The sequence below is a fragment of the Camellia sinensis genome, chromosome 3, assembly GCF_055761805.1.
Source record: "Camellia sinensis isolate YWXY chromosome 3, ASM5576180v1, whole genome shotgun sequence".
In the NCBI taxonomy this organism is placed as follows: domain Eukaryota; kingdom Viridiplantae; phylum Streptophyta; class Magnoliopsida; order Ericales; family Theaceae; genus Camellia; species Camellia sinensis.
Window position 1 is genome coordinate 34,978,022 of NC_138963.1, and position 60,948 is coordinate 35,038,969.

At 37.2% G+C, this 60,948-nt stretch overlaps 2 protein-coding genes across 10 annotated transcripts; one reads left to right on the forward strand and one right to left on the reverse strand.

Moving 5' to 3' along the window:
* The first annotated feature begins 43,922 nt into the window (after nt 1-43,922).
* On the forward strand, nt 43,923-51,124 carry LOC114262608 (splicing factor U2af small subunit B). Of its 8 annotated transcripts, none has more exons than XM_028202965.2 (7): nt 43,923-44,344; nt 46,235-46,321; nt 46,460-46,541; nt 48,701-48,827; nt 48,935-49,380; nt 49,521-49,555; nt 50,810-51,124. In XM_028202965.2, the coding sequence occupies exons 1-5, from the start codon at nt 44,108-44,110 to the stop codon at nt 49,368-49,370; spliced, it is 969 nt and encodes a 322-aa protein (XP_028058766.2). In that variant the 5' UTR covers nt 43,923-44,107; the 3' UTR covers nt 49,371-49,380; nt 49,521-49,555; nt 50,810-51,124. The 8 variants fall into 8 exon arrangements, with proteins under 8 accessions (XP_028058766.2, XP_082773581.1, XP_082773579.1 ...); XM_082917455.1 differs by having other exon boundaries at nt 43,933-44,344; nt 50,787-51,124; XM_082917453.1 differs by having other exon boundaries at nt 43,933-44,344; nt 48,701-48,823; nt 50,787-51,124.
* Nucleotides 51,125-52,957: 1,833 nt separating this feature from the next.
* Nucleotides 52,958-60,522, reverse strand: LOC114262610 (histone deacetylase HDT1). Of its 2 annotated transcripts, none has more exons than XM_028202968.2 (10): nt 60,361-60,522; nt 56,852-56,922; nt 56,521-56,738; nt 56,385-56,407; nt 56,244-56,288; nt 55,962-56,161; nt 54,951-55,022; nt 54,736-54,826; nt 53,450-53,579; nt 52,958-53,346 (listed from the first exon to the last, which is right to left on the reverse strand). In XM_028202968.2, exons 1-10 carry the CDS (start codon nt 60,371-60,373, stop codon nt 53,283-53,285), a joined length of 927 nt encoding a protein of 308 aa, XP_028058769.2. In that variant the 5' UTR covers nt 60,374-60,522; the 3' UTR covers nt 52,958-53,282. The 2 variants fall into 2 exon arrangements, with proteins under 2 accessions (XP_028058769.2, XP_082773582.1); XM_082917456.1 differs by having other exon boundaries at nt 56,385-56,400; nt 56,520-56,738.
* Between the last annotated feature and the right edge of the window lie 426 nt (nt 60,523-60,948).

The window sequence follows — 60,948 nt, forward strand, 5'->3', positions numbered from 1 at the left end:
TGATGTTGTATCAATAACACATAAGCCACTCCCATACTATACGAACGATACACATTGTGGTGCTGTATCAATATGACATAGAAACACTTCTATACTTCACAATTGATAACGATATACATTTTAGTGCTATATCAAATCAATTTAAACACTTCCATAATCAACACTTGATACACATTGTAGTGCTGTATCAATGTCACACGAAATCCGGTTTAGAGGTCCATCCCCCATCTTCCAATAAACCGTGGAGTACATCCTTCATCTCCTACCACACAATGCAATGTATAGAAACAATTATCATATACAAATTAAATCAATCAATAAACATTTTAGTGTTGTATTGTACCAACCACCATATTCAATGGCTTACTCAATTGATTAGTTTTAGTTTGCCTAATCATCATGCATTGTCTAGAACAATCACGACTATCCTCCACCGATAGTCCAAAACAGTTATTTCTAAACAGAAAATAAATGCACCAAATGGATATATTATCAACATTCAACTTGAATGAGCGATTAAATGAATCCAACTACACCCGTTAATCCCATAATCTCTTTCAATTTGAATACTCTTAATTCAATTTCTCATTTCTCAAAATTAATTATACAAATTAATTTATCCAACTAATTAGGGCATTTTTTCATAATTAACATAACAACCCCAAGGTTCCACTTTTATCCATAGTTCATCATCTATATCATTTCTCTATGCCAAACATGCATATAAGTTTAATTATAAATAAAACCCTATCTTTTGTAAAATTACACAAAGACCCAAACTTTCTCAAAATTACCCAACAACCCCCAACAAATCAAAATGCTAAAATTCAAAGACAAAGCTCATAAAGAGGAGTAGGATATCCCTACCTCGAAGTTAGAGCTCAAACGGGGAAGTTGAAGAAAACCAAAATGCTCCAAACTTAGATCCACGGATCAAAATGGAGCCCTCGACGATCAACACACTTTTTACAAAGGCCGGAGGATAGGGAGACACTCTAACTAGATCAAACCCTAGAGAGAAGGGAGATCCTAGAGAGAGAAGCTCTCAAAAACGTTTTTAGAAAGTAAGAGAGAGAGAGAGAGAGAGAGAGAGAGAGAATGAAAAAGTGATTTTAAAACGACCAGCTGCTAACTGATATACGACATTCCCGCTCGAGCGGATAACAGGACGCTCGAGCGTCAAGAACAGAAAACTGGGTACGTTCGAGCGCAAGAATGCTCTCTCGAGCGCCAAGACACAAAGACAAAGGACACCCGCTCGAGCGCGAAAGACCAATCCGCTCGAGCGTAGATTTTCATCTCCCAGAACTTTCACCAACGAGGTACTAACCGCTCAAGCGCCAATAAGCCCGCTCGAGCGCAACCCGCTCGAGCGCAATAAACCCGCTCGAGCGTAGAAAACACACCTGCAGAAGTTTTGCAGGGACTCGAAATGCTAGAAGGGTGTAAACCCCGCTCGAGCGTAAAATGACCCGCTCGAGCGGACCACTCAAAAGCTGGGCAACAGCAATGGGAGCCAAAGCTCTACCAACCTGTAACAACCAAGCCCAACACATCCTAAACCTCAAACAAAAGGAATTAAAGGACGACAACCAGATAGACACAACCACCAACTCCACGGAACCGAGTCTGGAATGCAACAGAACAGTAAAGGGAATACCGGAATCGCTATAACCTTCCCTCCTTAAAGAATTTCGTCCCCGAAATTAAATACAAGTTTATCAAAAACAAGTTTTCTCCATTCCCAACAATATTACAACATAATATTAAACAATCCGACCCGTTACCGGTCAATCCCATCTCTTTTCAAGAGGCACATCACATTATACATAATACCCTGCATTATCAACATGCATTCCTTTGAAATTCACCAATTTCAACTCATTTTTCACAATTCCATAATACATGCAACATTAACATCATGCTTGCATTTCTATAATATATTTAACACATACAAGATGTTAAAACAAACTTCCAGTTTTAAGGCAAGTTCTACAACATTTCCATAAACCAAAACATCGTTATGTTTTACAACTTAAGACATATACAATGCTCTTAAGGCTCAATAATATTACAAAATCTCAATACATAATTATACATCAACAAACAAGTCCGGATAATTCTCATGGACATCCGCCTCACGTTCCCAAGTGGCTTCCTCCACTCTGTGATGTTTCCACAAAACCTTTACAAAGGGAATGGTCTTGCCTCGCAAGACTTGATCCCTCCTATCCAAGACCCGAACCGGTCTCTCTTCATACGAGGCATCCTCATCAACCTCTAAGTCAGTCCAATCCAACACATGGGATGGATCCGGCTCATACTTCCGAAGCATACTCACGTGAAACACAGCATGAACTCCGGACAACTGCAGCGACAAAGCTAAACGATAGGCAACCTTGCCAATCCTCTCAAGGATCTCAAAAGGGCCAATAAACCAAGGGAACAACTTCCCACTCTTCCCAAACCTCATCAATCCCCGCCTAGGTGATATCTTCAGAAAGACATGATCACCCACCTCGAATACCAAAGGTCGCCTCCTACGGTCGGCATAAGATTTCTGACGACTCTGGTCTGTAACAAGCCTCCTACGGATAAGCTCAACTTTCTCCGTCGTTTCCCTCACTCCGAACCCAACAAAGGTGCATCACCCACCTCAGCCCAACAAGCTGGAGACCTACACGGTCGGCCATACAAGGCCTCAAACGGTGCCATACCGATACTCGACTGAAAACTGTTGTTATAGGCAAACTCCATCAAGGGCAAGTGCCTCTCCCACGTCCCACTAAAATCAAGGACACAACCCCGAAGCATATCCTCAAGGATCTAAATAGTACGCTCGGACTGCTCGTCAGTCTGAGGATGATAAACCGTACTAAAGGTCAACTTAGTGCCCAAGGCACTCTGTAAACTCTGCCACAACCTAGCAGTAAAACGAGGATCTCTATCTGAAACGATCGTCACTGGGATCCCGTGCAATCTCACTATGTCCCGAATATACAAGTCGGCGAGATGATCTACCGAATCTCTCAAGCACATAGGAATGAAGTGCGCCGACTTAGTCAACCGGTCTACAACCACCCAAATGGCATCACTACCCCGCTGAGTCCTCGGAAGACCTACAACGAAGTCCATAGTGACATTCTCCCACTTCCACTCGGCAATAGGCAAGGGTTGCAACAAACCCGCTGGCCTCTGATGCTCGGCCTTCACTTGCTGGCAAGTAAGGCACTTCGATACGAAAACAGCCACATCTCTCTTCATACCCCGCCACCAAAACTGGCGACCCAAATCCCGATACATCTTAGTGCCTCTCGGATGCACCGCAAGGCGTGAATAATGGAACTCTCGGAGTACTCCCTCTCGGCAAGACTCCGGTACAAACAAGCGGTCTCGGTATCTCACACTCTGGTCGGGATACACCGCCAAACCCTTCTCAACCTTCCCACTGGAGATCTTCTCTCGGAAGGACTCTACCTCAAGGTCACCTCTCTGTGCCTCTAATACTCGGGTCACAAGTGTAGGCTGCGCAATAACAGAAAACAAGGCCGCAGCCCCAACAGATTCGCCCAGAAGCAAATCAAACTCGCCAAGTGCACCCAACATCTCCCATTCCCGAATGGCTATACAAGCTACATCACTAATGGATTTCCTACTAAGGGCATCGGCCACAACATTGGCCTTTCCCGGGTGATAGTGCAACTCAAAATCATAGTCCTCAATGAAATCCATTCATCTCCTCTGCCTCAAATTCAAGTCCCTTTGTGTAAACAGATACCTCAAACTCTTGTGGTCCGAGAACATCTCGAACCTCTCACCATAAAGGTAGTGCCTCCAAATCTTCAAGGCGAAGATCACTGCTGCTAACTCTAGGTCGTGTGTAGGGTAATTTTTCTCGTGTATTTTCAACTGTCGTGAGCCATAAGCTACCACTTTCCCCTCTTGCATCAACACACAATCCAAACTCTCTCGTGAGGCATCACAATAAACCGCATAACCCAACCCTCTCTCCAGAATAATCAAAACCGGAGCGGTGGTCAATCTAACCGTCAACTCCTGGAACGACTTTTCGCAAGTCTCACCCCACACAAACTTGACCCCTTTCCGCGTCAATCTAGTCAACGGCGAAGCTAGCTTGGAGAAATCTTTCACAAACCGACGGTAATACCCAGCTAATCCTAGAAAACTACGGATCTCAAATACATTCTTAGGCTGGGCCCAATCTTGCATTGCCTCCACCTTGGATGTATCAACAGACACCCCTTCCCCAGATACCACATGGCCTAAGAATTTGACCTCTCCTAGCCAGAACTCACACTTCCCAAACTTGGCATACAGCCTATGGGCTCTAAGCAATTCAAGCACCACTCTCAAGTGTTCCTCGTGCTCCTTCTCAGAAGGTGAATAGATAAGAATGTCGTCCACGAAAACGACTACAAAACGGTCTAAGAATTCCCGGAAGATCCGGTTCATCAAATCCATAAAGACTGCCGGTGCATTGGTGAGCCCAAACGGCATCACCAGAAACTAATAGTGGCCATACCGCGTACGGAATGTCGTCTTCGGAATATTCTCTTCCCTGACCCTCAACTGGTGGTAACCCGATCTCAAGTCTATCTTAGAGAAACAACGGGAACCCTTCAACTGGTCGAACAAATCATCTATACGGGGCATAGGGTACTTATTCTTAACCGTAGCCCGATTCAACTTTCAGTAGTCGATACACAATCTCAAGGCACCATCTTTCTTTTTAGCAAAGAGGGCCGGTGCTCCCCACGGCGAAACACTAGGGCGAACAAAACCCTTATCTAGCAATTCCTAGAGCTGAATCTTCAACTCACTCAACTCGGCTGGGGCAAAACGATAAGGTGCCATAGAAATCGGCGCTGTGCCAGGCACTAAATCAATAGAGAACTCTATCTCTCGGTAAGGTGGCAAACTGACGAGATCCTCGGAAAAAACATCCGAATACTCGCAAACCACCCTCGGCAATACAATATGGGTCTCATCACACTCACCACTCAGAAAGCTAGTAAGTAGACCACTAAGCTTATTCCGCCCTCGCGGATCATACATCGGTGGCAACACACTACCAACCCGATCTCCCAAGAAATAGAAACACTCCCCGCTCAAGGTACATACCGTGACCCTCTGGCGGTAGCAATCAATAACAGCCCGGTATGACGATAGCCAGTCCATACCCAAAATAACATCAAAACCCTTCATGGGCATGACAACAAAAGGAAAATGAAGCCTATGGTCGGCGACCTCTATATCACAACCTCTAATACCTTGTTTCAAGATCAACTCACCACCAACAGGCGATACTACACATATAGGAGATGCTAACTATGCCAAATCCAATTCCAAAATAGATGCAAATGCAGCAGATACAAAAGAATGAGATGCACCCGTATCAATCAATACACTAGCAACCGAGTTGCAAAACAAGAAGGTACCTCTCACAATTGAAGGAGCAGGTACAAGATCCTGCGCGGTAACAGCATACACGCGCCCTGTAGGCCCCTGATCCAACTGCTCACCCCTCGGAGCAAACGACTGCTGCACTGACTGGGACGACGAACCTCCCGGATTGGCCCTCGAGGCCTGCACAGACTGAGCTGGCTGAAAACCCTGCGTCTGCCTAGAACCAGATACGCCCGAAGTGGCACTCAACTGTGGGCAAAACCTCTTCAGGTGCCCAGGCTGACCACACTGATAACAAGACAAGGGCTGACCCCTGCCCTGACTCTGGCTCTGCGATCTAGCTGAAGATGAAGCAGCTCTCTGACCTCCTCCCCTCTCTGGGCAAACTAAAGCCTTGTGGCCCAACTAACCACACTTGTAACAGGTGAAATCTCCCTGATTACCTCTCCCTAAGCCTGCACTCGGCACCGGAAAGGTCGATCTAGCAACACCTCCCTGAGACTGCTGAGGGTTAGCATTCCTCTGTCTCCTGCCATCACCCTGACCATCCTGGCTCCTCTTGGAGCCTCTCTGTCCCTCCTCTTCCTGCATCATGATCTCCATATGGGCTGCAGCATCAACCAAGCGCCCATAGTCTCGGATCATCGAACCTCCAACCCTCATCTTGAGGTCGCGCCTCAACCTCTTCTCGAACTCGATACAGCGGCATTCCTCGGACGCCACAAGTTCAGGTGCGAACCTGGACAAGCTAGTGAAAGCAGCCTCATACTCGGCTACTGAAGAACTCAACTGCAAAAGCTGACAGAACTGGTCTCTCAGCTTCTCCCTGACTGCTGGAGATAAATACTTCTCCTGAAAGGCTTCCACAAAAGCCTCCCATGTGCCAGCAATACGGCCCCTCATGTATTTTCACCACTGACCCGCACCCTCTTTTAGCTGGAAGGATGCCAAGGTCACTTTCAACGCTCCATCCTCGATGCCAAGCATCTCGAACGTCTTACTTATTTGCTCTAACTACTCGTTAGCCTTCAATGGCTCCTTCGAATCCCCAATAAACTCGTCCGGGTTAGACCAGAAGAACTCCCTTTTCAAGAAGGAAGGCCCTGCCTCAACAACTTGGGCCTGCACTGGAGCCTGAATTGGATTCTCAATTCTGAAAATACCCACAGACTCCTTCAAAGCATCGGCTATCCCTCGGGCTAAAGCGCCCATAGCCTCCTGACCTGCTGGCTCGGCCACATTGGCCTGGCCAACCCCCTCCTGCTGTGCCGAAATATCATCCGGTAAAGGCATCTCCTGCCTATCACGTCTGCCACGTCCTCGTCCTGACATCCTAATAAAGGTAACGAAGAACGTTAGCACATTCATAAATGTGCCAAAACTAAACACTCGCGTCCTAATACATGGACAACTGTAATTCACTCCACGTAAGCACATAAACACATAAGCACTTACGAATTTCATTTCCGGATAATGATAGTCCCGAGGCGTTACTAGAGTTCCGGTTAGAAACAACATTGATCAAGTGCTTTTCCAACAAGACTCACAGAAACCCAAGGATCCAATCAACATCCTAGAAACTAAATCTCATACCCAGGTAGTCACATAAACATGTTATCAAATAAACACATAATGTCACACATAAGTCTCTAACAAGCGAGACAAACCCATTGTGATACTAATCACTTCCCACGTACCCAAAGTATTCGAACCCGATACGCTCTGATACCAAGTTGTAACACCCTCAAAAAAATACATAAAACTCATCTCTTTAGACATGCATTGATACAAAGAAACCAACTATCTTTCCATTAATCAGAGTAGTTCTTACAAAAGTATTACATGTTAACAACAAAAGCAAATGCCCTACGGGCTTACAGCTTTCCAAGTTAACATTTGGTTACAAAAAGAAGAGTGCTAACTCAATACATATTAAGCCCTTGGCTTGAATTTACATGTAATACATCAAAAGAAAGCAAACAACAAAAAGCAGTCTGTCTGCCTCTAGCCTCCCAAGCTATGTCCTTGGAGGTGGCATGCTACCTTTACCTGAAAATGATGTCCCATAAAGGGTGAGCCACAGCCCAGCAGAAATACACTAAACCAGCTATGAACAATGACTAAAAGATTAGCAATTAATAGATGGTCAACATCGATACACTCATTTATATCACATTACGGTTTCATGACATTTAAGTCCATGTTACATTTCATTTCTCATTTCTTTTTCAACTTTGAGTTTGAAAACAAGGCTCAAAACTTAGCCAAATAACTTGATGAGAATAAGACTCATCTTAAAAACACTTTCGAAATTCATGGTGGATACACATTTTGATGCTGTATCAATAACACATAAGCCACTCCCATACTATATGAACGATACACATTGTGGTGCTGTATCAACATGACATAGAAACACTTCTATACTTCACAATTGATAACGATATACATTTTAGTGCTATATCAAATCAATTTAAACACTTCCATAATCAACACTTGATACACATTGTAGTGCTGTATCAATGTCACACGAAATCCGGTTTAGAGGTCCATCCCCCATCTTCCAATAAACCGTGGAGTACATCCTTCATCTCCTACCACACAATGCAATGTATAGAAACAATTATCATATACAAATTAAATCAATCAATATACATTTTAGTGCTGTATTGTACCAACCACCATATTCAATGGCTTACTCAATTGATTAGTTTTAGTTTGCCTAATCATCATGCATTGTCTACAACAATCAAGACTATCATCCACCGATAGTCCAAAACAGTTATTTCTAAACAGAAAATAAATGCACCAAATGGATATATTATCAACATTCAACTTGGATGAGCGATTAAATGAATCCAACTACACCCGTTAATCCCATAATCTCTTTCAATTTGAATACTCTCAATTCAATTCCTCATTTCTCAAAATTAATTATACAAATTAATTTATCCAACTAATTAGGGCATTTTTCCATAATTAACATAACAACCCCAAGGTTCCACTTTTATCCATAGTTCATCATCTATATCATTTCTCTATGCCAAACATGCATATAGGTTTAATTATAAATAAAACCCCATCTTTTGTAAAATTACACAAAGACCCAAACTTTCTCAAAATTACCCAATAACCCCCAACATATCAAAATACTAAAATTCAAAGACAAAGTTCATAAAGAGGAGTAGGATATCCCTACCTCGAAGTTAGAGTTCAAACGGGGAAGTTGAAGAAAACCAAAATGCTCCAAACTCAAAGATCCACGGATCAAAATGGAGCCCTCGACGATCAACACACTTTTTACAAAGGCCGGAGGATAGGGAGACACTCTAACTAGATCAAACCCTAGAGAGAAGGGAGATCCTAGAGAGAGAAGCTCTCAAAAAAGTAAGAGAGAGAGAGAGAGAATGAAAAAGTAATTTTAAAACGCCCAGCTGCTAACTGATATACGACATTCCCGTTCGAGCGGATAACAGGACGCTCGAGCGTCAGGAACAGAAAACTGGGTACGCTCGAGCGCAAGAATGCCCGCTCGAGCTCCAAGACACAAAGACAAAGGACACCCGCTCGAGCGCGAAAGACCAGTCCGCTCGAGCGTAGATTTTCATCTCCTAGAACTTTCACCAAAGAGGTACTAACCGCTCGAGCGCCAACAAGCCCGCTTGAGCGCAACCCGCTCGAGCGCAATAAACCCGCTCGAGCGTAGAAAACACACCTGCAGAAGTTTTACAGAGACTCGAAATGCTGGAAGGGTGTAAACCCCGCTCGAGCGTAAAATGACCCGCTCGAGTGGACCACTCAAAAATTGGGCAACAGCAATGGGAGCCAAAGCTCTACCAACCTGTAACAACCAAGCCCAACACATCCTAAAACTCAAACAAAAGGAATTAAAGGACGACAACCAGATAGACACAACCACCAACTCCACGGAACCGAGTCTGGAATGCAACAAAACAGTAAAGGGAATACCGGAATCGCTATAGCCCAGGCTCGAGCCTAGTCCGAGACCCTAGGCTAGGGCCTGGGCCATCACTTTGAAGCCCGGTCCGGCCCGACCCATCGGCCCAGTTAAGACCCATTCAAGGCTCAATCCGAGGCTCGGCCCGCGCCGAGGCCTAGTGTCTTTTTTTGTGAAAAATAATAAAATTTTGATAGAAAAAATTAAAAAGAATTAAAAAAAATGGCCAGGCCCGCCCCGGGCCGCCCACGGGCCATGGGTGGGTTTCGGGCAGCCACGAGGCATGGGCTAATTTTACACTCCTATCAATGTGAATGTTAACATGTCAATGTGAATATTCACATTGTCAACGGGCCGGGTCGGGCCCGCCTTGGGCCGCTGGCCAATTTCATACTTTTATCAATGTGAATGTTAACATGTCAATGTGAATATTCACATTGTCAACAGGCCGGGCCGGGCCCACCCCGAACCGTGAGCAGGTTTCAGGTAGCCACGAGGCGCGTGCTAATTTTACACTCCTATCAATGTGAATGTTAACATGTCAATGTGAATATTCACATTGTCAACGGGCTGGGCCGGGCCCGTCCTGGGCCAAGGGCGGGCTTTTGGTCGCCCATGGGCCGCGGGCCAATTTTATGCTCTTATCAATGTGAATGTTAATATGTCAATGTGAATATTCACATTGTCAACGGGCCAGACCGGGCCCGCCCTGGGCCGCGCCATGGGTCGGGGGCGGGTTTCGCGCCGCCACGGGACACGGGTCAATTTTACACTCCTATTAATGTGAATGTTAACATGTCAATGTGAATATTCACATTGTCAATGGGCCGGGCCCGCAATGGGCCGGGCCCGCCCTGGCCCGACTCGAATTTTTCCGGGTACCCACGAGGATCCACATGGGCCGGGCCACTACACATTGACGATATGAACATTCACATTGACAGTGTGAACATTCGTATTAGGGGTATTTTGGTAATTATGTCACCCATAAGACTTGTTGAAACATAAGAAAATAATGTGAACTAAATGGAACATAAGTAGATGAAAAGGGTATTTTGGTCTTCTTATCTCAAATAGGACCTAATGGAATAGTCAAAAAGAATATGGGTTGGATGGAATAAACCTTTTAGAAAGTGTATTTATCAAAAAAGCTCCCATTTGAATAAATGAAAAATTTTGTAAAAAAATAATGGAAAAAAATATAATCATTACATAACAGGAGTTATTTATGGAAATAAACATGGACAAAAAGAAAACAAAATAAACCTTGTCAAAATTTGTGAAAAAAAACAAATTTTTCTGTATATTTTGCAAGAAATTATTAGCCGAAGCAGCAAGCTAATTTGAGTTGTATAAAAAACTTTAATTTCTATTACTTTCTAGGACTTGATCTAAACAAACACAAAAAAAAAATTTCCTTTTCTTTCAGTTTCTTGTATTATCTATCTAACCAAATTGAGCTGATTAATATATGTAAAAAGTGTTTTAAAATATGTAAAATGTGTATAGAAATTTAAAAATAAATGTAAAATATGTTAGTGATCCTAAAAGTTTTATCAAAATTTCTATCAAATGTCTCATATGGATGTAAGACTCATACCGTGTGAGTCTCATGTAAGTCTCATACTCATGTAAGAAATTTGATAGAAATTTTAATAAAATTTTTAGAGTCTTTAACGAGTCCAGATCCTCTCCAACCCTTCCTCTGGTCAACGGCCAGGATTTGGCCACGTCACTTTGGGCAAAATATACAGCTCAGATTAGATTAGCTTAAAAAAAAAAAAAAATTGAATTTCATTAACACAGCAAAACAGAGCTTTCCTTCCATATCTCTCATTCACTTTTTCCCTCCCTCTTGAGCTCTGGTGAACAACGAATCCATCTTGTGACACTGACGGCAGCGAGTCCAAGTCGGCGACGAATATCGACGGTCTCTCCCTCTGTCTTACTCCGAAGATTTCAACCACGATCCCTCTTGAGCTCTGGTGAACGATGACTCCATCTCGTGACACCAACGGTGGCAAATCCAAGTCGGCAGTGAACATCGATGGTCTCTCCCTCTCTCCCTCTGTCTTACTCCGAAGATTTCAACCGCGATTTCAGCCGCAAACCAAAGTTAAGGCAATATGTTTTTTCCCGTTGTTTCCCCTAAATAATCTACCATTTTCAAAACTTGAACAATGATGTGTGTTTCCTATAATAACCTGTCATTTTTCTCGTTTTTCCCCCAAATAATCTGCCATTTTCTAGATGTTATTGATCTTGAATTTGTGTGCAAAGTGGTAAATGTAGCCATTATCTGCCATTTTCAGATGTTATTGATCTTGAATTTGTGTACAAAGTGGTAAATGTAGCCATTCTTGTGTGATTAAAGAGGAAAACACCTATATAATTAATGGCCATGTACACCAGTGCGCTCATGCACTAAAAGATTAAGTCACATTGAATTATAAAGAAAACATAAATGCAGGGGTGTCATCAGTTAGAACCAATTCCAATGGCAGGAAATTTTTTATTTTTTTTTCCTTTTGTTTTAATGTTTTGATCATCCTATCCAAATATATCATCATTAACCTTTCCAATTAGTAATTAGAATTGGTTTCTTTATTAATAGTCAACAGTCACAGTGGCCAATGTCACTTATAATAGGAGGAAAAAAAAAAAAAAACTTATAACAAGGAAGTAATAGTGAAATGGTAGGCTTGTTTCCTCTAAAAAAAACCCTATTATTATTGTGTATTGATACTTCTCCCATTTCATTGCCTTTACTTTTCAGTTGCGTTTTTATATGGATATGGAACCTGACAATGATTGTGGTTGGAAGCCAAAAGAAGGAATGACCTTTGATTCGGAAGAAAATGTGTATGATTTTTATAATGCATATGGAGGAAGAATGAGATTTAGCATAAGAAGAGAATATTGTAAAAAGAACAAGTTTACGAAACAAATTATTTTTAGAAATTTTGTTTGCAACAATGAGGGATTTTGGAAGGTTGACAAGCGAGATCCATTGACAAAAACCCCTAGAGCTAAAACTAGGATTGGTTGTGAGGCCCGACTTTTTGTTAAATTGGATGTCAGTACTGGGAAATTTGTTGTGATTGATTTCAAAAAAAAAACACATTCATGAACTTGTATCTCTTGATTATGCCCCTATGTTGCCATCGCAAAGAAAGATATCAGCTGTCCAAGCAATTCAGTTAGACTTAGGCCTCGTTTAGCAAGTGGTGATTTTAACCAAAAAACTAAAAAGTCAGTAAAAAAATCAAAAAACCAATAACTTATACCAAAAAGTCAAAGATTCTCTTTTTTTTTTACTTTTTGTACATGTTTTCGTTAAAAATCAAAAAGTCATCCTAAACATACTAGTTTTTTTTACATTATATTTTAGTAAAAAAGTCAAAATGTTACTAAAAAGTTTGTTCCCAAACGAGGACTTAGCCTCAGAGTTTGGTCTTTGTTTAGGGTAGTCTTTTGAACTCATGGATAGGGAAGCTGGTGGGAGGCAATCTGTAATGCCCCAACCCTTCACATGTTGTTGATATTATCCGCTTTGGGCCACGCCCGCACAGATTTGTTCTTCCCAGTGGGTCACCCATCCTAGAACTACTCCAGCCTAAGCACGCTTAACTGTGGAGTTTTGCTAGGAATTTCACCACCCGAAAGAGGCCTCGATACTATATAAGGGTCCAAGTTTTTACTTTTATAACTCAGGAACTCCCCCTCCATTCCCAATGTGGGACACTAGGACCTTACAATCCACCCCCCTTAGGGCTGCACGTCTTCGTGCATGTGACAACCCTCACCACTGTTTACTGATAAATCACTGAGTACTGTTAAACTGAGACTGATTATGATAATTGACTGAATTAACTGAAATCACTAAACTGATTGATTGATTGTGCTAGTTTGAATGCATATCTATCTGTTGACTATTAAATTATCTGTTCGTGTTTTATGCTTTAAACTACAAATTGAAGGCCTTATCGGCGGCCGAATCTGAAATTGATTAGTGATATGTGTTAATCATAATTCATGTGATTTTATGGCATATTTATTTGAAATGTGATTTGGTATGATTTAATTAGATTAAATAAGTATAAATTGCAATAATTGGCTTAATTACCAACATGCCATCCTAGTGGGCCACTACACCAAACATATTGAGACTTGATTACACTTAGACACACATTTGCTCATCCATTTGTTTTCCTTGCTATAGCCGACTAGAGAGAGTGATAGAAGAGAGAGCTTGATGTCATCTCATATTTGCTTGGAGACTTAGAGAAATTGTAGGAAGATTGCAAGAATAGAACTTCCATACCTTAAATTGAAGACTTAGGTAAGGAATTCAACCTCTTAATTGTGTCTTTAAGTTGGTTCTTGCATGGTTCATGTCATATTGAAGAGCTAAGTCATGAATTGGTTCTAGCATATTGAATTGTAGCATATATCATGCATGCATGTTGCCATTCTTGAGTTTTGAAGTTATTGTTCATGAAATTTTTCATGCATGTCCATATTTTTGCGTTGGACCATGAATTCATCTTGTTTCTGGAGAATTAGCTCATTAGAGCATGTAATTGAAGCTTTGAATTGGTTTAAACTCATGCATGTCATGTTTGAGTTATGTTCATGAAAATTGGTTTGAAATTGGATTTAATTGAACTACCTTTGGGCTTTGATTTCTCAAATTGATCTTTGAAACATGTTATATTATAGGTTTTGAAGTGTTTTCTAGAAAATTAGCCCAAAATGATCGAATTTGGTACATTGAAACTTAGTTTTGAGCTTGAGGTTCGAATCTGGAATTTCCAAAATTTGGACTTCTGCTCAAGTGGGGTTACTGGCGCTCGAGCGGGAAAAACGTGTTTCCAGTACTTTACACTGTTTTACAGTCCGCTCGAGCGGGGTATTGGATGCTCGAGCGAGGACTTGTGTCACACGCTCGAGCGAGTATCGAGCGCCCAATCGAGCGTGATTTTCACACATCCAGTACTTTTGCAGTCCGCTCGAGCGGGAAAGCTTACGCTCGAGCGGAGACTTTTGTTTGCATGTCTGCTCGAGCGGGGTAAGTGACGCTCGAGCGGGAACTCTGTTTTCTGAAAATATTTTTAAAGTGCATCTTTGCATCCTCATTCCATTCTAGGCATTCTTAGGCCTAGTTTAAGGCATCTTAATGAGGATATTGATGTAGAGCCACACCGAGTCAAGATAGGGATTAAGTTATTGTTTCCCAATTGTGTAGCTTAGTGTGTGTTCATTCTGTAACTGTGTAGGATTAGCATCCGAGGACGCGTACTAGCTTATCTGTAGCCCAGAACTCTGGGAGTAACAATGTTGTAAAGATATGTTCGAAAATGAATACTTTCTGAATGATCAATTGAACTGTTTTTTGAACTGTTTACTGTTAACTGAATGAATGTTTGTCCTCTATTCTGAACTGTATTGTGGCATCCTTAGCAACTACTGTTATTGTTACTGCTACTGTTATAGAGATCTCTGTCAGTTCCTATTTTGGAACTTCTGTTTACTGTTATGATGGCCATCATTGACTGTTCAGTCTTTCAAGACCTACTGTTTGCTGTACTGTTCTGCTAATGGATGTACCACATATGACTGTTATGACTGAATGACTGATACACTGAATCAATTAACTATTTTCAATATTGAAAGGACATTCATTCTAAACCTCTTTACGCATTATGTTATTCACTGGGCTTTAGCTCACTGCTCATATATATATGTAGGTGTACAAGCACCGGACCGTTGCTAGAAGCGTCAGGGTAAACTCCAGTTTTGTCAAGCCAACCTTTGTGCCTCACTTCGAGGTTCCTGATCTGTTCAAGCTGAGGCTGCTTGGGGAGTTTTAGATTTTCCCTTTTTGCTTATAATCTGTATAGACTGAATGTTATTGTACTGTACCGTTCTAATAGGGATTAAGTCCCTGTCTTGAATGATTGTACATATTGTTTTGTTTCTGAATGTGAATCTATATGAAAAGTCTTTTTGCATACAGATTGTCACAGCTCGTTGGACATTGTCTATTTACTGTTTTGGCTTCCGCCATGCCCCTGTACTCTGTATTATTGTTTAACTGTTAAGCAGGCCTTCAGTAATCACAGATTACTGGCCGGTTACGGTGCTAAACCCATAGGGGCGGGTTTGGGTCGTGACAGTGCAATAGCCTGCTAGCTCACAAACCCGCACACATGTACTGAGAGACACCAGGGGCCCACATTTAGTACTCAAGAGAGTCAGCTCTGATATCATTTGTTACACCTCAACCCTTCATATGTCATCGATATTGTCCGTTTTGGGTCACGTCTGCACGGGTTTGTTCTTTCCAGTAGGTCACCCATCCTAGAACTACTCCAACCTAAGCACGCTTAACTGGGGAGTTCTACTAAGGATTTCACCACCCAAGAAAAGGCCTCAATACTATATAAGGATCCAAGTTTTTACTTTTATAGCTCAGGAACTCCCTATCCATTCCTGATGTGGGACACCGGGACCTCATACAATCTCTTAGGTTTATGAAATTAGATCAAAAAAATTACTTGAGAACCAAAAGGCAAAAAAGTTTAGCATATGGGGAAGTAGGTAATGTGTTGCAATACTTTCATCAAAAATCTTTGGAGAATCCATCTTTTTTTATGCTTTTCAATTAGATAATGAGGAGCAAATAACAAATATGTTTTGGGGCAATGCACAAATGATCATGAATTATGCCCAATTTAGTGATGTAGTTACATTTGATACTACCTGCAAGTTAAATAAAGAGCATAGGTCATTTGCATCTTTTGTGGGATTTAATAATCATAGAGAAACAGTTGTTTTTGGTGCTGCTTTGTTGTATGATAAGATTGCCGAAACATTAATATGGTTATTTCAAACTTTTTTAGAGGCTATGTCAAAAAAAACACCCAAAACTTTGTTTACCAATCAAGATGCTGCAATGGCTAAGGCCATACCCATTATCATGCGTGACATGAGTCACCGTTTATGCACTTGGCATTTAATGCAAAATGCCTTAAGGCATGTTAATTGTCTCTTTCAAGATAAGGGGGTGAAATGTGTATTAAATAGATTCATGTTTGATATTGAGGATGAAAATGAATGGAAAATGAAGTGGGGGGAAATGCTTGATACATATAATGCTCATGATAATCATTGGTTGAAGTTAACTTTTGGGGTGAAGGAAAAATGGGGTTGGCCATATGTTAGATCAACATGGGCTACGGGAATGAGTTTAACACAACTTAGTAAATCTTTTAATGCGTTTTTGAAGGATTACATTCGTTCTAATTTTAATTTAAACGAATTCTTCATGCATTTTGAAAGGGTACTTTGTGAGAAGTGGTACAAAGAGTTAGAAACTAGTTACGCTTTGTGCCAAAGGTTGCCAAGGATGAAAGGGCCATTCATACTGTTAAGTCAAATGGGCAATGTGTACACTAAAAATATTTTTGAGGAGTTTCAAGATGAGTATTTTCTTTCTGTTGAATCAGATATACAAGCAATTGAATACGGTAATGGTTGTAGCCTATACACAATTGTTTATTCTAGTGGGAAAAATGCAAGGAAAGTGAAAATGGAGATGAATTGCTCCTTGGCTTGTAGTTGTGCAAAGTTTGAAAGGAAAGGGATTTTATGCAGTCACTATTTGAAGGTTATGAGAGAAATATTGTAGCTGAATTTGTATTGGTTTGCTGCTTTTTTTGGTCAATTTTTGTGCTGAAATTAATGTTGTTTGTTGCTGCTAAAAATGGTGTTGTTTTGCTACTGTTTTGCTGTTATTTTATGCTGGAAAGTTCTGCTAAATTTGTGCTGTTTTGGTGCCTTTTTTTGTCAATTTTTGTGCTCAAATTATTGCTATTTGTTGCTGCTGAAAATGATTATGTTTTGGTGCTATTTTGCTGTTATTTTGTGCTATAACTGCTGCGGTTTGTTGTCTCTGATGCTACTGTTTTATTTAAAAATATATATTTTTTAAGGGTTTGGATGGCCACAAAGAGGTGGAAAGCAATTCAAATTTCAAGCATAAGAGATGAATTGTTTTTGAACTTTGCTGCTGCTTTTTATGCCTCATAATCTACTGACTGTTTTGTTTTTTGTTCATGTTCTAGTCCACTTGTAATAAAACATGGGGCTTTTAGAGTCAACATGTAAAGATGAGTGCATTTGGATTGTTGTAAAATTTGAGCAGCATTTGAGCACTTGGATTCTTGTAGAATTTAAGATGTGTTTGTTAAACAATCAGGACTAAGGAATAATATGTACTTCATTTTTTGTGTGCAATGCATGCCTATTAAGAGGCAGAGGCAAAATCAAATTTTTTCCATTTGAGTAATAACAAAGAATGCGAGTCACTATGTAGGTCCAATGTGTTCCATGTGAGGCAATCTTTTTTTTTTTTTACAAAGAATGCAGGTTACTATTTACAAAAGGGGATATTCCCTTGCATAACCCTCTATGATTTGGTATAACACTCATATCAGCTCCTTTTAACCTATACATTAGCAAGCATATGATGCTGTTACAATTAGAGAAGCAGCCCACAATATAAGACAAGCCATTACATTCAACCCTTAAACAAATAAATCATTACCACTTCATTAAACAAAAAAAGCCATTACATTTATTACCCCTTCAACAAAATGATAGTGGTCCACTATACATTACATACACATTCAACCTACAATACAATTCATACTCATTCTACCCTACATTACATATACTATTTCAAATACACTAGAATGACAGCTACCATCAACAACAGAACAATAAAAGCAAAGGCATAATTCAATTTATCACCAACTCTTCAATCACCATTGCTAAGTCTCTATATTGTTTCCTACTCTTCACAGTCATGTCTTTGAGCTCCCTATTCAAGATAATTACTTCTCTAAGAGTAGACAAGACATCCATGCATTCTTCAAGAATATCATTCTTGACCATCTTCAAATTATGCTGCATATGTGGAGGGATCCACCACTCAAAGAACTTACAGCCATTCGGCGAATGGGGGCATACAAAATATAAGCAATTTGGGTTATCCGTTGACTGAGAAATCTTAACCATAGCTTTGCTGCCACATCGACATTTGCGGTTGTCCAATCTAACTTTATGAATGCTGTCCATATTTGCATTTGACGTTGACATTGACATTGACCTACAAAAAAATATCAAATAGCAAAACTCGTTATAATGTCAACCAACCTCTAAAATTTAGCAAAGAGCATCAGCAAATTAGCGGATTGACATTTTTGCACAGTCATCAACTTTCTCCTGAATTGGATGAAAATAGAAAATTTTAATTACAAAATGAAAACATATTTACTTGGTGCATGGAACAGACTAACCTCAATGAAGAGATAATTAGGATAAAAAAAACAAGAGGATCATCATTCGAAAGCACTTCCAAACTCTATTAACATCTCTCAGGAAAATTTCCTTAATTCAACCATAGAAAAGCACATCAAAATGACCTAGCTAGATTTCTATAACTTTTGCTAGAGAGTCCAACCCATCAAAAAGATGTTCTTACTTCTTTTTTTCTTTTGCAATCTCAATTTTTTTTTTTTCTAACACAAAAAACAGCCTTCGATGAATGTAGAACAGACAAAAGCATCACTCAAAAAGTGCACGGCCCAACCAATAGGGGCAACATAGACCATTTAAGGTATATCAAATAAAAAAAACGTCACACAAGAATGGCTACATTTACCACTTTGCACACAAATTCAAGATCAATAACATCTGAATATTATCCATAACTTAGTTTTCTACTTTGTTACCTACAATTTGCCTAACTCTGCCCACTGAAGCTCTATTTCCAATAGTTGCATTAATACCTAGCCCATTTGATATATGAGTGTTCCAGCCTCCATGACAAGTTTTTACCCTATTTGATAAATCATTTGAGAACATCATCACTTCAACTACATTCTCCATTTCACTAAACGTTTCAACCCAAAATCACCCATGACTCCAATATGTTGATGATCCACAATAGAACAAAGAAAACAAGTTGCTAGAATTTGAACAATGAGCTTTGAAATTGGTAGATTATTTGGGGGAAACAACGAGAAAATACATATTACCTTAACTTTGGCTCGCGGCTGAAATCTTCAGAGTAAGACGCAGAGAGAGAAAATGAGAGACCGTCGATGTTCACTACCGACTTGGATTCGTCGCTGTCGTGGTCACGAGATGGAGTCGTCATTCACTAGAGCGCAAGAGGGATCGCGGCTGAAATCTTCAGAGTAAGACAAAGGGAGATAGGGAGAGACCGTCGATATTCACCGCCGACTTGGACTTGCCGTCGTCGGTGTCATCAGATGAAGTTGTCATTCACCGTAGCTCAAAAGGGAGGGAAAAAGTAAATGGAAAGATACAGGGGGAAGCTCTGTTTTGCTGTGTTAATGAAATTTAAATTTATTTATTTATTTAAGCTAATCTAATCTGAGCCGTATGTAGGTGCCCAAAGTGACGTGGCCAAATTCTAACCATTGATCGAATGAAGGGTTGAAGAGGATGGCTAGAGAGGATCTGGACTCGTCTCTAACATTACTCTTATAAGTTTTTTGACATTGTTTAATCATTAATGACGGTTGAATAGGACCACTTGCTTTGCATAGATTGGGCATACAGGCATTCTGTTCAATTTCAATGGAAGAGCATGCTATTTGTTTACATCTATTAGTTTGTAAGCACAACTCTTAAGTGATAAAAGAAATATGACGAATTACACCAACAATTTCTATAATTTAGAACTCATATTATTTTGGTTTTTAATATTTCAGTTGTAATATATTTAATCCTAAATTTTAAATCTTGTTCCAAATAAGAATAATTGAAAATATTGTTACTCTATTTCAAAGGCAAAGTTGTCAATTTGATAAAATATAAACTAGTTTGATAAAAATAATGTGAAAAAATTTATTTTTAAACTTTTAAAAATTATTTCTACTCACCAAAGATAAAATTATATAAAAATGATAAATCTTTTACATTTTTATTTTTTTTACCAAATTAATTTTTAGTATGAGTTTGGATAATGATCATGTAATAGTTGGTTGTTTTTGTCAATATTTTTTTATGGTTATCACAAATAAATGGTTGTATTTGTTGTTAATAGATATTTTTAGATGATTATCATATAATGAATGATTATTAGTCTTTTAATGTATAATCGATATGTTTAATATATAAAATGTTTTTAATTTTAGATTTTTTGATTTAATAATCACATCAAAATTGTCGGCATGTTTGACTTTTGAAAAAATTTAAAAATAAATTATTTTTATATAATTTTATCTTATGAGTGGGTAGGAATAAAAATATATATATTTATTTTCGTTAAATTAATTTCTATTTTTTCAAAAATCAATCATGGTGATAATTTTGATATCATTATTAAATCAAAAAATCCAAAAGTAAAAGCATTTTATATATTAAATATATCGATTACACATACAAGCCTAATAATCATCCATTATATGATAATCATTTAAAAATATCTGTTAACAACAAATATAATCATTTATTATATAATAACCATAAAAAAAAATCAACAAAAACAACCAATCATTACATGATCATCATCCAAACATATACTAAAAATTAATTTGATAAAAAAATAAAAATATAAAAGATTTATCATTTTTATATAAATTATCCTTAGTGGGTAGAAATAATTTTTAAAAATTCAAAAATAATTTTTTCACATTTATTTTCGTCAAACTAGTTTATATTTTATCAAATTAACAATTTTGCCCTTAAAATAGAGCAATAATGTCTTCAACTGTCTTTATTTGGAACAAGATTCAAAATTCATGATTAAATGTATCACAATTGAAAGGTCAGGGATCAAAATGACACAATTCTCAAACTACAGGAACCGTTATGCTGTGTTTCGTTGAGGGATTTGGAGAGGGTTTTGGAAATGGAAAAAGAAAAAGTGTGTAAAACTAGGTGAAATGTAGATATATTTTATTCTCATTTCAACTATCTTTTCTCTTTTCTTTTCTAAATCCATTCCCAAATCCATAATCAAACAATGTGTTGGTATAATTCACCCAAAGAAATAAGAATTCATCTTCTTTCTTTTTTAATACCTTCCTCGCATATGTATAAGATTGAATCCATTCAATCTTGGGGAATTGACTGGTAAATCCCTTTTTTTGAACTTATGGTGTGGATGGTCCCAAATGTTTTCTTATGCACCACTTGGTCCTCATGTAAATTGAATGACTATAATGCCATTTAGTGTAAACCGTATAGGGGTTTGACAAATGTAACGGATGAATATGGTGTGGTGTTACGTTGATAGAAGTTGAAATATGGGAACGAGACCCACGGCGCCCCGACCCATTAACGTTTGAAATCCCCAAATTGGAAACACCACCTATTTGGTATGTAAATAAATGTTGCCCTAAAATTAAGGGGTGAAAATCGGTGGTTCAACATTCGAATTCAGTTAATCGTTCCCCACGATAGAGATTTGGTGTGGCTTTACAAAGATTTGGTGATTTAAAACGTTGCATCTGGATTCCCTTTGGTGTTTCTGCAGTTTTGGTTTGGGATAAACCTTAAAGAGTGGTGCGACGTGACGACGTTACGACTTTACGGGAAGATTACGTCGGAGGAATATCTTATTCGCACTCGTCAACGATGAATGGTAAACTTAATTACCTGATTTTGTTTACAGAATTTATGATTCGATTCTTGTTTACAAACGTATTCACACTCATCGACGTTGACTGGATTCCACTGTTGTGGTTGTTGATATTGGTTGCGTATGACATGTGTAAGTGCTTAATATGTTGGGCGAATTAGTAGGTTGTAGTGCGTGGTTGTTTTGGTGGGTTGGTGTGTGGTGTCGTTATAAGAAAGACCAACTGAATTTCCTATTAAAACGCAGAGTGTGGTGGGGTATGTTAATAATGTAGTGTGTGTGTTTGTGGGGCATCCATGTTGTTTGATGTGGTCGACATTAAAATGTTAACTTGTCAGTGAGATGTGTGTGGGGCATCAATCTACAGCGTTGTGTGGCTATTGATGTTACGTTGGGTGGAAGGGTACGCGAGTGTTGTCACGTATTTAAATTCGTAGTGAGTTGAAAGGGAAATTTTTGTGGGGTTCTGCCATGGTTTGCATGTGGGCATCTTTAAATTACGATGTGTTACGTTAGGTGGATGTTGGTATGTCCATTTTGTTATAACTGTGTGATATGTACTTTGCATACATTAAAAAGTCAAACTTTAATATAAAATGTTATGTGACAATATCGTAATGTTGTTCTTGTTGCTGGTGGGACGTGGTTACTCCAATGTTGTGTTTTAATAAGTATGTACTACTGTGAAGAGTCTTATTGTTGTAAACCGTGTGTGTGTGGTGTTGATATGTTATAATATTGTAATGTAGTTTCGAAGAGATTGTGTTTGGAACGTTACGCTTATGAAACTGATATTTGATTTGATGTTCAAAATGCAAGGGTTAGGACGACAAACAGTCCATGGACGCGTTCATGTGAGCGTAAACGTCAAGATGCAGCCAACAAAACAATGGCAAACGAACTTGGGGTATGTAGGCAACGACGGATCTTGTTTAAACAGACAAAAATTGTTAATCGTCCAAGTCTCACACCGAAGCTTAACCGTACGAGGCTGAACTTCTGGTTGAACATTGCAGGCATTGTGAAGTTGGTGTACATGCTGAATCTGCGAGACGAACACCTTGTTCACCTTAAAAAAACACCGTTCTGGTTGATGTTTGAAGCAATTTTGATAAACCAACTTGACCGCGCAGAGTTCCGCAAAGGGGATGACTTGGCGGTAAATATTATCCAGGCGTACAATGCACGGGACGGGACGTTTCGCGTTGGAAGACGAAGCGTGTGCGTAAGCGATGATGACATCAAGTTAATATTTGGGATCCAATGTGGGTTTGGTAGTATTGATTTGACCCCCGACCTAAGCCAACGTCCGACTTCGTACAACGTAGGTGTCTTAACACTACTCGCATAACCTCGAAACTGATACGAATCCTACTAGTCGAAGCTGCAGAGGGCAGTATTGCTCGTGATGTGGAAGACACTGCGAAGTTGCTATGCTTATATGCCTGTGGGAAATTATTCTTCTCAAATTCTGGGGAAACAATCAGCTGGGCTCTAATTCGATATGTGGATAATTTGGATGCAATGAAAACGTGCGATTGGACGGGGGCAATCCATAGCTCGTTGATGAGTTCGGTTAAGGACTTCTATCGAACACCTGAAAAAGTCACCGGATGTGTCGTCGCATTGATGGTACGTTTGCTTGTAATTTATTTGTTGGGTGCGCCATTAATTGCAAGTGATTTATTTATGTTGTATTTGGTGTAGTCATGTAGCTAATTTGGACGTTATTATTTGTTATGTGTGATGTGGGGTACAGCAAGAGAACAACGAAACCCTACTTTGCTAACTCACAATAAGCCTTCAGCCTGACCCACGAATTTGTCACACCCGAAAACATAGGACCCAACTTGCCAAACGTGATAGAGCAATGTATCCCACAAATATTCACTCAATCCCACAATACACGTACATGCCAATAACAAAAAAGGGCAAATCAGTCTACCCACACCTCACATAATTTGAAACGGAACTTGGTTGTCTACCAAATGTGCAAAATAGGACTTGCCAATCCAAAAGATTCAATTTAGGACCATAAAGGGTAACAGTTTGGTACATAGGACTTTCTGATAATTTTCCCTTATTTTTTTGTACATCTTTTTGTAAAAAAATAAATAATATATTTATTTAGATCCTTCAAAACCCTCTTTAAATTTTATGTTTAAATTATTGTACATATATTACAATAATATATGGTCGGTCTTAAAGATTGAAGGGAAAATTATTAGAAAGTCCTATGTACCAAACTGTTACTCTTTATGGTCCTAAATTGAATCTTTTGGATTGGCAAGTCCTATTTTGCACATTTGGTAGACAACCAAGTCCCGTTTCAAATTATGTGAGATGTGGGTAGACTGATTTGCCCTTTTTTGTTATTGGCATGTACGTGTATTATGGGATTGAGTGAATATTTGTGGGATACGTTGCTCTGTCACATTTGGCAAGTTGGATCCTATGTTTTCGGGTGTGACAAATTCATGGGTCAGGCTGAAGGCTTATTGTGAGTTAGCAAAGTAGGGTTTCGTTGTTCTCTTGCTGGTGGTCAGAGCTGCTGTAGTCGTCAACATTGGTTATCATTGCAGGTACGTAATACGTTTATATCTTTTTCATAGTTAACACACCATTGCCCTGCAGAGGACGTCTGTCCATGATCACGTTTGTACATCATTCACACTGTCCACAATTGTTCTACTTATGTTGTCATCGTGATGTATCTACCTGTGATTTTTCCCCTCCCCCCACCGTCCGTGTGGGGTGAGGGGATTCAGTTTTATTTAAGTTCATTATTGTATTGATTTTGTTTGGTACATTTTTTGTTTTTTTTTGACATGTATAACATGTGTTTCACCCATGTCAGTGTCTGTGCTCGTAGGTATGGAAGGGGCTTTGATGTTGCTGTGTTCTTATCGGAACATTAACGTAGCCTACAATCTCCAGGATCATGGCACGTTTGCCGAATTAGTTGATTTTCTGTGTTCCAAGTTCAGCGAGATAGGTCCCTATAACGTGCGATTGTCGTACAAGATTCTAGGTTTAAACAGTTTTACTTTACAAGATGATGTGGATTTGGAAAACCTTGTTAGTCTTGCCCGATCGTTCGGATTGGAACACGTTTGTGTGTTGGTTGATCAACATCGAAGGTTGGATAGCGTAAGTGCGTACAGCGAACAACATAATATGCAACCCAACCCGGTGTCCGGAATAATCATTAATGACCAAGGAGAAAGTGATGATGAGGTTGATTTGTTGCCTGATTTCTGCCCGCACAAGAATAAAGTATTACTGACTGAATCATGGATGCGGGGGTTAACCCATGTAGGGCAATGCTTTGAGGGGGGTGCACACGAATTTCGTACGGTTTTGTACAAGTATGCCGTAGAGTTTGGGTTCAATTTCAGGTATGTTAAGAACGATTCCGTATGGGTAACAGCAGTGTGCTCCATGGTAGAGGATAAGGGATACACGTGGTCTGTACATGCTCGGGTGTTAAAAGCGAATCAATTTTTCTACCTTCGCAAATGGAACAGTGTGCATAGTTGCGGTGTATCCGTCCGGACATCAAATCATCCAAGGGTTGGATCTGATATGGTTGTTGATATTATGGCAGCTCGTGTTTGGGATAGACCACTCACACGTCCAACTGATGTCATATTAGATTTGAAAGATGATTATGGGTTGGACGTCAACTACTGGGTTGCGTGGTTAGGGGTTGAGAAGGCAAGGAGGACATTGTTTGGCACCCATTCCGTATCACTCGACCAATTGCGTTGGTATCGTGAAGCCGACATGCAATACAATCCTGGGAGTTATGTTGACATCGATTACGATGAACACAACTACCGGTTCCAACGTTTTTTTATTTCATTCAAAGCATGCATTGATGGGTTTCGTCATTGTCGTCCATTACTTTTCCTGGACGGAACCTTCTTGAAAAGCAGGTTCAAAGGGTTTTTGCTAGCTGCCACCGCGAAGGACGGTAATCAAGGTGTGCCCCATTTCATTTTGAAAACATTGTATTTTTATGGTTTAATATATTGCAGACGCTAATCATGTTGTCATCATTTATAATAGGGTTGTTCCCGCTTGCTTATGCCATTTTGGACTATGAAAATAACACGAATTGGGGTTGGTTCTTACAACATCTTGCCAACGTGGTACCCAGTGGTAGGACACTCACGTTTGTGTCTGACCGAAACATGGGACTTATGGAAGCAATGCCTACATTTTTCCCCATATCTCACCATGCATTCGGCCTCCAACATTTACAGAGAAATCTGCGGGACAAACTACGATACGTGAACAGCATGCATCGGATTGGGCTTGTCAGCAAATTACGTAAGTGTGCATACGCACCCACCATAACAACATTTAATCAAAAGGCCGACGAATTTCAACAATCTGGAAAAGTCATTGCTACGAAATTCCTTGCAGATGCACATCGACAGCACTGGGCGAACGCATTTTTCAGGAATGGATATTTCCGTTACGCAACATAAACATGAACATACCCAACAACAAACGAGCATGCTTTATTGTTTACTTTTTTTATCCCCTTGGGTTTTGCAGAGGTAGACGATACGGCGAAATGAGCTCCAACGCCGCCAAGTCATTCAACTCTTGGATTTGCGAAGCACGGAATCTACCAATCACCAGAATGGTTGATAGCATCAGAAGTCAGATTATGCGACAAATGGCGAAGCGGAGGGTGTCAGCCCACACATGGACTGGCGCCATTTGTCCCAAAAATGGAATCCCGGCTGGAAGAAGCTTACAACAAAAGTCGGGCATGGAAAGTGAGTCAGGCAAATAACGACGTGTACGAGGTCCATTCATTCCCATCTGTTATGGTGGACATCGGCAAACATACATGTTCGTGTTTTCAGTGGCAAATAAATGAGTTTCCATGTGCGCATGCTATTATTGCAGTGCGAAAAAGCGGGAAAAACCTTAACGACATAGTCGTACCTTGGTACCATGTGTCCGAATACCGTTTGACGTATGCGCCCACCATCTACCCAATACCAACAGTTGAAAAACCACCTTTCAACCCCACCGACTACGTCATTTACCCACCAAACGTCAAACGTCCGCCCGGGAGGCCGAAGAAGAAGAGAATACCGTCTAAATGTGAGAATGTGCAACAAATACGGTGTGGAAGGTGTGGTCATATGGGGAACCACAACAGGAAGACCTGCAAAGAACCTATTTAGACGTAATCCCAGTACGTCGATATCCCACTTTATATTAGTGCGTTTTAAGTGGTTGTGTACTTCATGCATACCATTAAATAAGAATGTGATAATCACATACAGTTCAGTATTTAAATAAGTTATTATATCAATGTTTTTGTTCGCCTATAAGTACAATTGGCTTAGAAATTTTGTTATGTTCTATCCGTTAGGCAAATATATTTGCGTACCTTTGCTTAAGCCGTATTTTAATTTCATCATAGTTTTGTTTTGAACACATGAATGCAGACCGTGCCTACATGTACTCTGCGTGTACGTTCAATACAGCTATTCGCGCACTCTGTTAGTTTACTTACGTATAACCGTACACACAACGACAAAATAATGAAACTCATGGAAAACCACCTTTATTTACAATTACAACAATTACACTGTGACATGCAACTGCACACATACAATACACACCTCACACCTCACGATTTTTCATACACTAGTATACCTTCGCATCACACTCAACTTTATGTATCATACATGACCCGCCATAATGCAAAAAACACACAAATTTGTACATTACATACAACGTATGTCCCACATAAAAATGCTGCCTCCCTAACTTCACTTAACAGTTACTAAAACACCCGTTTATACCACACTACCCCACGTCAACTTCACTACCGTAAAAAAAAAAATCATTACAATTTACCAACCACATACTCAACGTCGTACTACATACATACTGACGCAAATAACAGCATCCCACATCACACTAAAACACTGTCATGCATATTGTTAACCCCTTTCACACATTCACACCTAATTGTTGTTCATGCACCACAATGGACTGGAACGTGTGCCTTATTTTAAATAATAAACCAATGTCAGTCTAATTGGGTTGACACATTATCCATCAACTAGTAACATTATACATGAATGAATGTACCAATGCATAACTCAAGGAAAACAACCAGACAACATACTTGCGCACAACCACATCGGTTATCACAATACGCATACATTCCACAGACTTGCAACCAAAACATATCATAATATTTTCCAAAAAATATGCCAGCTAACTGCAGTCAGAATGCTGTACACGCTCGTGACGCGTTAATTCAAGACAAACCATCCAACACACTAACCTAACAATATGAACAAACCATAATCTGTGCTAATAATATAATGGGCATAACCAAAAAGGTAAATACTTGCGCATCGTAGCGCACACAATCTGAAAAACCCATATTCGATGCTAATATTATAACCATATATTAGTATGTGCACCCCTACACACCCTCAACGTTACCCACAACGTGTCAGATATGCGTATCCTCAATCAGTCCAGCTCGTTCTTCAATCCACGTAGTGGGTCATTCACAAAAGACTTCACCATGATCGCCCGCAATACACTGCAGTTGCCCCCATGCAGCGATCTCCTAACTTCCACATGGCGCACATACTGGCGCATCACAGCACACACAATGATAGCACAATCAAGCCTGTCCAATAATATCACATTGCATGTTATTAACGTCGTAAGTATAAATTAAGACAATTCATGTTCTGTACCAGGTTACGTCGTTGTGAAAATAAAAACGTGCTTACAATTCGGGACGTTGTTGGGGACAGTCCACCACCGATTCTAACGGCGAGTCATAATCTTGAGTATCAATTGAGTCATTTCCCATGGTCTCCCTCCGCACATCTGACACAATGTTTTTCTACAACAACGCATACATACGTCAGCCAACACAGTTTTCATGTGGACACACACACCCATACATTTTAAAATGTACAAATCCTACCAGGGAAAGTACCTCCATGTAGTGTACGTCCACAATTCCGCTCCTCGTCCTCATCGAGTTAAAATGCTTCCAACTCCCATCCTCAGTGTCATACACGACCAGCGTCCAGTGTGAGTCTTTGCAAAGTGGGAAATGTACATAACGGAAAAGCATTACTGCATGCAGGTTGTCCAGCACATACCTATTCCTTGACCATACATTGTTGTTCTTCATCATGTCCTACATCACCATGCAAACAAGTTACACATTATGACATCACATAACCAAACATAACATTCACAGCCATAAACTTACTAGACATATACTACTGAAGAAATAAGATTTGTCTGCAGCATCAACGCCCTTATTCATCCTCTCCTGCTCAGCATTTAGCAGCACAGCATATGCATTGATCACCTGTGACATGTTTACATGTTGGATTCTTGCATGGTTGGAAAAAAAAAAACAAAAAAAAAAACACATTGCATAAATACCCATCTACATGACTTACATTCCTCCGTATCTCAGATTGGCACACAAGTGATTTCACATCGGTGAAATACACAGCAACACCATGACCCTGCCTGTCTCACATCACAGCACTGCATACAACACACAACACACATCATCCAAAAAACATATGACAGTAGCAACGCTACACCTGCACACTTTGTTTGCACATACCTATCACCATCCCTGTTATATGCGTCGGTGATCTTCTTTTTCTCCGCAGCTGTCATCATTTTCTACACCGCGTGTCTGTTGTTAATGTCAAAGCTCGACTTCTTCTTCCCTTGTACGTCAACATCGTCCACATCAATTACATCCGTGCACTCATTATTTTTGGCATTGCAGTCTACATTACTCGTGAATGAAGGAACATATACCACGCTCGATTTGCTCGTCTGCCCACTTACACCCAGGCACTCAACCCCCGTTAGTGTTAACCCCTTTTTCACTTTGCATTTGACATCCCACACGTTTGAATTTTTCCCAACATTCAACCTACCACCTTCTGCCATGTTTGGACTAATAACCACCACCTCTGTTCCAGCCAGTACACCATGCTGCATTCCACTGACACTGTTTGTTTGTTCCCTTACCGGCGTAACATCCCAAACCGGAACTGCATCCCCGGTTACTGCAAACACTCTGTTAGGGGTGGTATTGTTTGTAAGGTCTGTAACATGTTCGTTCCCACTCAACCCATATTTCACACTTTCTACATTCACGTCTACACCACGGAATGCTTGTGTCACGTTATGGACTTCGCGCTCAGTAAGCTGATCCTCTAAAACATTGACTACCCTTTGCAATTCAGCATTTTCAATGGTGAGTTTCTTCACCTCATCGTCCTTAGCTTGCATTAAGCTACCAAAACCTCTAACAAGATGCAACGTTTGCACCTCATTCGCCTGCCTCAGTCTGTCTACTTCTGCACGTAACTCTGAAATCACAACGTCTTTCTCAATGATTTGCAGTTCAAACTCCACAATTTTCTATGTAGCGTGGCAAACATGTGGCCTAATGTCCATTATGCGCTTCCCTGCATTTCGTGAAACATTCCTGTTTGGTGTCCGAAAATGGACCGAAGTTGAACCCCGTTCCACATTTCTACCACAAAATCCTCCGTCCCCACCCGTCACATTACCATCCACTCCCATATCAACAAAATCATCCTCATGCACACTACCACCGAATTCCTCAATTGCATTTCCCGCACCCCTAGCGCAATTTACCCCATTCACTTCAAAAATCTTAACCTCATAGTCTTTCGTAATCAATCTCCCAGCTATCACCTGTAAACACAACATAACAAATGCGTGAACAATTTCCAAACGATGTCCCGTATAATACAATCATAACTATCATTTACTATTACCTCAAAATCCACATGCCCTGATAGATTGACCCCATGTGCAGCTGTTACTAATGTGGCAACATCCCACTTCAAAAACCTGGGAAATGAGACTGCAGATACGGGCGATATGATCGTTGAATGTTCACAGAGCCAATACTGTACCCCACATCACACATAACAAATAATAACGTCCAAACTAGCTACATGACTACACCAAATACAGCATAAATAAATCACTTGCAATTAATAGCACACCCAACAAATAAATTACAAGCAAACGTACCATCAATGCGACGACACATCCGGTGACTTTTTTAGGTGTTCGATAGAAGTCCTTAACCGAACTCATCAACGAGCTACGGATTGCCCCCGTCCAATCGTACGTTTTCATTGCATCCAAATTATCCACATATCGAATTAGAGCCCAGCTGATTGTTTCCCCAGAATTTGAGAAGAATAATTTCCCACAGGCATATAAGCATAGCAACTTCGCAGTGTCTTCCACATCACGAGCAGTACTGCCCTCCGCAGCTTCGACTAGTAGGATCCGTATCAGTTTCAAGGTTATGCGAGTAGTGTTAAGACACCTACGTTGTACAAAGTCGGACGTTGGCTTAGGTCGGGGGGTCAAATCAATGCTACCAAACCCACATTGGATTCCAAATATTAACTTGATGTCATCATCGCTTACGCACACGCTTCGTCCTCCAACACGAAACGTCCCATCCTGTGCATTGTATGCCTGGATGATATTTACCACCAAGTCATCCCCTTTGTGGAACTCTGCGTGGTCAAGTTGGTTTATCAAAATTGCTTCAAACATCAACCAGAACGGTGTTTTTTTAAGGTGAACAAGGTGTTCGTCTTGCAGATTCAACATGTACACTAACTTCACAATGCCTGCAATGTTCGACTGGAAGTTGAGCCTCGTACGATTAAGCTTCGGTGTGACACTTGGACGATTAACAATTTTTGTCTATTTGAACAAGATTCGTCCTTGCCTACATACCCCAAGTTCGTTTGCCATTGTTTTGCTGGCTGCATCTTGACGTTTACGCTCACATGAACGCGTCCATGGACTGTTTGTCGTCCTAACCCCTGCATTTCGAACATCAAATCAAATATCAGTTTCATAAGCGTAACGTTCCAAACACAATCTCTTCAAAACTACATTACAATATTATAACATGTCAACACCACACACACACGGTTTACAACAATAAGACTCTTCACAGTAGCACATACTTATTAAAACACAACATTGGAGTAACCACGTCCCACCAGCAACAAGAACAACATTACGATATTGTCACATAACATTTTATATTAAAGTTTGACTTTTTAATGTACGCAAAGTACATATCACACAGTTATAACGGAATGGACATACCAACATCCACCTAACGTAACACATTGTAATTTAAAGATGCCCACATGCAAACCATGGCGGAACCCCACAAAAATTTCCCTTTCAACTCACTACGAATTTAAATGTGTGAAAACACTCGCGTACCCTTCCACCCAACGTAACATCAACAGCCACACAACGCCGTAGATTGATGCCCCACACACATCTCACAGACAAGTTACCATTTTAATGTCGACCACATCAAACAACATAGATGCCCCACAAACACACACACTACATTATTAACACACCCCACCACACTCTGCGTTTTAATAGAAAATTCAGTTGGTCTTTCTTATAACGACACCACACACCAACCCACCAAAACAACCGCACACTACAACCTACTGATTCGCCCAACATAATAAGCACTTACACATGTCATACGCAACCAATATCAACAACCACAACGGTGGAATCCAGTCAACGTCGATGAGTGTGAATACGTTTTATAAACAAGAATCGAATCATAAATTCTGTAAACAAAATCAGGTAATTAAGTTTACCAGTCATCGTTGACGAGTGCGAATAAGATATTCCTCCGACGTAATATTCCCGTAAAGTCGTAACATCGTCACGTCGCACCACTCTTTAGGGTTTATCCCAAACCAAAACTGCAGAAACACCAAAGGGAATCCAGACGCAACGTTTTGAATCACCAAATCTTTGTAAAGCCACACCAAATCTCTACCGTGGGGAATGATTAACTGAATTCGAATTTTGAACCACCGATTCTCACCCCTTAATTTTAGGGCAACACTCATGTACATACCAAATAGGTGGTGTTTCTAATTTGGGGATTTCAAACGTTAACGGGTCAGGGCGCCGTGGGTCTCGTTCCCATATTTCAACTTCTATCAACGTGACACCACACCACATTCATCCATTACATTTGTCAAACCCCCATACAGTTTACACTAAATGGCATTATAGTCATTCAATGTACATAAAGACCAAGTGGTGCATAAGAAAACATTTGGGACCATCCACACCATAAGTTCAAAAAAGGGGATTTACCAGTCAATTCCCCAAAAAAAAAAAGAGGCAACATGACCCAAAAAAATAAAAAGACAAAAAATATACTAACATAAGAAATGCCAAATAGTGCCTTAAAAGCATAACTCTCGGGAGCTTTTGGCAAACTGAAAGTAACGGTTTTGAATCTAACAACTAAAAATATTTTTTATAATTTATTAGATAGATTATTCTAACATTGTAGAAAATATAATATGGCTTACAAATTTGACATAATTTTATTTAGCTCTTATAAAGCTTTTAACTTACGTAATACTTGGTTATTCTCTCATAAAGAATAATGTTATTATATTTTTTACAATAAAATTTATATGTTACTTTATTTTTTATTATGTTGATGCATCATTTACATAATTTTAGTCAATTTAACTTTATTAAAAGAGAAGTCGATGTAATTATGATAAATTTATAAAATTTATTGTATTTTCTAAACTTTACGGTGGTCGGTATAATTTATCCATAGTTATCTAAGTTATTTTCACCCTATTTTCTTTTGCACCAAATATATAAGGGTAAATAATACGTTTTCCAATTTAGTTTATTTTTTCTCAATTTAGTCTCAAGTATTTTTTTTTTCTCAGTTTACCCTCTAGTTTACTTCCTTCCAATTTTAGATGAAAAAATGACATGCTAATCGCTATGTGTCACCTTGTGAAAAATCACACATTATTATGTAAATTTAGATAAATTACAATTTACCCATTAAAATTTTCACACTTTGTCTCTTCCTTTTTTCCTTCATTTTGGCTATTAATATTTTAATTTTTTTTTCTAATTTACTCTAACTATTAAGATACATCCAAAATTAGATGAATTACAGCCACTTTACCCCCAATTGTCCTTTTTTCCTTAGCCACGTCTAATGAAATGGCAATTGAATTTGAGAGAGAGATATCCAATAATGGTTGTCAATTTGAAGGGGCTATGGTGATGGATGGTTAATATGGGTTTTGAGATGTTGGTAGTGGCAGTTAGGGGTAAGCAGGTGAATTGAAAAATTCGCAATTCCAATCAGTTCATGTTAATTTGGTAGGTTTGATTTGGTTTTTATAATTTGTGGTTTCGGATTAGTTTGAAAAATTAGCAATCTGTTATTTACGAATCAATTTCGAATTATGATACACGATTCCAGAGTAAATCTGATCCGCACCGTTTACTATCCCACCTTACCATTATACCATACATCCTGTTGCATACAATCCCAACCTTTTATATATATAACCCAAAATAAGGAATCCTCCAACAAAAAAGAAAGAGGCATTACTCTCAATGGAATTACCACTAATTATCAATAATCAAATTATTAATATTACAAGCTGATTTGGGTTGCTGCAGTTGTTGTGTTGTGCTGCTATTTTTGTTGTTGTTTTTTAAAAAATTATTTAACTTAAGTTTAGTTTTGTAACTGTTACTGTCACAAAAAAATGTTTGTTAAATGAGAGTTTTATTTATTAGATGTTATGTTTCTTTGTTAGATGATGAACTTATATTTATTTGCTACATGTTGAATGTTTTTAAAATATTGTTATATGATTTTTATTGTGTGAAATTGTGATTTCAAACCGAATCAATCTGTATTTAAATGGTTTAGTTCGGATTGATTCATGATTTAAATGGTTTGGATTTATTCTAATTTTTATAGAACTATAGTTCACGAATTGATCCTTGTTTCATCCCAATCTGATTCGATCCAAACCATGCTCATCCTAGTGGCAGTGAGGATGTGAAATAGGAAAATGAATGATAATAGTGTTTTATTGTTGGTGATATTATTGAAATGAGAGTTTCAATTAATGATGTTATTTTATCCATAAAAGTGTTAACGAAGGAGGTGGTAGAAGGCGTAGTGGGTTACGAGTCATAAAGTTGCTAATATGGAATTTGCATCCAATTTTGGATAATTGTTAGTTGTTAGAGTAGATTAGGAAAATTAAGAACATTAGAGCCTAAAGTGAAAAAAAACAATAAGAGTGCAAGTGAAAAAATATTAAGACTTAAGAGGCAAAATATAATTTTCTTGAATTTGTATAATAATTTGTATTATTATGTGACATGGCTATTGACGTGTCATGTTTCATTTATTTGTTTAAAATTGGACCAAAGTTAATTATTAAGGGGTTGTTTGGAATGTCTTAAATAAGTGTATATTTTGACTTTTTTGATTAAAAAGTTAAGGAAAAAAAGATAATTGTTTGGGATAATTTTTTAACTTTTTACGAAAAAATGTGTATTAAAAAATTGTATAAATTAGTGCATAGGAGAAGTTTTTTGGCGAGTAGGCAGTACGGTGGCAACATTGTGCAGAGTGGTGTATAGGAGATGCTTTCCTTCTTTTCGGGCATTGAATTGGACAGTACTGTTCAGCCCATTGAGGCTCACCATGGGTCCCGTTTTACTAATTGGAACCGTGCAATGTGTACAACTCGTCAAGTACTATATGCTTGTAAAAAATCACGTTAATCGGATATCGATAGCTATCTGATCGGATTAGTTTTTTGTCAACCATTAACTATAACACCATTCTTTTTTTATACAAAACTGATTTGATCATATAGTTAGCGATATCCGATCAACATAATTTTTTATAAATATATAGTAATCGATGATTTCTACACATTAAACGATTTAGATTATTAAAACGGAATCCGTGATGGACCCCCACGGGCCGAACAGTATCGTCTTGTTTATGCACCCGCCTGTTCCCTTTGTCCCACCAAAGTCAACTGAAGTACAACTCACGTGAGAAATGAGTTGTACTTTTTTTTTGTGTACAAATAATTTTTTTATATTTTTTTTGATGAATAGTGATAACTTTTTAACTTTTTAAATAATGTTTTGACTTTTTTAAAGGATGCCAAACCAGTCCTAAGTAAATTGAAAGAAAAAAAATTAAACCTTTAGAAACTAGAGTGAAAAATGCTAAAATTTAAAGGGACAATGTGTAATTTATCAAAAATTGTGTAATAATGTGTTATTTTGCCATGCAGCTTCTGACATATAATTTTTAAGGAAAAATAACAATGCAAGGTAGAAGATTATAAAAAAATTTTATAAAACATGATAGTGCAACTCATTGGTCACGTTTGGAAAGTTGGCTATTTAAGTAGACTATTTTAGTTTTTGGCTATTTTAATAGGCTAAAATTTTTGTGTTTGAGAAGATAGTTGGATTTTTTTGTAGTTGGATGTGATGTTTATGAGAAAAAAGTAAAATGATTATGAATTTAAGGTGATATTTTATCTTATTGACTATTTTAACCTATTTTGTCTTTTTATGAATTTTAACCTAAAAAAAGCCATAAGAGTAAGGATCCTCTAGAGTGATTTTTTCCTAAAGTTTCCTAAAGTGCTACAGTGTATGGTTGAGATTTATTGGCAAGTCACATCAATTTTTCTGATGTGACTTGCCAGTAAATCTTAACCACACAATATAGCACTCTAGGAAATTTTAGGAAAATTTCACTCTAGAGGATCCTTGGTGAAGCGATAAACCCACTTCCCAAACAAGGTGATTGTGTGGTCTCAAAAACCATTGGATACAAACTTTGAGTTGTACCCTTCCATGTCTCTGTAATTCCCCTAATTTTCAATCCAAAATTGAACAGAAGTTAACCGTTGGAATAAACAAAAAAATAAAAATAAAAAATATTAGGGACTAAAATGAAAAAATAATTTTTATAGATCAAAGTGAGAAAATATTAGAACTTGAAGGGGTAAAGTCTAATTTGCATAATATATAAAAGAGGGTTGTTATTAGCACCCCATTAATTATTTTGGACTCCCATTTCTTTGGACCCCCACTTATAAATTGTAAAACCCTTGGAAAAAAAATTCTCCCCTCGAATAATATCAAAATTATCCTTGCAAAAATATTTCACCCATTCAAATGCACACTATAACACTCCACACCCGAAAAAGCCTCTCTTCCAAAACCTTAACAAAACCAACAACGGTGGAACCTTCCAAAATCAATGGAAAAAATTTATCGTGATTAAAAAGTTTTTTCTTTACTTCATTATAAGGTTTGTCAATCTGTTTAATTTTTTTTCCTATTACCTCTTTTCACATATACAACACAATCTAATCTCATGCTTTTTTGGTTGGTCTTCTATTATTATCCATGTCATGACCCAAACTCGCCCCTATGGGTTTAGCACCGTAACCGGCCAGTAATCCGAGATTACCGAAGGCCTACTTAACAATAATACAGTAATACAGAGTACAGGGGCTGGCGGAAGCCAAAACAGTAATTAAAAGATGTCCAATGAGCTGTGATAGTCTGTATGCAAAAAGACTTTTCAATACACATGTACAATCAGTACCAAAACAGTATGTACAATATATACAAGCATTCTAGACAAGGACTTAATCCCTATTAGAACAGTACGGTACAACATCATTCAGTCTATACAGAACATAAACAAAGATGGGGAAAACTAAAACACCCCAAGCAGCCTCAGCTTGAATAGTTCTGGAACCTCAAAGTGAGGCACAAAGGTTAGCTTGACAAAACAGGAGTTAAGCTTGACGCCCCTAGCAACGGTCCGGTGCCTGAACACCTACATATATCTATGAGCAGTGAGCTAAAGCCCAGTGAATAACATATGCGTAAAGAGGTTAAGAATGAATGTCCTTTCAATATTGAAAACAGTCATTTAAACAGTATATCAGCCATTCAATTTGTGGCTCATATTTCGGGCCATAACAATCATTCAGAAACTATAATAGTCATATGTGGTACATCCAATAGCAAAACAGTACAGTAGGTCTTCTCAGACCAAACAGTCAGTTGATGGCCATCATATCAGTAAACAGTAGTGGTTCCAACATGGGAACCGACAGAGATCTCTGTGACAGTAGCAGTATAGTACAGTAACAGTTGGTTGCTATGGATGCCACGAATACAGTTCACAAATAGGACATCATTCATTCAGTAACAGTATCATTTCAGAAAACAGTACAGTTCAATTGTTCAGAAGATAATCATTATTGAACATATCTTTACAACATTGTTACTCACAGAGTTCTGGGCTACAGATAAGCTAGTACGCGTCCTCGGATGCCAACCCTACACAGTTACAGAGTGAACACACACTAAGCTACACAGTTGGGAAATAATAACTTAATCTCTATCTTGACTCGGTGTGGTTCTACATCAATATCCTCATTAAGATGCCTTAAATTAGGCCTAAGAATGCCTAGAATGAAATGAGCATGCAAAGATGCACTTTAAAAACATTTTCAGAATTTTCAGAAAATAGAGGTCCCGCTCGAGCATGGGTTTCCCCGCTCGAGTGTACATGCAAACAAAAGGCTCTGCTCAAGTTTAAACTTTCCCGCTCGAGCGGACTGCAAAAGTACTGGATGTGTGAAAATCACGCCCGATGGGCGCTCGACACCCGCTCGAGCGTGTGACACAAGTCCTCGCTCAAGCGTGCAAAACCCCGCTCGAGCAGACTGTAAGCACAACAAAAGTGCTGGATACACGAATTTCCCACTCGAGCGCCACTTACCCCGCTTGAGCGGGAGTCTAAAATCTAGAATTTACAGATTTGAACCTCAAGCTCAAAATCAAGTTTTAATGCATCAAATTCGATCCTCTTGGGCCAATTTTCTGGAAAACACTTGTAAATTCATAGTTTAACATGATTCAAAGCTCAATTTGTAAAATGAAGGCCCAAAGATAGTTCAATTGAACACAAATTCAAACAAATTCCATGAACATGATGTAAAACATAACATGTATGAATTAAATCAACTTCAAGCTTCCAAAACATGAACAAATGAGCCAATTCTTTCTATAACAAGATGAATTCATGGACTATAACAATAATATGGACATGCATGCAAGAATTTCTTTGAAAACAACCTCAAACTTCAAGAGATGCACATGCATGCATGAGATAAGCTTCAATTCAACATTTTTAGACCAAAACTTGACTTAGATCACTAAACTCCCAAGAACCATGCAAGACAATACATAAATACATCAATGAGAGGTTGAAATCCTTACCTAGGTTCCTCAATTACAAGTCTAGAGGCTCAATTTGCTAATTCTCTCTTCAATTCTACCAAGTTTCCAAGCAATTCTCAAATGAAACTAAGTTTCTCCTCTCTCACTCCTTCTCTTGGTTTGGTCTCTTAAGGATGAACAAGAATGAGATGCAAGAGTAAGCTTTCAACAATATTGGTGAAGTGGCCCACTAGATAGCATTTTAGTAAATAAAGCCAACTTATGTAATTTAGCTTTATTAAATCTAATTTAATCATACCAAATCACATTTCAATTAAATATGCCATAAAATCACATAAATCTTAATTAGCACAAAACATCAATCAATTTCTGATTCGGCCGCCGATAAGGCCTTCAATTTGCAGTTTAAAGCATAAAACATGAACAGATAATTTAACAGTCAACAGATAGGATTGCATTCAAACTAGCACAATCAATCAATCAGTTTAGTAATTCAGTCAATCAGTCAGTTAACATGCTTAATCATGGATTAGCACTAATCAGTGGTGAGGGTTGTCACAATCCATGGCCTCACTATACTTGCATGTTCTCTGTGTGAGCAAAATTGGGCAGGATTTTCACCCATCAGTCGACCACCTAAGAGTGATTCGACCTCCTTTATTTGCCTGTTTCTACTGTTGTTTCGATTACCTGTTCCAAAACAAATAAGAAATGGTCAATTACCTATTCCCGGACAAATAAACAATATTCAGACCTGTATTTCCGAATTTCAATCATATATTTGAGAGTTCAATCCTGAAAAAATGATGAACAGTTTTTATTATTTTTTTCATTTTTTTTTAAGAAACTTACCTTTACAAGGCCAATCTTCTTTGAGGTAAGAATACCATCAAAGTTATGAATCCCTTCTAAGCTTTTATTGTTGTACTTCTTTCGTCTTATGGAGCTGTGGTTGCCATAAAATTTCCACTCATTGTCATTGTCGGAGATGTATATGTAATCAAATGGTTACTACTGTTACCATTGAAATATTGTCGCCAAATGATTTTCAAGGTTTTGAGAGTAGATAGGTTTTGAAGGTGGGATTTGGGGAAGATGGATAGGTGGTAATGGAGATGTGTGCTTTCATAAACCCTAACTCATGATGTAGTGTGTGGGGGTTTAATTGTAAGATGGGGTGTCTCAAAATTATTAATGTCTTTTTTAGTAATTTCACTTGAGGTTATTATTGTAATAAAAAAAGCTAAAAAATGAGATGTCCAAAACAATTGATGAGATGCTAATGAGTGCTGCTATTAGCACTCCTACCAATTATTTTGGACTCCCTATTTTTTAATTTTTTTATTACAATAATAACCTCTAATGAAATTACTAAAAATGATATCAATAATTTTGGGACATGTCATTTTACAATTAATACATTATGGATTAGGGTTTATGAGAGCACCTACCTCCATCACCACCCATCCATCTTCCCAAAATCTCACCTTCAAAACATACCCACCCTCAAAATCTTGAAAACCCTTTAGCGGTAATATTCCAACGATAACGGTGACAACTATTTGATTACCTACACTTCTTCGGCAATGACAATGAGGAGAAGTTTTTTGGCAACCACAACTCCAAGAGATGAGAGGTGTACAACAATAAAAGTTCAGAGGAGATTCATAGCTTTGATGGCATTCTTATCTTAGAGGAAATTAGTCTTGTAAGGGTAAGTTTATTGAAAAAAATGAAAAAATTATAAAAACTATTTGTCATTTTTTCTGAATTGAACTCTCGAACATATGTCCAAAATTCGAGAACACAAACCTGAATATTGTTCATTTGTTTGGGAACAGATAACCGAACATTTCTTATTCGTTCGAGAACAGATAATCGAAACTCGTGGAGATCACATAATCCACGAAAGCGAAATTTTGAATTAATAACAAAAAAACCTACATTTATTTTCTCAGATCATGAAAAAATATGTAGAGTAGTAATCACTTTCGTGAGTTTTTGAAAGAGAAGCTTTTTGGGGTGTAGAGGTGTGCATTCAATTGAATAGGTATAATATTTTTATAAGGATAATTTTGATATTATTTGAGGAGAAAAAAGAAATTTTAAGAATTTTAAAATTTATAAATAAGGGACCAAAGAAATAAATGATCCAAAATAATTGATGGAGTACTAATAACAACGCTCATACTAATAGCAACACTCTCTATAAAAACAAAAAAACTACTTCCTCCGTCCCAAAATATTAGGCTGTGTTTGGTACAGTTTTCCAATTACAATTCCACCTCTTCACGTAAACAAAGTGTTTAAATACACTACACATTTCAAAATACATTTCTATTTCACGTTTGGCAGAGCTCATTTCAAAACAAATTTCCAATGCAAAACTCACATTTTCATATAGTTTTTGAATTTTTTGAGTCTATGGAACATCCCCCAGGACATCCCCCCGAACATCCCTCCGGATGTCCGGTCGGTTGAGCACTACAGTGGTTTTTTTTTTTTTGGTAACTCTTTCATACATACATATATGTATTTGTGCTATTGTAGACTAATTTTCTGTTGAAAGCGAATAAAAAAATTGAATAAAATTGAATTATGTGTGGTAAACTGTGTAGATGCTAACAAAAATAATATTCTAATTTTTGTTTGACTCTCACATAGATAATACCTGATAAATTTTTTGGCCATTTATTTGAAAAAAAACAATACAATAAATAGCAAATAATTTGTGACAGTAATTAAAAATATAAAAATATTTGAACTGAAAAATATTTAAAAAAAATTTGAACCAAATATACAATCAAAAGTTATTTAAAATCAGTAATTAAATATTTATTTTGAAAAAAAAATTATTGCCTTTGTAATATTTTCAATTAAAAAAATTGATTAATGTTATTTTTTGTTAATAATTAATTTTTTAAATTGAATTTTAAAAAGAGTTTGCTTATTAATCAGAATTTTCGATAGAGTTTTGAGTAGTGTTTTTGGTTATAAGTTATAACAATTTAAATTAAGTTTTGAAAACTCTTTCCAAAACTCATAACCAAACAAATTTTCTTATTTCACATATCACATCTAATATTAAAAACTCAATTCAAAACTCTTTTCAAAACTTAATTCAAAACTCTGAGCATGGAAGTTGGAATGAAACTGTCATCTGTGACATACTGCCTCCTGCTTTAGCATCTACCATTCTGAACAGGCCTTCTCCAACCTCTCTTGAGCCTGATGAACCCAACTGGAAAGGCTCAGCAGATGGGATTTTCTCATATGCTAGTGCCTATGATCTGGTGAGTGGTAATCAGCCCCAAGGTGAGGATTGGCATTGGCTCTGGAAGTTACGGATTCCACAGAAACTGAAAGGGTTCTTGTGGTGTTGTCTCCATGGGAAACTCCTCACAAATCAGCTTCGTTTGAAAAAGGGGTTTATCTTTGGAGTTGGCCCCTATTGCTGTAAAGATGAGGATAGGAATCACCTCCTTAGAGACTGCTTTAAAGCAAATGAAGTGTGGTTTGCTATTTTTGGAAGGCATTGGTACTTGAATATGTGTAGCAAGCCTTGGAAGGACTGGATCATTTGTAATTCAAAAAACAAAATTCATTTTAATGATAACCTTACTGTCTACACTATTTTTGTTGTTACTCTTTGGGCTATTTGGAAGAATAGGAACCACAAAGTCTTTAATAATAGTGTAATTAACATTCTTGACAGTGGCAGGTTCATCATGCAATATTCTAATGATATCCATCAAACTTTTGTTTTGTCTATTGTTAATCCAAGACCTGCTTTTAGACTCATTTCATGGTCTCTCCCACTTGCAGGTAGACTGAAGTTAAACACAGATAGTTGTAGAAGAATGGAAGGTGAAGGTGGATTCGGAGGTCTAATTCGCGATGAAAGGGGACATGGGTGTGTGGCTATTATGGGAAGCTTCACAGTGGCACTAGCTTGGAGGCTGAACTATGGGTGATCTACAAAGGGCTCACGGTGATTTTACAAAAAGGAATGAACAATGTAACCATTGAGACAAATTGTGAGCAAGCAATGAAGCTGCTAAAAAAGGAACCAAATGCCAAATGCCCATTCAAAGGGCTGGTGGAGGATGTTCGTATCATCATGAGAGGTTGTGAATGTACTGTGCAGCATGTGTATAAAGAAGGCAACCTTTGTGCTGATGCTCTGGCCAAATTTGGTGCTACTCAATTTGAAGAGATCTTAGTGGTTAATGAACCACCAGCTGTTATTAGGGAGTTCCTAAAAAAAAAAAAATTTCTACACTCAAATCGTAATTCCAAAACTCACAAACTCAAAATAAAACTCTATTCTCAAATCATATTTAAAAAACTCTACCAAACGCTACGTTAGTCTCTTATCCCATTTTTCATTGTCCTAAAATATTAGTCAATTTTCAAAAATTAAGAACAAAAATAATATAAATTTTTTATTTTGCTATTTTTTAAATTCATTAACAATATAAAAAGTACAATTATAATAATTAATATTTCTCAAAAAAATATACTATCAAAAATAATTTTATAAAAATCAATTTTTTTAAAAGTGCAATAATTGTAATATTAAAAAATAAATAAATTTCCCATAAGGAAATATTATTTTAGGTAGGGGGTACAAAAATACCCAGTAAGCCCCACCCAAACAGGCCCTATAACAAGTCCGAACTGAAGGAGAGAGATACAACCCTAGATCAGAGAAAGAGAGAGAGCGGTGCAGAGTTCGTGCGAGTTGAGCAATTGAATTTGACCTTGGATTTAGAGAGAGAGAGAGAGTTTGAATGGCGGAGCACTTGGCTTCGATATTCGGAACAGAGAAGGACAGAGTCAACTGCCCTTTCTACTTCAAGATCGGAGCTTGCAGGCATGGAGATCGCTGCTCCAGGCTCCACACCAAACCCAGCATCAGCCCAACCTTACTCCTCTCCAACATGTACCAACGCCCCGACATGATCACTCCCGGCGTCGACCCCCAGGGCCAGCCCCTCGACCCCCAGAAAATCCAACACCACTTCGAGGTCCTCTCTCTCTTTCTCTCTCTCTCTCTCTCTCTATATATATATATATATATGTAGATATATATGATGTCTTTGCGAATCTTGTGTAATTTGATGACTGATTAGGTTTTCTGTATGTGGGTTTTGTGTAATTTTGAGTTTGTTTCTTGAGGATTGATTACGGTTTTTTTGATATTCTGTAGACTGGTTTGAATTTGATATGTTTGTCTGTGTGAGTGATATTGAATTTGATAGGTTCTTGTTTATTTCACCTACTGTTGTCTGTGTGAGTGATATTGAATTTGATAGGTTCTTGTTTATTTCACCTTCTGTTGTGTTATGTGCCCTCCCGATGGGTGTGCTATTAAATCTGTAAAATATAAATTTTGATTTTGATTTTGATATAAAAATATATATATGTTGTGGGTTGTTGAAGTGGTAAAGATGTTTTTCAGACTCAACATCATGGGTTCAAGCACCATTCGCTTCATTATATCATTTTTTGTTTTAAATAACTATTATAGGGATATTTTGGATAAACTCAAAATATGAGACATATTTGTGTCAACGCCTCCAGTAGCCTTCACATATTAATAGTACGGATAGATAGATATAGAAGATATATATATATATATATATTAGTTAGTGGGTGGCACATGCAATGCGTGTGCAATTTAGATAAGTAAACATAAAAACAAATAATAAAGAAATTAATATCATAATATGTATATTGTCTAAATAGTAAGAGTGTTCTTAATAAAATTCAAGGTCTTGGGTTCAAATCTCGCTCACGCCTTTAAATAATATTTTTTTATTTTAGGATAGGAAAACTTGTCACGTGGCAGAAGGAGAAGTCACAACACTATTAGACACCAAGTCATGTGCTCACATATATAATAGTATAGATATATTGTTTTTTTGAATTTGCTTCCTTTGTCACCAGTTGTTTAGATTTTTATAGTACGTTTCTCCGTCTTTAGGCATCTCCAGCCTCTACAATCTGTTTGGATGGGGTGATTTAGTGAGAGATGATTAGAAATGAAGAGAAAGCAACAGAACTATTTCTCATGTTTGGTTTATAAATTAGGGCTAGAAAGGATGAGAAATGGTGAGAAAGAGAAACTCTCTTATTCTGTCTATTTCATTTCTCACCAAAATGATGAAATTTGTTGAGAAACAAACTGATTAATTAGTTATAAAAAATTCATAATAACGAGATTCTCGATTAAAATACAAATGGAGAAAAAGAAATCTAACTCATATGCTTTGCTTTCTTACTCATCCAAACATGATACTAAGAAAACATAGTTATTTATTTTCTTTTCTCACCTATTATACCAAATGGACTGTTACCTTTTACCTATATCAAATTTAAATTTGCGTAAAAATCCTCCAAAACCATACCCGCACCTTTGCTCAAACTCATATTAAAATGATTTTTACTCATTTTTTACTCAAATCAAGGGAGACTCTAATGTTTACTCAAAATTTTCAAAGCTACTTTGTGGCTCTTAAATTTACCACTCTTCCATTAGTGAAGCTTTTATTCAAATTTATGCTTAAATCTTTGTTCGTTCCAATGCTTCATATCAAAAACAACTTTTTCTCAAATTTTTACTCTAGGCTGGAGATGTCAAACATAGTATTGATGTAGCTTAGGTGTGAGGTTTGTGTGTTGCATTTGCTCAATTTGTAAAAGCTTTACCTCTATGTTGCTCTGGCAAATTGATGGATTGTCTTTTTTGGTTTGAACTGAGACTTGTTCTGATGGTTTCATTCTCTGTACAAAGGTTGATGATGCCATTAGTATAATAACTTTTTCTGTTATTGTTTTTAAGTTGCTAATGTTTTGTATTATAGCCGCAAGGTTTTTTGTTTTTTGAAAATTGTAAGAGTTGCATTGAAATGCAGGATTTTTATGAAGATTTGTTTGAGGAGCTGAGCAAGTATGGAGAGATAGAGAGCCTGAACATTTGTGACAATTTGGCTGACCACATGGTATTTGTTGTCTTTAATTTTGATCTTAGTATTTTGTTAATTTCGTGATTGACGTTCCCAGACCGCGCTTTAGCTGGAGCCTTGTACACGGGTCTACCTTTTTTAGATTCATTTAATTTGCTTTATGGATTTATGCAGGTTGGTAATGTATACGTTCAGTTTAGAGAAGAAGAACATGCTGCAAATGCACTTCAGAATTTGACAGGAAGATTTTATGCAGGTTAGTTGGTCTCTAGTCCTGATATATACCTATAACATATGTATATTGAAATAAACACAAACCAAACAATTTACTTACAAGCAACCACCTCCACCCGATGTTACCTTACTTGAGCAAGGTAGTTACTTGTAAGCAGCTTCTCATTGTTATAGGCTTATAATTACGTATAAGATACATCATCAGATGGCATGCAAACCACGGATCATTCATTATTAATGGGTTGCATATAAGCCACATGTCCATAGCTTCTTGTTTAGTAGTTGCATGTTAGCCACTCGTCACTGCCTTATTATTTTTTAGTCTTTCTGTTCTTTTATATATTCCAGTATGAAGTAACTTTCTAAACTACTTGTATATAGGACTGTAATCTCTCTGTGGGTAAAGAGTTTTTGGGGGATTAGAATTTCAGGTTTTGGTGGTTTATTGTAACTAGGGCTATGCAAAATGCTGTTAGGCCTGTTGTTTCATCCCGACTTTCTCTGACCTGTGTGGTTCGGGAGAGTTGGTATTGCTGGTTGGGTGGGTTTTAATATATTTTCTGGCAGGTTGGTTGTACATGCGGTTCAAAAAAACCATAGCCCACCTTAACCTTCTCCAAGCTGCCATATTATCACATGTATATTGTGTGTGTGTGTGTGTGTTTTATTGTGCTCAATTGAAAACCCTATCTAAAGTTCATTTAGATCATTTTGTCTACAACTACAGCCTCTCTCTCTCAAAGACTCTTATCTCATTAGCTTTTCTCAGTTTTCATCTCTTCTTTGTCGAGTCACTGCTGCTTGTAGATGTAAAGAAAGTGAGTTTCTTTAAAGGTCAAATATTTGCCCCAAAGAACAACCAGAGTTTACAGATTGTACCTTTACTCTACCGCATAACTATCAAGTTTCAATTTGAAAAGAACTTGACAAGACTAGAATTGGGATGAATACTGGGTTACGACTACCACAAGTTGCTTTGGAATAGTAAGGTTTGAGATAAGCAAGGTTGAGATAAAATGAAGCTGGTGTAATATCCTAATTATGGAGTGGAATGAGGGGAAGGGAAGATTGACAAGGAAGAGATATATAAAAGTGTTTACTCTTGTACCCAGAGACATTGTCTTCACAATTTTGGTGGGATGAAAACAGTGAACAATTTTGGGTGTGTTTGGTTTGGTTTTGGGAGATAAATTTTTAAAAAAAAATTTGAGAAGAGAGTTTAGAAATTTTTGTGGTTTGTTTGGTTGTATATTTTGGAAATAGTTTTGGAGTATGGGAGTTTGGGATGATTTGATATTTTGTTGTAGTTGAGTAGATGTGTGTGAGAGAAAAAATAATTGAGAAGGAGAGAGGAGAGAGAAAAAGTGATTGATTAATGTGTAGGAGAGAGAAGGTGATTTTGAAATTTTTTTTCCAAAATCACTAAACCAAATAAAAATTTGAAAATTTTTCTCTAAAATTACTCTCCCAAAAGCAAACCAAACAAGGCCTTTGCTTCTTCAAGGGTGTAATCATATATATTAACATATACTCATCAAATCATGTGGAAAATTTTTAAGTTGACTAAAATGGGATGAGATGTTGAAACAAATGACTTGGTGACATAAAAGGGTATAGTTATAATTAAAAACGAATGCAGTTATGAGAACCTAGAAGTATAACCAACCTTTGAAGTTAGCTGATTAGAGCCTCAAATTTGGATCACAACAATAATTACCAAGAAAAAAAATTGGGTTAGAACAGATAGAGGAATTGCAAGAAGAGGTTTGGTTATGTGCAATGAAGAGTAATAACTCAAAAATGAAAAGGCATTTTATTCAAGTTGAAGATTCATTGCAACTAAGTATTTGGTTTTGCATGAAATGGTCCCTTGGGAGACAATAGAGTGGCTTAGGCTGCTTTCCCTAGAAAAGAGACCCAAGTTTATGTTTCCTTCAATTACATGTAAAATTTGGTATTGCAAGAAATGAAGTAAATTTTCAAGTTAAGTTGTAAATTGTATTGTTATACTTGTCACTGCATCAAGTTCTACAGTAAAAATAATATAAAGTAAAAATGAAATAAATTTCCAAGTTACTTCATATTGTTACACTAGTCACTGTATGAATTTTTCTTGTAAAAATATAATAAATATTATCATTAATCACAGTCCAGCTGACATCATGAACTCAAACTTTATAGGGAACCCCATTATTGTAGACTTCTCACCAGTGACGGATTTTCGTGAAGCTACTTGTAGACAGTATGAGGAAGATATATGCAATAGAGGTGGCTATTGCAATTTCATGCATCTGAAAAAGATTAGTAGGTGTGCTTCTTGGTTATTTCACTTTCAATGTTTTTTGCTTGTGTTTTCATTGCCTATTATTTGGAGATTGTTGCATCTTTTATTCTTTTTCCTTTTCTTTCTTATAGAGAGTTGCGGAGGCAATTATTCGGGAGGGGGGGTAGGCGAAGGCACAGCCGTAGTCCACAGCGCCATCGCAATTATGAGGAGCGTCCGCATGGAGGTGGCCGTGGTTCTGGTAGGAGAGGTGGTGATGACCGAGATTATCGCCACCGTGATAGGGGCAGGAGGCCTAGAAGCAGAAGTCCAGGACAAAGGGGAGGACGAAGCAGAAGCCCCCGGGAACAGAGAAATAGGAGCCCAGCTAGGGAAGGCAGTGCTGAGAGAAGAGCAAAGATCGAGCAGTGGAATAGGGAAAGGGAACAAGCAGAATCTACTAACAAGAATGGTAATAGCAACAATGATAATGACAACAGTAGCAGTGGCGTTGCTGAGAATGGAGAACATTATGATGACCGTCATCAACAACAGCACCAGCAAGAGCATGGAGGTTACGACTACTGATCCATGCCTGGTTTGTCCTCAAGCTCTTCCTTCATTGATTCATCAATCTTTCTCCTTGAAAGTTAAAACAAAACACAGTTGGGTTATTTTATATTTGGGAAAATAGCCCTTTCAAAAAAGACATCTTACTGTCCATTTTCCACTGTGCAGGTGGAGTACAGGTTCATTGTCTTATGATATTGAATGTAAAATCATTTTTTCTTCCTTTTTCTCCTCTCATCCTCTAAAAGAAGCTGAAAATGAATTTTAAAGAAAAGACAAAGAAGGACCACCTTAGTACTTGAGTGCCTATACTAGAACCCTTTATATTCTCCAGTTTCCTTATCCCTCATTTTTTAGACAATTTTTTAAATTCTCTTGAGTGAGGGTTTTAGGAAGATTTTCAAAATTTTTGTATGGTGATATCAAAATTTTCCCAGAGGTATCACCAAACTTGTTTCAGAAAAAGTTTTTACTCTTGGTTAAAGTAAAGTATTAACACACCTCAGTTATATGCTTCCTAATTAATATTTTGATCCAGACAAAATGACTTTTGGTGAATAATGGAAAGAACAATTCATTTTGGGTCACTTTGAAGTTTTAAGCGTCTTTTATAAATAAAATACACCTTGCTTGCTCGAAATTTGTACACAATGATTTTCTAATTGCCCAATATGTTTTGCGAATTTCATGTATTTCCAGCTATTTCATTCTCTTGAGAGCCAATGGAAAGATCTCATTTTTTGATATGAAAATTGTGTGTCAAACATGCTTGGTGAGAAATGCTATTCGAGGTTCTCAACTTCCTCAGTCCACTTTCAACCGAAAGTACAATAATTTTTTGGGTAAATTGCACCCAACTTCCTTAAGATTTAGAGAAAATACATTGATCCCCAAAAGTTTGACATAATTACATTGGACTTCTTTACTGTTGTAATTCACGCTACACTTACTCCATTTTCATTAGTAATCTGTTACTCGTATGGATGGTTAAATGATGTTTATCCCCATGGCTAGATACCATCTGCATTAGTTCTGATTGCTTTAGCCTTGCTAAAAAACGAGGACCGTCTAATTATGTCTTAACTTGTGGGGTTTATTGTATTTCTGTTCCCTAAAACATAAGGGTGGTCAGTGTAATTTACCCTAATCATAGGGGTGGTCAGTGTGATATGGTGATCTGACAGGGAAGTGGATAATTCTTACATAGATTGTCTTTCTTCTATTGTTATAGACTTGTAGATAAATTCTAAATGCACTTCAAAATAGCCACTTGCACTCGATCCATATGAGAGAGAGTGCAAGTGGCTACTTTTGGAGTCCCAATATCACGCTCGTTATATTTGCACAGAAGTTTGTGATCTTATGTGTATTTCAGAAGTTTTGCAGGTTCAGGTATTCCTGCTGCCAGGATTGAGCCTCATTTTTTTATTGCAGCTTACCAAGGTATTTTTATACAGGTTCTCGCTATAATTGTATGCAGTTCAAGTTTACAGGACTTAGCTGGTAGGAACAACAGAAGTAGCCGATGCAGCTCTGACCTTTTAAAGTGAAGAATCACTGCAGTTCATTGGCCAAAAACATCTTTGTTTGTATGTTTTGATTATTATTACTAGTAGCCTACGGATATGAATATAATATGGTACCTTAAGAAGTAGGAGTGATTCTGGTTTGACACACTATTTCACCAAAGCTTCATTTGTGTGTTGTTCTTTGCTTTTATATTATGCTTTTGTAGTAGTACACTTAATGCAACAATGAAAAGTTTGTTTTTATTTCTTGTTTTTCAAAAGGATAGTTTATGCATTATGTGTAGGAAATAGGAATGAGGGGGCAATCTACCTCATTAGAGCAGCTCCAATGGCTTGCCATTGGAGCTGCTATTGTCATAATTTGGCAGTTTCATCAATACAGTGTCCAATGGCACTTTATAACAGCTGCTATATTTGAGAAATGCCGAAACTTGTGTCAAATTTTACACAAGCTTTGGCAGCTGCTATCTGTGTCCAAGAAACACAGAAATTGGTCCACCGGACATCCGGTCTGTGCGTTTGGAGCACCATTGTTATAATTTGACAAATTATCATTGGAACACCATTGCTATAATTTGGCAATTTGTTATTATTTATTGTTAAATTTTAGCAATGGCAATGCTATAATAGTGCTTGCCGTTGGAGTGCTCTTAGTTTTGACATTTGAGGATTTCTTGTATGGGTAGTTTTTTTGTTTTTTGTTTTTGATTTTGATGTGGTATGCATGGGCGGAGCTAAGCATGAAGTAGTGTTCAATTGAACACACTGAATTTTGAATTTTATTTTTAGAATTATGTAGTACTATATAAAATTTTTGGTGAGTTTTCATAAATTGATATCATTAAAATTGTTTAAAAAAAATAAATAGTTTTATGTTTATCATATTTTTATATTATTTTTTGTTGAGCAAGAATAACTATTAATGGTTGGTTATAGATAAGAATGATTATATGGATATCGGTATAACAATTATTGTATATGTCATACATTAGATATCATGTAAAAATATGTTGAGCTTAACCTTATTGACACAATAAATATCATGATATTATTATTTTTAATAATGATATAAAAACAAATTTCGTACATAATTTTTTTGTATGAAATAATGTAATTTAATATGATCTTTCATTTTAAAATAGAACCTTATGAAGATACTTTTTATTTATCATTCTTTATGTGATTTTTTTTTTGGGTACACGTTTTATATGCAAGTAGAGTTTAAACAAAAAAGTAAAAAAAAGAAAAATAGACTTCTTTTAAGTCACAGAATTCTTAATTCTCTACGTAGACTTGCAATCTCATTATCTTTAGTTTTTTTTGAAGAAATAATATATTTTAAATCACAGAATTCTCGTAGACTTGCAATCTCATTATCTTTAATTTTATTGAAGAAATAATATATTAGTGTTAGGGGTGATCATAGATATATCCAACCCGTTTCGCATGCCTAATCCGACCAAATCCAACTAATTTTGGGCGAATGGATGTCAACATAGAGTAGAAATAATAAAATATATATTTTTATAAAAATGAAAAACAATAACTTAAAAATATACTTGCATTGTATCATGGCCTATTATAGACAAATAATATATATTTTTTCAAATTATTAGTTATTAGAGAACGTAAAAGTAATGAATCATAATTTAAAAAAATATCCAAAAGTAGTAAATGCCAAACCAGCAAACCGATCAGAACCTTCCGCAAATCCGCACGCCCACTCAATCCCCATCCATCAAATTGATAGACGGATATAGATTGTTTTTTACAATCCAGCTAATGTATTGCATAAAGGTGATTGTAATAATATCCATATAAGTCTCACTTCTATTCATATTCTCAACAAAAAATGATATAAAAATATGATAATTTTTTTAAACAAATTTTTTTTTTTTTTGATAAATCAATTTTTTAAAACAATTTTAATGATATCAATTTATGAAAACCTCAGAAATTTTTTATATAATATTACATAATTCTAAAAAAAAAATGCAAAGTTCAGTGAGTTCAATTGAAACCCCCTACTTCATGCATAACCCACTACTTCATGTACAGATCCGCCCATGCAAGCAGTGACAATCATAATATGCGATCAGTGATATAATCATAATGTAGTAGTTCACAATGACAATATTAGATTATCAAAAACTAATCAAATCCGTGACGGTAAAACCATCTTTTTCCTTGGGCAAAGATCACACATCCTTTAAACAACTGCCAAATGACCAAACCAGTCACAAAACAAAACGCCAGATAGGTTAAACTTCCCTCTACATTTCCTAATATGAAACCATCAAAAGCCTAACCAAACAGCTGGTTCCCTCTTCAAATCCTATTATACCAAACAAAGGTCGCCAAAACCCCATGGCGATTTTTCTAGCTTTCTTTTTAAATCCATTTACTTTCCAGCACTATGCTTGGCCTTTGTATGAGATTCCAAAGCATTTTCCGAGTTAAATGACCTGCAAGGAATAAATTTTTAAAAAAAATAAATATAAAGGAATGAGAAATTGTACCGACTCTGCAACCTGATAAAATTGAAGAGCTCTAAGGATATGTATGTACCTGTTACAAGACTTGCAAGGATGTGATCCAGCTGATTTTGGGGTCTGCTGGTTTGGCTGATTAGCAGGAGTTTTTCCAGACTTCTTTGAGGGGTGAGGCGTAGCCACATGTACATTGCCTTTCTTGGTATCTGCACCAACAAAAGGATTATTTTTTTAAGCATTAAATTATCCACAAAGAATGTGAGAGAGAATAAAGCAAGTTCAATGACAAATTCACATCCAGTTCAAAAAAAAAAAAAAATTGATAAATTCACATAACCACACTAAAAATTACAAGATTTTAACTATAAAATTGACAAATTCACATAACCACACACTAAAAATTATAAGATTTTAGCTATGTCTCGTGCCCGTACTTTGTGTGACATAAGTGAGATATTAAGGTAGTGTTTGGTTCATTGGAATAAAAGTGGAATGCAATGATTATTTCCTTAGTTTCCTTATGGAATGACCATTCCCTTACAATAATGAATGATATTCCATTTGCAATGCACTTTCATATTTTATTTATTGAACCAAACATGAGAATGGATATTCTCATGGTATGAACATTCCATTCCAACTCATTTCAATGAATCAAACACAAGATAAGTGAATGTTTTTAACTATCATGAGTAGTAAGTATACAATATAGCATCTTTTAGATTAACCATTAAAAGTGAAGCAAAACAATTGAAACAATATAAGTATTTTTTGATCAGTTAAATTCAAACTAGAATTAATCTAAACTCAAAAATGTCAGTTAAATCACAGGCTGCAATATCACCGTCCACAAGTCTGTGCCCAGTCAAATGCCCGAGCATTTAAAGTGAAGCAAGACAATTGAAACAGTAAAATATAAATGAACTGTAGTAGCTTAAAGTAAAATCAGTAGTAAAGCATCAATAAGAAGTTAAAAAACTTTAGTGTTCCAAAAGATTGTTTACTGACAAAATTATTAGAGATTGTCACTATTTTGAAACAACAGGAATCTATGAGAAAATTAATGGCAATAACTGTAAAACCCAACTTCACACTTCAATGGGGAAACACTACTGTTTTTTTCCTTTTAAAACGTAACCAACTTAAACTCTGAAACAGAAAAATTCTCAGCATTACATCAGTAATTATGTCACTGACATCTATTAGATTCCCTCTACACATACATAAAATCTACATCAATAAATAGGTTTTAAAAGCAGAATGGACTGAACCAGACAGTTAAACCTCCATGGAGGTCTTCTGCCACTTTCCAGGAGAAAATATCAGTATTCAAAGCTAGAAATAAGACAAGAAAATATTCACCTGTAATTTGAGGAGTAATTGATTTTGCCTTCTTATCAGGACCAGGTGTTTCAGTAGCAGATTCTGCAGGTCTCTTCTTGCTTGGTTCAACCTTCGAAGTAACAAACCAATAGAAAAAGTAAAGTAACTATTACATGGAATTTAGAATTTGGGATTTCCAACCATCACTCAACCTATTGGGTGGATGGGGGAGAGTGGAGGATAAATAGTCTTACCTTCTTTGGAGTCTCCTTGTCCTCGTCATCATCCTCAGTCTTACCTTCATTCTCAGAATCGCTATCTTCATCCTAAACCAAAAGTCAACCAAGAGTTTGCTGCACTTAGCAGGGAAGTATCCAGGAAAGGTATGTGTACTTTAGCACCATAAATACAACTAGAATTAGTCTAAATTCAAATGTGTTGTGAACACAACACTGATATAAGCTGACATTATATACATAAACACACACATGAATATAATATTAAAATCACTGTCAAAATGCAAAATATATGTACACACACATATATATTGCTCTAGGCAAGTGCAAGTCCATAGCTTCCAAAATGTCAGTGGATATTAAATCTTGATTCTTACATGCAGGACTATTTCCTAGTATAAAACATGTCAGACAACTGTCAACATGATCTGCAATTCCATCGAGGATCAGCATCCAAATACCAGAGCATGGAACCATGGCCGTGTTTAAACCCACACATGAACAATAAAAATACTTGAACTATATTTTCCACTTCTATCAATTTCACCTAACACAGTATGAGACAAAACATCGTATCATCTATACCGCTATTACCTAATGATGAAACCTCTTTATGAAGCATATCACATTCTTTATTTTCTAATAAGTATAAAAAGAATTGATTGATTCATTTGCTTGATGAGGGTTTTTTTTTTTTTTTTTTTTTCCCTTTCTTACAAAATCACTTGAGGACTAATATGTAATTTCATATATACATTTACATAACCACCAACTCTCTTCCTTTTTTTTCTTTCTTCACTTCAACTCTAACATTGTACAACTCATACAATACTTACTCTTAATACTTGCTCCGTTAACTAACATCCCCTGCGATGTGAATGCTTTGACTGAATAGTATAAATACATACGTGCATGTATTTGTCTGTATACCATCAAGAGGGGATGTACAAATACACAACCTGGATCAAATTTAAAGTTACTTAGCTGAACACTAGGAAAAGAACAATGATAATTTTGACTAAAAATTACCTCATCTGATTCAGAGGCATACTCAGAAGAATCTGTTTCAAAGTCATCATCACTGCTGCCAATTTCTTCGACAGTTTTCACGTCTTTCTTTGGCTCCACTATCTTCACCTTTTGCTTCGATCCAACTGCGACAGGCTTTGCAGTATTAGCGCTCTCAGCTGCAGGAGGCTTCTCATGCCTAGCCTGTGACTTGGATTTTCCTAGGAAGACAATTTAACAAATAGAAATCAGACCCAGGAAATATTTATGCAGCTGAATATAAAGTCTTAGAAGTAGAAATACCACTGTCTGCAGCAATAACTGGAAGTTCATCCTCTAGCTCATCCTCTGGGAACAAGGCAATGGCAGAAAGGAATAGGTAAAAGAGCAATGGCAAAAAATGCAAGTAAAGAACATTAGAGCAGTGTGTGTTAACAAACTCACCAGAATCATCCTCAGTTGTGATCATAAAGAGACAGGCAGTCAAGGGAGAGCAAAAAAAACAAAAAACAAAAAAAAAAAAAACCAGTGAAAAATGAAGGAAATAGAATTCCATTATAAAAACAAAAGCAAAGGATATTCATCTATTGGATTATCGCATCTATATCCATAGAAATAGACGCTGCCATGTTTCCAGTTGTGTGCTAGCTCAAATTTTTTGTTGAACACTAAGTCAAACTGCTGCTGAGGGAACTTCTCAGGAGAAAGTGTTCCGAGGACAAGCTTCTTTCCATCAATAGTCGCATACAGGTAAACAGATTCAGTCCGTTTGTCCTTCTTGACTTCACCAAGACAAGCCTGTGGAGGAGCAGTGCACACGCTTTAATGTAAATGAGACAGATGAAGCAATCATCGATTACCTAAATAATAAATAAATAATCAAAATAAAGTTCTGGTTGTTGGACTATAACCTGTGAAAGATGCAAGATCCTGCCTTCCCCAGGTTCTACTGCGCAAGGGTCTCCACTTTTGACCTCAACTCCTGTACAGTTCTAACATGTCAATAATACTCTATAATATGAATTCAAGAAGCCAAAATTTCAATAAATAAATAAATACATATATATATATATTGATCAGCACCAAACAAAGATTTTATTAAGGCACAAAGCCAAAAGAAGGGAGGATAAGGCATCCTCTAAAAAAGAGTACAAGTTAAAAATATCAAAAACAACAAAAGGAGGCAAAACCCAAAATGATGAAAAACACTACATATCACAAACTGACACCCAATCTGTTGCAATCAAAAAGAGAGGAATTCCTTTGAACAAAGGACTCCCCGACACCCAAAACGATACTAAATGTCGAACTTTATCCCATAAAAAATCAACATCCCGAGATACTTCTTCAAAGACGCACCCATTTCTCTCCAATCAAATAACCCAGAAAATAACAAAGATAGCACAAAGCCAAAGCACCTTGGCCCTCTTCGACCTGCTCAATACTTGAAAATCAATTAAAGTCATTTGTGCACTCTCTTTTGGAGCCACCCACATAACATTCCCCAAACAAAACAACCTTTGCCACAAGCTCACTGCCACTGGACAATGCAAAAATAAATGATCCAAAGATTCACCATTCCTCCTACACATTATGCACCATTGAGGACTTAGAGAACAGGAAGGCCTCCTCCTTTGCAATGTATCATTTGTTAAAGTGCCTCTATGAACCAAAATCCACGTGAACATCTTTACCTTAAGAGGAACACAAGCCCTCCATATCTTCTTGTGAAAAGGGAACAAAAGTATATGAGACTTATCAATGAGTTTGTCGAAAAAAGATTTACAATAAAAGGAGCCCGACGAATGAATAGCCCAAACCCACTTATCCTCTAAAGTCAGAACCAAAGGACATGTTCAAGTCTTGACAAAAGATCCACCAATTCCCCAACCTCCCTATCATTAAGATTTCTAGAAAAATTAAAATTCCAAGAAATTGGAGCCAAAGATTAGCATGCCATGGAAGCAATAGAACAATTATGAGACTGAGACACTCTATAGAAATGTGGGAAAGGAAAAGCAAAGGAAGAAGAATCCACCCAAACATCGTTCCAGAATTTAACAATTTCCCCATTACCCACCCTCACATAAATGAAATGGAACCAGATTGGATAAATACGAGAGATTGATTTCCAAGGAACTCGCCCATTACCCCTAGTGACCACCTACGAATCCCTATCGTTAACATGAATCCCATACTTGCTTCTAATAACCTTATGCCATAATGAATCAAACTCATTTGGTAATCTTCATAACCACTTGCCAAGTAGAGCTATGTTCCTAGCTACTATGTTACCTATGGTCAAACCCCCATTTTCATTAGGAAAGGAAACTGCCTCCCACTTCACCAAGTGATACTTTTTGCCCTCATCCTACCCCTCCTAAAGAAAGTCCTGCATCAATTTTTCTAAAGATTTTGCCACCTTAATTAGAATCTTAAACAGAGACAAAAAGTAAATTGGAATACCACTTAGAACTGTCTTAACTAAAGTGAACCTACCCCCTTGTGAAAGTAAAGCCTTACTTTACCCTTTCAACCGCTTCCCTATCTTTTCTACAACCGAAGCCCAAAATCACTCATTTCTAGAATTACCTCCCAAAGGAAGTCCCAAATATTTAATCGGGAATGTCTCAACACCGCATCCTAGAAGCACAACCACTTTGTGGTGATGATCACTTTCTACATTAATACCAACCACACTACTCTTTTCCAGATTAACCTTAAGCCCCGAAATCATATATGTATATATGTGATAGCCTCAAAATATTAATAATAGGAAAATATAAAACGGAGCACAACCTACAATTGACACATGTTGCTTATCAAACCATTCTACAAATGTAAAGCAAACTAGAGTCTGACCTTAGCCATGTAATGATAGGCAACCCATCAACAAGAAAATTATGTATTCATACATTTGCTATTAGAAATACAAATGTTTAAGAATCTGCAAACAATAATTCAATCCAATAAAATATTATAGGTAATATGTCTACATGTTGAAAGGTATGGCGGGAGACCTTTATAACTATTTTCTATCCATTGAAAATGCTCTTTACCAAAAACAAATATACAGAGGTTTGAGGAGTCAAGGCTTAGTAAAATACCAACGAATATTAACTCATTACCAATTTTGGTAGAACAAAACATAAAAAATGGGTCATTAAATATGTGTTGTTACATGATCAACTTGGAAATATATATATATATTCAATTGAATGGCCCACATCATCCAATGGTTGAGGTGTCTTCCATTGAAGGACAATAGAAACAAAACCTTGCAAATTGAACAACTTTCACTTGATCTTGATCTTGATCTTGCATTTTGCATTTTGCAAGAGAATTTAACTATATTAACTATGAGAGTCAAATAAGAAACAAATTGGGCAACAGGAATAACCTCTGATTGTTGCTATCAGTGGTAATTAGAGTCAACGAGCAAAGTAGTGAACATAATATGCAAAATGATATTCATTAAGAAAAGCCGCAACCTAGTCCATTCTGCACGCATATTATTAGCAGCATCATAACTTTTACCGCAAATATTCTGTACATTCAAATTATGATGAGAAAAACCAATACATTGACTACAAGATACGTTCATGTCCCATTTGCCATATTTTCTAATTTCTTCTTCTCTTTTACCGATAACCTCCAAAATCAAATGACTGATTATCTTAAAAGAGCTATGAGAAGCAATCTCAAGTTGGATGTCAGCCGGAACTACCAAAAGAAGACAAACTAACTTCCTCCTTGGTAACAAAGCAGTACAGAAGTCGCAAGGGCCTTGTATTCATCCTGAATAGCAGCATCTCTATATTTCAACAATAATTCAACTAGGAGCTCAGCAACAGTTACTAGCATTAGTTACAAAAAAGGAACTTCACAACCACAACAAACCCACTATTAAGCACCACAAAACGAGGGAAGGTAGAGAAAATCTAAGTAAATTTTATCACTAAATCACAATTAAAATGCTCAAAAATTCAACTTTTTCACAAACTACTAATGATCACACGCTAGATGCAACCTTAATTGATCAATTAAGAATGACAGGTAGCCCCAAAAATCCTTAAAAAAACAAAATCCTAAACAAAATTGACATTTCAAATGTTAATAAAATTTTCACCAAAAAACAAATAAAGGGGTGGGTATTAATTTTATTTTATTTTATTTTTGTAATAATAATAATCTGTTTTTTTCGACAGTCAATTAACATAATCTAACGAGATCAATACATAGCTACGTTACAATGAACAAGAAAGCAGCAAAAAACAACTACTTAGACATGAGAAACTAAACAAAAATTGAAAACCCTAATACACAAAAAGCTTGACAGAGTCAGAGGCCAAAAAAGCAAAAGTTACGACATTGCAAAAGAATTAAGAGAAAAATCGAAAGACTAGAGAGGGAAAATTACCCCAGAAGTCCATTGATCGAAGCGAGATAGAGCTCGCAAGTGAGTGATGAGAGAGCGAGAGAGTGAAGAGAGAAAACGCTGCTAGCGTGGTGGGGACGAGAGAGGTTACTAAAGAAAGTTGAAGATGGAGCTGCGATTGTGTGCTTCGCGTACTACCAAATGTTGGAAAGTTGAAGATGGAGCTGCGATTGTGTGCTTCGCGTACTACCAAATGTTGGAAATCAATTTTGACTAAAAAATTGTCAATTATGCTTATTCCGTTTCACAACTATAATATTAAAATGGTAGCCACGTCAAGTTTGACAAGTTAAAAAAAAAATTAAAAGTTAAAAAATTATTACTATTCACCAAAAGTCAAAAATTATGACTGCACAGCTTTCAATCTTAATTTTTCCCTACACATTAATTTATACAATTTTTTAATACATATTTTTCCATAAAAAAGTCAAAAAATTAACCCAAACATCTATAATATTTTTTTCGTCAATTTTTTAGGCCAAAAAGATAAAAAGTGCACTTATTTAGGACACCCCAAGTAACCCCTTATTTATAAGTTCTTTTTCAGACACTTATGGTAAGTTAAGTGCT

What these genes read in the sequence shown, in the direction of transcription:
- LOC114262610 (XM_028202968.2), bottom strand. An exon ending in ACAAGGAGACTCCAAAGAAG is followed by an intron (nt 54,827 to 54,950) that starts GTAAGACTATTT and finishes GTTACTTCGAAG; the next exon opens with GTTGAACCAAGCAAGAAGAG. An exon ending in AATTACTCCTCAAATTACAG is followed by an intron (nt 53,580 to 54,735) that starts GTGAATATTTTC and finishes TTGTTGGTGCAG; the next exon opens with ATACCAAGAAAGGCAATGTA.
- LOC114262608 (XM_028202961.2), top strand. Translation starts at nt 44,108, where the DNA reads ATGGCGGAGCACTTGGCTTCGATATTCGGAACAGAGAAGGACAGAGTC. An exon ending in ACAATTTGGCTGACCACATG is followed by an intron (nt 46,322 to 46,459) that starts GTATTTGTTGTC and finishes GGATTTATGCAG; the next exon opens with GTTGGTAATGTATACGTTCA. An exon ending in GACAGGAAGATTTTATGCAG is followed by an intron (nt 46,542 to 48,700) that starts GTTAGTTGGTCT and finishes CAAACTTTATAG; the next exon opens with GGAACCCCATTATTGTAGAC.